General features: G+C 38.8%; 5 protein-coding genes and 1 long non-coding RNA gene across 7 annotated transcripts in view; 5 read left to right on the top strand and 1 right to left on the bottom strand.

Annotated features, from left to right (window-relative positions):
• LOC145488591 (uncharacterized) overlaps positions 1–1,384 on the bottom strand; it is a 9,742-nt gene extending 8,358 nt beyond the window's left edge. Inside the window, exon 1 of the long non-coding RNA XR_014049514.1 lies at positions 221–1,384. This is a non-coding gene — a long non-coding RNA (uncharacterized LOC145488591). The remainder of the gene's footprint in view (positions 1–220) is intronic.
• Positions 1,385–12,038: 10,654 nt separating this feature from the next.
• Positions 12,039–20,143, top strand: LOC145487204 (uncharacterized). Its single transcript, XM_081465930.1, has 3 exons — positions 12,039–13,623; positions 15,726–15,912; positions 16,435–20,143. The coding sequence occupies exons 1-3, from the start codon at positions 12,679–12,681 to the stop codon at positions 16,521–16,523; spliced, it is 1,221 nt and encodes a 406-aa protein (XP_081322056.1). The 5' UTR covers positions 12,039–12,678; the 3' UTR covers positions 16,524–20,143.
• A 1,686-nt stretch (positions 20,144–21,829) lies between these two features.
• LOC145486713 (uncharacterized) lies at positions 21,830–30,204 on the top strand. 2 transcript variants are annotated; one of them, XM_081465419.1, is made up of 3 exons: positions 21,830–21,931; positions 23,067–23,303; positions 23,672–30,204. In XM_081465419.1, the coding sequence occupies exons 2-3, from the start codon at positions 23,087–23,089 to the stop codon at positions 24,307–24,309; spliced, it is 855 nt and encodes a 284-aa protein (XP_081321545.1). In that variant the 5' UTR covers positions 21,830–21,931; positions 23,067–23,086; the 3' UTR covers positions 24,310–30,204. The 2 variants fall into 2 exon arrangements, with proteins under 2 accessions (XP_081321545.1, XP_081321546.1); XM_081465420.1 differs by having other exon boundaries at positions 21,840–21,935.
• An 8,979-nt stretch (positions 30,205–39,183) lies between these two features.
• On the top strand, positions 39,184–42,159 carry LOC145488584 (uncharacterized). The gene is made up of 3 exons (XM_081467475.1): positions 39,184–39,275; positions 40,403–40,639; positions 41,021–42,159. Exons 2-3 carry the CDS (start codon positions 40,423–40,425, stop codon positions 41,740–41,742), a joined length of 939 nt encoding a protein of 312 aa, XP_081323601.1. The 5' UTR covers positions 39,184–39,275; positions 40,403–40,422; the 3' UTR covers positions 41,743–42,159.
• A 7,719-nt stretch (positions 42,160–49,878) lies between these two features.
• On the top strand, positions 49,879–56,896 carry LOC145488581 (uncharacterized). Its single transcript, XM_081467472.1, has 3 exons — positions 49,879–50,285; positions 53,101–53,605; positions 53,728–56,896. Exons 1-2 carry the CDS (start codon positions 50,069–50,071, stop codon positions 53,568–53,570), a joined length of 687 nt encoding a protein of 228 aa, XP_081323598.1. The 5' UTR covers positions 49,879–50,068; the 3' UTR covers positions 53,571–53,605; positions 53,728–56,896.
• A 1,405-nt stretch (positions 56,897–58,301) lies between these two features.
• Positions 58,302–64,821, top strand: LOC145488583 (uncharacterized). The gene is made up of 7 exons (XM_081467474.1): positions 58,302–58,448; positions 61,445–61,503; positions 62,108–62,213; positions 62,859–62,967; positions 63,239–63,304; positions 63,550–63,596; positions 64,422–64,821. The coding sequence occupies exons 1-7, from the start codon at positions 58,364–58,366 to the stop codon at positions 64,436–64,438; spliced, it is 489 nt and encodes a 162-aa protein (XP_081323600.1). The 5' UTR covers positions 58,302–58,363; the 3' UTR covers positions 64,439–64,821.
• The last annotated feature ends 6,349 nt before the right edge of the window (positions 64,822–71,170 follow it).

Genomic DNA, 71,170 nt, shown 5'->3' with positions numbered 1-71,170 from the left:
ACAGAAAACTTAATTTGTTTACAACTTACAGCAACCTCCAAAGCGACCCACGTGTTATTGTTTAGAGACAAGCGAAATTAACACGATGCAATTTTTAAAATCTCTTACAGCATGGCTTCAAATAAGGAAGACTTTCAAAGGATTCCAATTGAAAATAAGCTTATATCGCCGAGGCAACTTGTTAATTTTCATACCAAACGCAACAACAAAAGTCACTTACCGCAAGTTGGCAATTCAGTTCGGCCAGTGTAAATCTTCCAGGCAGAAACTTGCAGCAAAAGTTGTGAAGACTGAACTGAAGTTATATATTCGATAGATCAACGAATCAACCTCTTCTTTCCGCTACGTTTACTGTTTTGTAATTTCTCTAAAACACTCGGGTACGTTTGATTCCTTTTGTTCATCACCTGACCAAATCAGGTGACTTTTGAATTTTCTTGCACGGCTGCACAGCATCACGTTCGCGCGAATTTTGAACTTGGCCATGGGGAGTTCGGCAGTCTTCTGAATCAATTTGTCGGGTACTTTCGCCTCCTTTCTATAGCCCTCGTTAGCTTTGGTTCACGGCATTGTTCGGTATTATTTCACCTCCTTTCTCTAGCCCTTGACTAGCTATAATTCACGGCATTGTTCAGTACTGTTTCGCCTCCTTCCCCAGCGCTGGCCCGCTCAGTCTTTTTCGCGATCTTCTTCGCTACTTCTTTGCCTGTTAATTCTTGCTTTCTGTTTTTTGCTTCAGTGCAACCCTGTCTTAAAAATATTACATCAACCTCCGCTATCGTTTTTCTTTAAAAATCCCGCCAAGAAAAATGGCATTCTCCCGCTACAAACTGAGGGTGCATATCTCTGTCAACCTATTAGCTGGAGTATAGCCGCCATCTTGTGCGACTCCGTCGTCGTCGTCGTCGTCGTCGTGCGTACGCGCCCACGAGCAATACCGCTAGCCATGATAACCATGAGAAAATCAATAGACCAGGAGGGAGAGGTCAACTTTGCTTCAGTGGCCATGCGATTGCGCGCCCGATGATCTTGGCCATTATGACGTCACTCGTGAGCCGGTCCGTGAAGTTTCAATGGCCGCTAAAAAATGATACCAGAAAAGTTTTTCATCTGATGATTGCTCAAAGAATTTGAAAGAAAGCGATCAACAGCCCACAGGAATAAGATAACCTGTTAGTATTATGTCCAAAAATACTTTGAATTTCAAAAATTAGTCGTGAGAAGGCACAAAAACACGCAACATTTCGAGATCGCTCAATTGAAAACGCGATTGAAAAATGAAGCTTTGCGCCTGTTTCTTGGGCGATATCTGGAGAACCCAACGATGAACAACACGAACACAAAAATATGATCTTGATATGGTTTAAAACGTTTGAATGGTGATGAAAACGAATCATTCAACTTATGCATAAAAATGATCAGTGGGTTTAAACCCATTATTTTGTAGACGATAGCATGGAGGACCTACTGATCAATACTGGAAACCCTCGAAATATGAGAAAGTATTAGATGGAAAATGTTCCCTTACAAAGACATTTGAACTATAAAGTCATATGCTGGGTTAGAAAGTAAATAATGCACCAAAGAATTATTTTTCCGCGCTAAATTATCCGCAAAACTGTCAACGATAACATTTTCTTCTGCGAGGCCAACCAACTGACGCTAGCCGAGCAGACGTGTGGATATTTTTATAGATGGTAAGATATAAAATCACTGTACGGGAGACCTAAATGAAACAGATGATATTCAGAACAACATGGACGAGACCTCTTAGCAGAAAGGTGCTTAATTTCGTGCAAAAATGTTCGTGAAATATGAGATCGGAGCAGGATCTGTTTCCTCGGGCGTCCGCATGCAGCGCAGAGATATTTCTTGTCTCGCACCTCTGACAAGAAAGGTATCCTAAACTGGTGCTTTGGGCTCTAATTTTTTATATATATATCTCAGTAAGTTCACTTAAACTTGTATAGACTGTAGAGGAAAACTGTGTAGGATGTCATATGGAAAGAACTAAAAAATACAGAATCTGGTTCCAAGCAGCAAGAGAATTAAACAGGAAAGAAAATATGAACAGGGACACTTCCTATGCTAAGCCATTGGCAGTAAGGGTTAACTTATCCAGGAGAAACTTGTTAAACCAAAATGACTTATTGCCAAAACAAAGAGTTCAGTAAGGAAGGTTATGACAAAGCTGGAAAGATCAATATCAGGTGATCTCTTATTATAACCAAACCCCTTGTTTTCGAACAGTATCTGTCTTGAGAAACTGTAATAACTTTACTACCACTAAGTTTGAAATGATAATCAGTTATTTTCTTTATACTTAATGCTTTTAAATTTTCATCATAAATCTTATGTAAATAAAGATAGCTCTAACAATTATTTTACAAAGAAATATTCTAGAGAAGAGTGTCAGAGCTTGTACTTGTAAACATGAACCCCAACCCTGATTTCTCCCCAGCTTCATCCATCCCAGGTTCCCTGTTGCTTTTTGCATTGATGAGTTTATTATTGGCTTCAAGAGAATGATAAGGATACATTTTCAGAAAAATAACAAAAAACACAAACAAGATTGGGTTTTACATGTAAATGTTTAATTGACAGCACAATGACAACACATAGATAGCTTTCCATGGTGGTTGAATGTATTTTCAGAAATGGGGCCTCAGTGCTTGAATGGTCTTGTAAAGGTAGTGGAGAATGGTAACCTAAGGTTTAAAAAGATCAAATAAGACTCCTCTTAATATTCACCAGTTGAAAACTGGAGTAAATGTTTATACGACCTCCCTTCCCTCTTTGGTTTTTACATCTCCCCCAACTCTTTTCAACAGCAACTGTAAACTATAAGATAAATTTCCTAATGAGATCTAGCACTAGGAACTCAATATGTATTTACGATTAAAAAAAGTAATTCTCACAATTAAACAATCCAACCCCATCCACCTTTTAAGTCCTGTCCAAGCAGACACAATGCGGTAATGTACAAGAGCTAATATTTTATCATAATTTATAAAACATAAAATAGCTCATTTGCAGTATCAATGTATTGAATTAAGGTTTTCAGATTTTCACATAGAGAAACTTTTTCAGCACCCTCACCTGCACAAAGAAAAAATAAAATTTCTGAAGTGTGTCATATAAACTACATCAAACACTCTCCATAACGCATTTTTGGATCCTTACTTAAAGAACAGCTACAATATTGTTTTGGAATTAAAATAAATCAAACTTCAAATTCCTAAGTTGTTGATCAACTGTGCCAATTTTGTACACATAACAAGATCCAGCAACAGGAACTCAAGGTGACCAGAGTTTGGAACTCAAGTTTTGTTATATAAGCATACATGATTCCAGCCAACTGTGAGGCCCCTTATTTGGTCTCAAGTAACCAAGAAAGCCATTACCCCATTGACCCTAGCCAAGTTAACTTTCACCATTTTGTTGAGAAAGTGAAACACAAGTCACCCTTAGCAACATAACCAGGGTAACCCTGGTAGGCCTGATAACCTTTTTTCGTCAAAATACTATGACTGGCCTACCTGGGGCAACTCATGGTATGAAGAAATCAAAATTAACTCACAAAACCCCACAGTGATCAAATGACTGAAAGGAAGCCAAAGGAAGAAGGATAACTGAGCACTGGAACATGAAAAAAGGCTTACATGTACTAAGTAATTGAGGAGGGACAACTTCGTTTCATATAAACACTTGATAAAGTTGCCTCAGAAGGGTCTGAAAGGGTTGTCTTCAGTACCCAAGACCATATAAATGGGATCTTGTACTCTCCTCCACAGAGGCTCCCTATGGGAAATTGAACATACTCCAAACTACCAGCCTACAGTCAAAGCAGCACAAAAGAGGTCTATGCTGAGGAGAGAGTACCTTGTATGTCAACATGTTTAAAGAAAAGTCTTACAAGACTAGACTGCAAACCATGGGTAAAATGTAGACTGCAGGCTTTTTAAGAACATCATATTCCCAGAAAGAGAGATTCAGCTAACCATACACCGGCTAACCTGAGCCGTATATTTCAGGCTAACAGCACTTAGATCTCTTTGAAATATAGATAGGACCCTGTGGGCACTCTGATTGGTCAAAAATCCATGTTTTATCTGAGTTTATTATACGGCTCTGTCTCACAAGGACTGGGAACTACTGAATTCACAAGTTTGATTGGCTGAAATCGATATTGAAAGCGTTCTAGATTTTCCCATCTAGACAGGTAATATTTTGCCGTAAGAAAGTTGCAACTAAAATACAAAGTCATTGACTGTTTTCATCTAACAATATATATTTATGGAAGTGCCATAAAGCCTGATGAGAAAAAAAAGTAAACAGGACAAGCAAACTTTAATTTAGCAGAATTAATTCAGCTCATCGCCGATTCGCAAGCAAAAAATGATAGTTAATACAAACCAGTTACATTAAACGAATTACATTATTCTTGTTTGTGCCACATAATGAACATCTTATTAACTGAGCTTAGTTGGTCTGTATGGGAGAATCTTGACCTCTCTTGTGTGTACAGACCTCACTGCGTTCGGTCTGTACTCACGACCTTGGTCAAGATTCTCCCATACAGACTTCCTGCTCGGTTAATAAGAGCTAAATATAACATAGAAAAGGCGTGTTTTATTGTTTTGGGTGTGTAAATCTATATCATAAAGCAAATAAAGAAGCCTAAGCCATGTATTACACTGTGATAAAACACTCCAGACATTTGAGAACACTCCAGAAATGTAGAAAACACTCGCCTGTTTTCTACATTTCTATCACAGTGTAATAAACGGCTTAGGCTTCTTAATTTGTTAAATAAAGGAAATGGGAATACAATATATTTCGATTCTTAAAAAGTCTGCAGTCTGCATTTTAACCACCGCTGTGCAGTAGGCAGGCTTTAAGTCTCATTTGAAAAATTGAGCTTATGTTCTTGTTTGTGAAAGTTCTCATTTCCATCATTGTGGATAGTATTTCTGTTTGTTGGGCCTGTTGCTGGATATGTGCCGAGTACGAGATCGCAGATATTTCTTACTCAAATGAACTGATCATTTTTACTGCCGATTCTTCAAAATCATCTTCAATTACAATGTTTCCTTCTACATGTAAGCTATTCTGTGACCAAGTTACACGTTTCTTTAAGCTACCGATCACGTAAAAAACGCAATTTTACAGAGCGAATTGTCAAAATTTTGCCCCACATATTTCCACCGGAGAGCGATGACAGTAACACTTGAAATACACTTTAAGCAAGATTTGTCAGTTATAATGAAAATCTGCTTACCTCTCAAGAAAGAAAAATGATAATGACTCCTTGAGATCCAAATACAATACCATTTGAAGCTGGAATGATTGGAGAAATCCGCCTCAAACAGTTGTATCAGCGAGAGGCGACGACGACATTTTCGAAAACTTTGTGCATTTGCGAGCCTCTTCGCCATGACGTCATAATGGCCATGATCATAGGGTCAGTCAAATCTGACGTGTTCACCTCTCCCTCCTGCAATAGACCAATTTCGATATATCAAAATTCAGCCTAACACAATAGACCTCAGCACGAGGCTCTGGGGAATAAACCCCACAAACTCTGTAGTTATTCCCCAGAGCCTCGTACTGGGGTCTATTGTTTTAGGCTGAATTTTAATATATCGAAATTGGTCTATTCGTGGGTTTCCTTTTCTTCCCTATATGGGTATGGGGCTCCGCTTGGCGGCCCTTCGGGCCGCCGGAGCTCCACTATAACCCTCGGATGTACCGGGGGGGGGGGGGGGGCTTGATTTTTCATTAATTTCCGGTATTTTGGAACTTGTTATGAAAATAGTGAGATCCAAAGTGACGGATTCAAGATGGCAGATCAAATGATGTCGTCTGACATCAAATGTCCAAAATTGGGGCATGCAAAAATATGGCTATCTCATAGAGCAAGCTCAGGGCTATCTCTACTCAATGTAAATTTATTCTACTATGCCTTAGCATAACAAAAACCTTGGGGAGAGGGTATGACTTTGCTTGTACTTTCGAAAGCAAGACAACGTCCGTCCAGAAGAGCTGAGGCGAGGAGGTATGAAAACTTCATTGCCATAGTTCACGTTCTCCGGCCAATTATCCGCGGAGAACTGTGGCAAAAGTGAACTGAAATAATTCACGTCCAAAATGTATTGTGCACGTTCAGGCTACTCTTCTGTATGTAATGTCTTTCCTATTATAATACTGAAAAGGTCAACTAAAAGAACCAGTGAGAGAAACACTTGACTAAATTTCCAGCTTTTTCGAAGGGATTCATCATAATTCAAAAAATGTTCCTACTTATTTTTTATCCTTACTTCAGTTCTTTAGCAATATTGAACCAAAAAATTCCATTTTATAGCCAGTACAAAAACAAAATATTGACAGTTGTCAGTTATAACCTGAAAAGGAGACCAATCAGAACCTAAAGTATTCTCTATTTTCCGTCCATACCACTCCTTTCCTCGCAGATTAATTTCTCTAGAAACTTTGATAACGTGGCGGTTCTGAATATGATTGAGTCTAGATTATCACACCTTGTATCAAACCAACCGTGGGAGCTGTCGTCCATATTAACACTTTTTGTGAAGTATTGTCCCTTGGTTTGATCTTGCTTTAGAGGGGAAAAGGAGAACATGTATATTCTCAAATGTGTACAGGAGTTACAGGGAAATGACCTAAGGTTCTTTCCGGCTGGTTGAAATAATATCAAAATGTCTATCGCATATGATTGACAAGGGAAAGAAACAACGTATCCCAATCGAATTACTACGCAAAGTAGTTTTCTTAGACGAAGTTCTCCTCGTCCACTGACCATCTGTTTCAGTTAAATAATCTTATGTTACTACCAGTCACGTTGTATTTAATCAACAAAGAAAACCTCGTGATCGCTTGGATCAATACAATGTCAATTTTTAAACAAACGTCATTCAAGCGCCCTACGTTTATAACGCACGAGTTGTTCTTTTTTAAGAATGGCGTTCTGCGATTGTTTAGTAATAAGAATACCTCGGCTTGCTTGAGTTGAGGGTACAGAGAGGGCAGGAAGAACCATTTTACATTAGTTACCTTAAGATATTGGTGCAAGGGCAGGCTCAAAAGAGTTTTTGAAACAAATGTAAGTTTTTTAGTGATTGTAATAATCAATGACTTCGGCTGTTTTAAATTTTAAACTTCTTCGGATTTAAAGCTGTAATTTTGTTGGAATTAGTTACTTTGGTAACTGTACACTACTTACAGTTAACCGTGTTTCCACGTTAAGGTGATTCCTCAGAAACAAAAGTTGCCGAACGATTTTATTTACTTTTTTTAACTTTTCCTGAATATTTCTTACCAGGCACTGTTTCGGAAAATAAAACAAAAAAAAGATAGGTCATCCTACTCGCAACAGAGGTATGATGAGCCGAACTCACCCCATTTATGCCAAATCGCGCGCGTTATTTCATCGGTTTTCGTTAGCTGGAAGCAAATGGAATTATTAAAGAAACACTTTAAAAAACTTGATAGGCAGAAAGTCTCGAGCATATGCAACAATGTAATTTATAGCGTGAATGGGAAAAAATACACAATCTTAAACTGCATGGACTCAAAACATTCCTGGAGTCGTTGTTTCGAGGGTCCGTAATTTTCATTCTTGAGTAACGGTTTTGTGCACACTTTTCGCTTTATCTTTTCTCCTTCCGAACAATTTTCCCGTCCTCGACGGGAGCTAGCCCGCCAGCAGGCTCACCTTTGAGTCACACGCGCGAGTGGCGAAGAGCAAAGCGATCCGGCGGGAAGGAGTCTGGTGAAGAGGCGCCAAGAAAGTGAACCTGCGCTGATCTCTGTAATTTTTTCATTTCTGCTTCGTCTGAGCGAAGTGAAATACCACTGGTCGAAAAGCGGGAAAGGCGAGAAAACTGTCAATCTACTATGTTTGATGACGAGCGATTAAATGCCCATGGAGTCGCTAATTTACCGCACAATAAAAAACAAGTCGTCTACATTTGGAGTCAGAGGAAGAGTCGAGTGCGCGTTTTACTGATGCTTTAACAAAGTTCCAGTCTATTTCTGGTTAAATTTCAATCTAAAGAGGGAGCAGGAAATAGCAGTTGAAAGTATGTTAATGAATCAAGACGTACTTGTCGTGTTGCCGACTGCATATGAGAAGAGTTAAATATTACAAACGTATGTGATTGCGAGCGGGCAACCGAAACAACACGAAGACGTTTGCCCGTTTATCAACATCGTCAAAGACCAGATTGCCAAAGCAAGATCACTTGGAATCAAGTGTGTGTCCTTAGTAGACATATTATAAAACTTTGACAGTTTTTCTTCGATCGGCAAAAATTTATCAACAACGGATATCGCGCCTCTATGGTCTACATGTTGTTATGAAAAAGATTTACAATTTTCCCGAGAAATCTGAGCTGCCAAAGTTCATAGTTCCGGTGAAAATTAATTGACTTATTCTTTTCTGCGGTTTCCGGGGTGGAAATAAGAAATTTGCAGAGATCAGTGCTCCAACGTGAGCCTGCTCGCAGACTAGACGGGAGCCAGTTGGCAGGCTATTTTTACACATGTTGTCGCATTGTTCTGTTTACTATAAGCTTATTAATTATACGCCGTCTTGTTGCTCTTGTCTATCTCGGGCTGTCTGTCTGCTTGCCTTTTTCGTTTTCCATGTTGATCATAACACAATATTAATGTGTACTGTATCACTTCTGTTCTAGAGTCGCAAATGACTTTTTTCTCTGAGAAGACTCGAAACATGTCATGTGACTTAATGAAGTTCCCGTAGAAGGACCTCCCATTGTAACTGCAGTTTCGTAGAATACAAAGTCACAAAAAAAATCTCTTCCTCTTGAAATCTTGAAAAAAACCTCTTCCTCAGCCTTTTTATTTGTTTGCTCATTCAAATTCATTATGAACTTTTGATGGGCAAGCAAAACGGGAGAGAAGATACTGGCTAGGGGCCGAATGGGTCTGTGATAAGTTGGCAAAGTGAGTGCACTTCTCATAGGATTAGAGGGACGAAATACGCAGAGCTTTCTCTCTTATGGTGCAACAATAATGAATTGGGTCAGAAATAAAGTTCATCTGAGAACAGCTTCTAAAGAATAAAAACCCATTGGTCAGTTCAATTTGTCTTTCCTCTGCTTACACGCAAACTTGCCCTTACTTTGCCAAGCCTGTAGATACTAGAAACGTACCTCCCATAAAAAAAGGACTCACGGATGGTTTATATAGCTCCCTCCACGATGTCTTGAACGTTAATTTAAATTGAGTCGTGATATTGAAGTGATGCTATATAGATATTGCAATACAATGCTATGTTATGCTTTAATATAATATGCTATGCTATGCTATGCTACGCTATGCCAGTTTATGCAGCAAAATTTGAATAGGTTTTTTCCCCTTCAGAGTCTGGTATTAGCAGTTTTAATGTCTATCTCTTTGTTCGCTGTCATATCTAAGTCTAGGCAACATCTATTTATATTTTTTTTGGCACACAGTTAGGCTATGGGCAGGCTGATGTAAAAATCGTACAGAGTAATGTCAGTAGTGCAGGGCTTGGCGAGAACTTACTGTAAGCCTAATTTCTAATCAGCATTATGCATCAGTCCTCCCGGGCAACCGCGGGGCATTTGCTCACGTTGTCAGTCCCGGGGGTGGGGCATCCGCAATTTTATCGCGGCCCGGGGGCTGGGCATTTGCGTACCCCGGGGCGACCCCCGGGCATTCGACACACGTGTTTTGGAAAGTGCCATGGATCAGTTCATCGGGAAAGACGAGGCGTTTGTCGAACCATGGCTTGTCCGTCAGGGATTAGAGAAACTTGCAGATGTTTTTAAAGGTATGTTTTCTCAATTTCAGATATTTCTTCATTACTTGTAAGCATATAAATGTAAGCGACAAGGTGAACTATATTTTGTTTATCACAAAACAATCACTGACGTGAACACGACTATTTCGCATTTCGTATTCAAAACTAGCCTAGCATGTTTTAAATTCATGAAAGTGGAGTTAAAATACTTAAGGTTGGCGAATTCAAATGATGCGATCTTCAAGACAGATCTTGCGAGCTTAAAATGCAATGCCTCATCATTTAAAATGTCTTAATTCTTCACAGAAAAAGTAGCCTGCGAATACAGGCGCCTATCATCGTTCGCGGCTGGGGGCACGTCCGCCGCAATCCCAGCTATCCTCTAGCAAACTGTTAAAAACAAATATAAAGAAACAAATATAATCAGAATCAACTAACACGTACTGCTGTCCTTGAAGTCTTACCGTTGCGTTAAAATACTGAACAGTTGAACGTTTTATTCACTGATTAATTAAAAAACTACGGAGTTGTTGGAAGGCGACGATCCCGGGGGCGGGGCATTTGCCCTCTTTCTTCGTCCCCAGTTAGACAGCTTATGTGTCCCCACCCCGGGGAATTTGCCCATTTTTTAAAAAAAAAAATGCTAATGCCCGGGAGTTAGCCGGGGGGGGGGGGGGGGATGGGCACTGCTGGAATTGACTGATGCATTACCAGCCACCAAAAACTCTCTTTCCCGTTATTTGTCATATTATTTCCCCAAAGTATCTAACCTTGTCATTTGGAATTAGAAATGCGAAAAGGCTGAATTAAGAATTGCTAAATCCCAAAAACATTTTATCTCGGATTAACGTTAATCGGCCTTTGCTCAAGCCACCCAAACTCAGGGCGGGAGGTATGAAAACAAGATCATCTGGCGGCCATTAGCTTACTGTTAACAGTTTGGCTCAGAGTTCAGTAGTTCGTTGACACGCTGTTTCCGGCGCAATGGTTTGGACCAGCTGTCTTAGGGCAGTAACAGCTGACTTACATATCGTTTGGTCAAGTTGTCACTTTACCCCCGTAGCAACACTACAACCACGCGTAGTTCCAGCTCAGTTAGTTTGGCAGTAGGTCGTAGAAATACAAGTGGAATCAAATAATGGTTGCTCTGCCAAACACTTGCATAAGACTATTCAATGTGTTGCCATAAGAGGAACAACATCATTGTGGACATCTCAGCCGTTCTATATTAGCCGTATATAGGGTGGTAAAAAAAATTTTAAGAGATCATCGGTCTGATAGCAGATCGAAGGAGTTAGTTACAAAACCTGCCGCTCGCTTCCAACTGGAGCTTGCCTATGTGCTTTGGCATCCTAGTTGAAAATTAAGATGACTGAAGAACAATGCATAGTTAGCGACGACGGTTGTTATATTAAATTCAGTCCGTTCGATTGCGATTTTGAAAAACTGTTCATCGTTGGCTATAGCAGCCAAAACGGAAGTTTTAGCTTGTGAAAAGTCGGATCAATAAGGATAAGTAAACATCCAAAGATTTCTTTTTCTGCTATGCGTGCTCCAGGTCGCGTTCTGCGTCACCCGATATTTCAGACTAATCTGGCTAAAAACAGCTTATTTTGGCGATTTTTCAACCCGTTTATCAATAAATATAGCCATTATCTTTGATGAAAGGGAAATATTTTTCATGGGAAATCGGGTCGACGTTCACGCAAAAAATAACAACTTCAACTCATAACCTGGAGACTGCTTATTTTCAAAGCGTCTCTAGTAAATTCAATGCATGCTGCTGAAAAGAAAGCGAAGATTGTTTTGTAAAAATGTAAGACATGCTAGCAGAAATAAATGTAACTCACTCAGTCGACTGGATTTGAGAGGCTGTTACAGTAAAAAAAAAAAAAAAAAAAAAAAGAGAGAGAGAAAATAAATAAAATAAATCCCTGAAACCGACGAAACCTGCTGTCTTTTCTGTCCTTACGGATGGAGTTATCCCTTTGCTGGGGACACGTTACTTTATCGATGAAAGAAAAAAAAAAAAACAGTCACTTCAAGGGTCCGAAACATGTTTTCTTTATTGCTATGTATAGCAGTTTAAAAAATTCCTAAAGAGATGTCTAGACAAACTTGAAAAAGAAATTACTTTAATTTCATTTTTATTTAGATCAGATCATTTTATAAATGGGTGTCAGGGTTTTGAGTACCCTCAGGGCTCGGCCGGGGGGGGGGCATACTACCATATATGGGCTATATAGGTATGTGCCGCTGTGAAGAGTATGGTTTTCAAGCAGTTTACGCTAGGATATAGGGTATATAAATCAGAGCGTTTGGGTCTAGAATAGGGTATCATTTTTCCCAAAACTGACTAGTTGGTTGAAGATTTTATCTAGACTAAAGAAATTAGGAATTGCCACTCAAAAATATAAAAAAACAAATCGGCAAGTTTAAATTTACGCAAATCAGCTTCAATAGTGTCGATAGATAGGGGGGATTTGGAGAGTTTACTCTATTATAGGGTAGCAAAATTCAGTTGAACTAGCTTTGGTATAGGCTAAGGGTTTCAGGTTCCCAGCGGCACATCCCCACACAGAAATTTCCAAAGTACCCCCCGGGCCTCAGGGGCAGTGTGGTCCATAGACAGCTCGAGTCACGGTTGTTTACACACCAAACAAATCATGACAATGGACCAAGCGGATGTGGTGTGAGTGTCCTGCGGTTTTGAACAGGTTCGATGATTCTTTATTTTCTTAATAAATGACATTCATTTGGTCTGGCATCAGGAACGCGCTGTTTGATGTTCCGATGAAAAGTTGGCGACGATTTGATCGGCGACAGTGGCCGTGGTCAACACTCACTATTGTTGCTTATACGTGATCAAAATGGTGGGCGAATCAAGTCAACCAAATAACTCTGCCGCTGTCGAGTTGAACTGCTCCTTTCTGAGTTCGATAAATTTATATTTGCTCGTGGCCGGAATAATCGGCTTATTGTTCAACATTTTTCCATGGATGGTGTGCTACGCCAAACTTCGTACAATGTGTGGTCGAAGCAGTAGGGATGTGCTGTTAATGTCGCTGGTTTTGGTGGACTTTTTAACCGTTTGCATACCGCTTCCTATATACCTCTCGATGAACAACAACTGCTCTAGGACTCAGCGAAATAGCCGCATCGAAAGACCGTCGATTTGCGAGATTTTCTATTTGATGTTTGTCTGGTTGAAACTGGCCGCGATGTTTATCATTACGACGGTAAACTATACCTCCTACTTGGCTGTCACCGCGCGAGGAGTCTATCGAAGTATTGGAGATAGAATCTCGTCTTCTTTAGCGTGCTCTAGATACGAGCAAAAACATCGAGAAAAGCGAAATTCGTCCATTGTGATCGTGAATTTGGTGATTGGAATAGCCATAGTGGCCTTTTTAATAGCTTCGTTGCCCTACATTGGTCTTGGTCCAGAAGGAATAACACCATGGAAAGCGACACAGCCGTCTGGGGACACAGTGTCATCTGAAACGAACTTCACAGCGACGTTGTTTTGTTCCCTGGAGCAAATAAGTTACCCAAGGCAGAACAAAGAATATACGTTTCTATTTGCGGTGTTAATGAGCAGCAGCGCCTGCTTTTTGCTACAGATTGTTCACAATATTCTAAGCTGTTTTAACTGTGCAAGTTATTCCGTTGGCGATGCATCTTCGTTCACTACTGCCGTGCGAGGCTCGAGATCTTTCGCCTTCTACAACCGAAGGCTTGGAGCGGAGAGAGACTTTGCCAAGATGGTATGTGTGCTGGGGTTGACTTTTCATTTGACCTGGATTCCTGTCATGGTAAGTTTAAATCTAAGTTTACCATTCAGCGAGAAAGAGAAACCAATTTAGGTAATCCACTTTCGATCGATGCGTTTTTGGTTTTTAATTTGTACGTACACAAATCGCGTGACCTTTCCTTAGCACTCTTTCGGTTTGGTTCGTTGAGTTTAATTCAGGCTTGTGTACGAAAACATCAGAAAGAATGACGCTTCAAAGATGAGCACATTCCTTCCTCCCATGCGATTTACCAATTTAAGAACCTAAATCTGCAAGAGCGTGCAATACGGAGTGGTCTTTTAAAATCTCGATTTACACACTTAGAAATTCATTAGCGCGTATTTAATTCCATGGTGAGATAATAACAGCTCACGAATTAGCAAGTCAAACTTCAGTTTTGGCGGTGAAGTACCACACTATCGTTCAATTGAGCATTAAAAGGCTATTTGTGTCAGACACGCGAAGTTGAATGCTTCTGTTAATTATCTCATCGCTGAGGTGAAAAAGGTTAATGCCCGCACATTTTGATCAGCTTTTCCAAGGCGAACGCGCTGTTGAGCAAATACGGCAAACGTATAGTAAGGTAATGGAAATGTATGCACATCTTAAACAGAACAATATTGCACCATCATCTTGCTATCTGCTTAACTCTAAGTGTCTCTAAACTATGGTCCTCTACTGTTATTATCTTTGAAATAATTCCTTGAGGGCATCGATGGAGATCACTGATTATTAGATTTGGGTTTAATTCTGGAAAAGTTTTTATAAAACCGCAATAAAGACTTTCATCTACATCGATAACAAAGAATGGAGGCCTTCGAAGCAACATGATGTAATTTTGCAAAATTGGTGGCCTTCAAAGAGAGAATTATCCTGACATATTTTTACTTGCGAAATACAAGTAGTATTTTCAGTCCTTTATTTAAAATAACCATGGGGGTTACTTCGAAACAACACATGTATTTTATCATGTTTAATGCCTCATCGATAATGTACATATCACTCTAATATCCGTTGGAGGGATTTTATCCGTCTAATTACCTGATTAATTCATCCCTAAATTCTCCCAACTGTATATGACAAATTCAAGTAAACATTTAATGAGAATTGGCAAGTTTATTATTTAGTAGCTATAGAAGAAAGTGTTGGAATATCATAAACTTTAGAGAGGTTAGCAAGGAAAGGCAGTGTTAACAGTGTTTGTTATATACAAATACTGACTTACACATACGTATCCTTCGTAGACTGTTGGCAGTCTGTTTTCCTCTCAAAATTCAGTAGGGGTTATGAGGCGAGACGTTTTGGCTAAAGGGGAATGGGACAAGATGACTAAACACTCGTCCTAGTGACCCTTAGAGAAAAAACCGTCTGCCAGCAGACTATATCCTTTATGACTTGCATTAACATTCGCTAATATCCGGAGACTGGACGGCTTGCTTTCGTGTACAAATTAATTTTGTAAAACTTGACATAATGATAGATGAGACAAACCTGGCGTGAGTTAATTTCACGATCTGCCCCCCCCCCCCCCCCCAAAAAAAATACTGAACAGCATTTAGCGGGTAGTCTCAACAAAATCAGCAATACATATTTTGTCAAAACTGTACAATGCGCATTGGACCAGACGCGTAAGCTTTGTTAAAGTTATTTCGCTTGTAGCACCTGTTATTGTTTTGAGGCTAGTGGTATTGTTTCTGTTGTTTGTTCTATTGTCCTCTGAAAGGGTATCAAGCCATTCATGTCAGACCTTACCAGAGCTTTCACCCGACCCCATGCATTGGGCACATCCACAATAAGACTGCTTTAAAAATGTTTTACGATATGTCTCCTTTCCGTTGCATGATTCGAGGAAAAAGAGCGTGAACTCGAGTAATCTAGTAAGATGGCGTTTCGCTTTATGAAAAGTGTTCTACAGCAGATAGCAATAACTGTTTTTTTTTCCGGGGTATTTATCATATTTCGTCTCGCGACGAAGTCCCGAAAATGTATTGGGCAACTTAATCAATTAACTGACGAAAATGAAGTTAAGGAATAATCATATCAGGCGAGTTTTGTGATTCTGTCTCCCTTTTCCTGTTATTTTCTATATATTTCTGCTGATTGCTTTTCATTTCTTTGTTCAGGTTGCTGTTGGTTGCATAATGTCTGGTTACCAGATCAGCACTGAATTCTCCCAATACGTCATAGCTGCATCGTTCTTACAACCCAGTCTCAATCCGGTTTTCTTCGCAGTGTTTCTACTGGAGTTTAGAGAGGGTTACATGGCAGTGTTGCATTTTGTCCCAGAGAAGATCGTCCGACTTTGCAAAGGTTTGTTGTGTGTAGCGACTGGTAGGCAGCTACGCTTTGCTTGACTGGCAATCCATCATTAGCCTCCAGTTTCAAATTGGCCTCCATTACAAGGCTTAGGTCCAGTTCAGACGTCATGCTTCTGCCATGCCAAACTAAATTCAGGAATTAAGTTCAACAAAAGAAAGGCAGAAGTACGGCGTCTGAATCAAACTTCTGAATTTAGTTCGGCAAGCAACAGAGTTCGGTAAGCTCTGCCGTGCTACACGACTATGGCACGGCAGTAGTTCAAACGCCGTGCTTTTACCGCGCCAAGCAAGATTGATAAAATTATATTAATATATTTTGGCGGGATTGCGTTACCGCGGGTAGATGCGAGGAGAATGGCTACGTGGCTTCAGTAAATCTGGCACAACGCCTGACTCGGTCAGAGTTGTGTTTCTGCCATGCTACAGTCTAACCTTATTGCAATTTAGTTCCGCAGGGCAGAAGCATTACCTCTGAACTCGGCCTTACTTCGCGTATGAATTTTCTTTCTTCTAGAATGTGTGACACTACCTAATAAACCAAACGAAGTTATCACGAACTCTGCCGCCACAGCCCTGCCAATGGAGAATGGAGATCAAGTCTAAAACGATAATCTTGAATTTTAGCAAACGACGAAACGTCTAATGGCCTCTTTGATGTCATCAGCCATCCCTCGCTTTGAAGGATTATTGTTTACATGGTGAAAGCTTAAGTGACCCCTCAGTGCAGCGTTTACCAGTTGTGCAACAAAGTTTTATCATTAGACGTTCAAAAGCAAGCCCTTAGGTGTAGCTGCTTCAAAGTGCATGAGAAGGAGGTGGAGCAGACTCTCTCAAGGTGTCAAGCACAAGATGAATTAATGCTTGAAAATGACAGTGCTGGTCATATTAACATCGTCGAGAAATGTACCGTGAAATGTCCCTAGCAACAATCTCAAGCGCTTAATCAAGTAAGCCCTTATTAGGGTGAAATTTGAATATATCTTCTTTTAGCAGTTTCTTTCTTTGAAGACTAACGTAAAGCACTGAGAAAAAGAAGAGAAAAAAAGTTTATAGTATTTGTGAATTAATATAAATGACAAGAAAGCCTAAGACAAGTGAATGTGTATATACGACAAGCGACAAGGCGAAGGAAGAAAAATACGGGGGCTCCCTATTTTTTTCTATCGTACCTTCCCCCACCCCCCCTTTTTTTTCCTCGGGGCTGCTTCCCAACTAATCGAACGCGGCTAGGTGACGGGTCTCCAAAGCGTCGTCCTGGTTTCAACCAAAGTGGAGGACAATGAAATTCAATTTTAATGAAGTGGTATTTGGTAATAATTTGCATATGTAAAGTGAACAATTTTTTATTCGCTAGCTGCTGTTTGTCTCGTAGAAACGGAATATACGTTGCTTACATGACCAACTATTAAACTGAAGAAAATAACTTGCACTCACTGTTTCAAATGTTTTCTAGTCGTCCTTCATATAAGTCGTCTCTTTCTACGTGCAGTAACTCGGGGTTTGAATTGGGCCATGGTCTTAGTTTAGTTTTTTTTTTTAAATAAATCTCAGGTTATGCTGCCGAGTGCCGACTGGTATTGACTTATCAATTCTAGTGGGAATGGTTCGGGACTGCATTATATAAGCACCTCGTTGAGCTGAAATAAGTGAAGAAAAGGAAGCTTGTCAGCTGGATGAAAAAGAAACATGGGCTGATGAATTACAACTTATTAACCGAAAGAGAGGTCGTTACGGGAAAATCTCAAACCGAGACCTTGCTGTATTGACCAAGCTATAACGAGGTCATTATGGCAAGGCTGAGGTTTGAGATTTTGCCCATAAAGACCTAACGTTCGAGTTAAATAACTTGTTTATTATATACCCTTTTGCAGGCCCTAGAATTAGAAAGTATCACAGGGCGCGTTATATTGGCTACTAACACGACCCATACAATAAATGAGCTTACTGACTGAGTGGGAGGGTTGGAGGACATTGTGTACGGGCCAAATGTAGCGAGTTTCTGTCCGAAATGAACAATTAGTTTGTAAAGAAACAGTTGCACTGGGTCTGCAGCTAGATAAAACATTTAGAAAGGGGGGCGGTGGTACTCCTTCATGTGGACTATGTAGGTATGTGCGGCCCCAAAGGGTATGGTTTTTCAGCCGTTTTGGTCATAAATAGGGTATCGATTTGGCCATTTTGGTCTTATATAGGGTATGGTTTTTGCACTCTAGTCTTGAGTTGGTATGTTGTTTAGAAGAAGCCACTTTTTCATCATTTCAATTACCTCACTTGAAGCGCGGCACAGATAAATATAACATCATTGTTTGTTTTATTGCTGTACATACAAAGCTTAATTTGTATGTCGTTAACAACCAGATCCAAGTAATTTTGTCTTGTGGCGCAAAAGCCCTGTCGAGTTACATGTTTTTAAACCAAACCTGGTTTGCCTGTTCTTTTCCGGCTATTTTTTTCGTCCATCTCCTTGTATTCCCTCCCTCATCCTAACATGTGCCCGCCCTCTTCGGTCCTGACTATGACGCATTCAAGTCGTCCTGGGATGACAAAGCCGCCATCTTGAAGTCTTCTCAGGGTGACAAAGCCCCTATCTTGAATTCTTCTCAGGGTGGCAAAGCCGCCATCTTAAATTCGTCTTGGGGTGACAAAGCTACCATCTTGAATATTCAATTCGTCTCAAGGTGAAAAAGCCGCCATCTTGAATATTACACGCACCCTAGAGTAACGATTCTCTTCTCCTCCAATCCGTTAATATAAACGGCATCAAAAGCAATATATATTTATTCTATGGTTCAATATTTGAAAGTTCTCCATACTCTATCCTGTTATCAGCACAGGCATTCGAGCTTGCTTAGAAAAAGATTTCATGTCCGAGTTTTGCCTTTGTTTCATACCGAGTTGCGAGCAAAGCCATAAATATGGAAATGTGATCTGCCTGCTCTTACACCTTAATGGATGGAAGTGAATAGTTTTCTTAAGGATCTGTTGCAGAATGGCGATCGGGAAATGGCCAATTGGTCTGATAGGCGCACATGTGTCCTGCAGATAAATAAAGTACATAATCAACCACTTCCGTTGTTTTTAAATGAAGATGATTTGGTCAGTGGGCCTAGTTCCTCCTCATTCTCCTCCTCCCTTCCACCATGCCAATTGAACAGGTCAGTCTGTAATATTTTCGTCTTCGAAAATAGCTCTAGTCCTACAAATTTCATCATAATCGTTACTTACGAATGAATTAGTGAGGTTCTGCAAACCAAAACAGCACAGTATCGAGAACCTCGGCTAACAAAAAGTTTTGATGTCTGTTATACCTCTTGGTACATCTTTTAGATATGCTCTGCAAAACAACGGGTTGCAATGACAAATTCGATCCTGCGTACTTATGAGTCTTTGCAGAATTTTGTCGTATTTCGATTTGGAAATGGTCAAACGCTGTCATTAAATATCATTATCCGATGGTGTTTTCAAAATGAATTTTAAAATAATAGCTTTTGACATTTTTTGTGGAGGGCGGCAGGGAACAGTGTTATAAAGTGTGAAAACATTAATACCACGTTTGTAGACATCAAAAGGAAAGGATGCACGAATCTCAGTAACCTTTTAAAACCCAATGGCTATATGATAGTATAATATCTCAACGCTGTATATCTTTAGTTAATTGGCTTTTTAGAGAAATGTCAAATGCTGTGAAAAAGCATTGACAATGTTAGCTGCCATTGCTGTAGTATTCGTTCCTCCTCACGCAGTGCAAACCCTACATTGTATCACGTGACATTACAATAAATGAATTCTATCCAACATGGCGTCTGGTCATTGACGATCTTACAATTGCAACTGGTGAAAAAGGTTTCTATTGTATTCGATACAACTTCCAGGGTTTTCCGAGACAAATTTAGCACCGTTCTAACTCATAACATAACTGTGAGGATGGTTAGATCTGTAGATTTTTATGATAATTGTTTTTTTTCTCGATATTCTCCGAGGTTTTTGGTTTTAGTATCCGTCTTACGTGCGCTGTTTTCACAAAATAAGACAAAGAAATGTCTGTTGGGCGCTAAGTGGGGTTTAAAACAAATGTTTACTTGTACTAATGGATCATGCGTGCCAAAAAAAAAACAATCATGACAGCGTGGGAGCTTAGCACGAGAGTGATGTAGAACAGTTGCTCAAGAAACCGTAGTATCTTCATGATTATTTTGATAATAATAATTTTTCTCGACTGTAGCTAAGATTCTCTGAAAAAAAAAACAAAACAAAACAAAACAAGTCTTAGAAGAAGAGAATTTTAAGATTTGATTTGTTGGATAAGTAACCAGTGAGACCAATTCCTATTCAGATTAGATCTGTTAATACAAATATGCATTGACTAATTATTATCATTTTGAAAGTGTTTTAAAATTAGTGTTTGCATTATATTTCAAACCGTTATCCAGAGATAGATTGATCAAAAGCACACTGAGTAAATAAATCTAGCAATTTCGAAATTTAAGGACGATGCCACGGGTTATTACTATCCACTGGATTTTACAAAGGGAATTGAAAATAATAATGCCCGTCTGCAGTCACTGGATTGAGAAATCTCAGTAGCTTTATAAAGTTCCAAGTGTCTTGATATTATGATATCTCACTGCTGTTGTCTTCGGATAATTGGCTTTTAGAGGAAATGTCAATTTCCAAGTATTGATATTGACAAGAACAGTTGCTGGTGAAAAGGGTTTCCATTGCAAATGTCTTCAACTTCAACGTTTTTAAACTCTCCCTAAACTTATATCATAACCGTGACCGTGGTTGGATATCTGATCTTAATTCTATAATTTTTTGCGATATTATAGTTTTCGTTTTTCCTTAAGTTTAGAAAATATACCAATAAGCGACAGATTTATCCAAATGAGCGTATTTCTACAGCTTTCAGGTGTGGCTGACTTGATTGACAATCCTATAATTGGCAAAGTTAATAATTTTTGATAAATGCAACATTTGCCTGTGTACACAAAAAGCTCTTAACCTATGAAAAAACTACGTTGAGTTACTGAGACACCGAAACCAAAAAACGTTTTCCACGAAACATTTTTACCAAACTTAATGATGGACGAATTAAAAACCAGACCAATTAGGAAATGTCAAAATGTGCAAGGCAATATCGAGGCCGTTAAGATCTTCAGTTTGACGTTTTTGTTGAATATATTTTGAAAATAAACGTTAGGAGCATCCGGAATTAAGAGCAATTGCAATTGTTTGTTAAGTGATCATGCTTGCAAGAAAAGTGATGACAGCGTAGGAGCTTGGTAACCAACATGACAAGTGCTAACAGAAACTTAGTGTCTTCATCATATGGCAATTTTGGAAACGACAATTTTGAGATTTTGTTTGTTTCTGCATTAATTTCATATTCCTTGTTTTGATTCTATCTGTCTGTAGAAATCTAAATTGACTAATCATTTTAAAAGTGCTTTTTGAAAGTAGTATTTACTTTCTATTTTTGCCTTGGGGGCTTTTAATAAAGGTAAACATGCGTAGATAAGGTCACTTTTAGCACAGTATACACCCTATGCACAAGTTCGTTTAACTTCAATTTTCTCAATTTGTTTAATTGTAGCTTCTTACGCTAATTTCTTACGGAACAAGTAGAGTTTCTGAAGTTAATGACCGTGAATAACTGTCTTTGATAGACCCTTCGTTTGGTACTAAGGTGGTAGATATTAATTAACAAAATCAAATATTTTATTTACATCTTGAGGATATTGACAACTAAACATTAATTTTCATTGAACCCAAACCGGTCAGTAACAAATTAACCACAGTAGAAGCTTTCAGTAAACAACTCAGAATCTTCTCAAGGCTTTGTAAACATGTTTCAGCTGCTTTAAGCTGCCAAACGGAAAGATTCACACGTTACGAAGGGGATTTATATATATAGAGAGAAAGCAGAGTGGTTCAACGTTGCTTCTGCCGTCGATTGAAGACTCTAAAGAAGGCTTCCCAGGATTGTTGCAGTTTGAGCATCATTATCTCAGGCAAGTGGGTTAATAAGTTTGTTTTTTCTCTCTCTCTCTCTCTTTTTTTTTCAGCTGCGATGTTTCATGTGAACCTAAAATCTTAACAACACAACAGTTAAACCACTAAAAGTTACTAACATTTTTGCCCGTTTTTTTGTTTCTTCTTATATTGCAGAAATTAATAAAACATTTGTCTTAGAAGTTAGATTCAAATTGCAAAAAATGATAAGTAGTAAACAATTTTGTTATTTTGAAAAAGAAGAACGAAAATTTCCAACTTTCATTTGTTGAGAGCAAAAATAAAATAATCGATTCACATGTAGAAAGTAAAAATAAAATGTTCAAGTTTGTTATTTTATTAAATGAGCTTAAGTAATAAAATGTTTTACAAACGGTATGGTATTTTAAAAGGTATCATATGAATATAGGACGTAATTTTGGCGCCAAGAATCAGTTTTCACAAGAGAACCAGAATTGCCAGAAACACTCACTGTTTAACAACCGATTGGATAATGCGTCAGTGCTTGCCAAATAGTGAAAACATTTTACCGAACCTCACAGAGTTTCGCTATTCGGCGATACACGATTCAGAAAAAGGAAATAAAAGTTAAATAGAAGCATTTTCTGGCGAGTTCATTTGTATCGGCCTTTTTGTTTTTGAAGTGTTGGCAATCCGATCTTTCAAGCAGATTAGGGATTTCTCGGCATTTTTAGGCAAGTATACTGAAAACGTTCTAAAGTCAGTGGTAATGATATTGGCTATCGAAGTGCAGTTATGAATAGAGATAGTCTGCCGAGTGGTTTAGGGCGATGGTTTTTGATACTCTCCACCCTGCTACTAAATTGATTTTTTCTCTGTGGGCACGAGTTAATACTTGAATTGATAAAGCACATATAAATTTTTTTTTTTCACTCCATTCTACCTTATGAATACGTTAGCGTTTTATTTGACTCGTTACCAGAATACGTAGCTGTTCTCGTGGTCATTGCTGAAGTAATTGCCTGTCAGGAACATCGATCTGGCCGAAATGGTATAACGGCTGATATGACACGTTTCACGAGTAGAGTCTCGATCTGAAACACTTTAAAAGTAGGAAGCATTTTTTTGATCAATTATTTCTTTGTTTTGTATTTTTTCTTTTGTATTATACAGGACTGAGCTTTCCGTGCAGCATGTCGCCTGCTACTTCAATTGTTCGCTGTGCAGTTCTGTTCTTCGCTGTGTGTCTCTGTGATTCCTTCAGCAAAGCAGACGCATCAGAGCTGAAAAGAGACCCGGAAATCGCTGGAATCGAAGATACGGGAGTTGAGTGGGGTGAAAAGGAAAACTTTGAAGACGTTAACGAGCTCGATGAGGTGAAAACGAACCAATACGAAATGGAACGAGACGGTACGTAGGCCCATGATAATAAACGTGTTCTGTCCCGAAAGCAGAGATAACGTTTAACGGTTGTCAGCAAATCCCAAAAGTAGAAACCCTCCAAAAATAACGCGACCCTACGAAAATAGGGTTAAAAATTATTTAACGTTTTTTTAGCTCTCAACAGAGACAAAAATTGTACCAAAGTGATCTCGTGTTTTTTAAAAACCAAATAGGCAATAGTTTACTTTGTTTGAATGTGTTCTATTTTCAATACTATTAATTCTCGTAAGTTTTCTGCATATACAAATTTTTGCAAAATCTATTAGCTACAGGGTGTCCACACCCGCAGTTAAAAACCCCCTGAATTTTCTTTTTTTTTTCGTAATTGGCAACAGGGACAACGGGAATGGAGGCCGGAGAGCGCCGTTGGTACAAGCCCAAATGCGGAGGAAATTCATACAACCCCACTTTCTACTTGTGCTGCAGTGGTTATCTAGCACGAAAAACAGGATTGAGGCCTGCATGCTGTGGAAGGTACGCCTACGATGCCACTTTCTACTTGTGCTGCAGTGGTAACCGAGTACGCAGGACAGGATTGAGGCCAGCCTGTTGTGGATGGTACGCCTACGATGCCACTTTCTACTTGTGCTGCAGTGGTAACCGAGTACGCAGGACAGGATTAAGGCCAGCCTGTTGTGGAAGGTACGCCTACGATACCACTTTCTACTTGTGCTGCAGCGGTAACCGAGTACGCAAGACAGGATTGAGGCCAGCCTGTTGTGGTAGGTACTCCTACGATACCACTTTCTACCTGTGCTGCAGTGGCAACCGAGTACGCAGAACAGGATTGAGGCCAGCCTGTTGTGGAAGGTACTCCTACGATACCACTTTCTACCTGTGCTGCAGTGGTAACCGAGTACGCAAGACAGGATTGAGGCCAGCCTGTTGTGGAAGGTACTCGTACGATACCACTTTCTACTTGTGCTGCAATGGCAAACTGAAGCGTAAGAGCGGTTTCAAACCTCACTGTTGAGGTACCTGTGGTGCTAAGATATTTTTCTGTGTATGTGTTGTTAGATTTGGGAAAGGAAAAGGAAACTGGCTCAGTAATATAGAGTAATTAGATAAGAAACGGAACAGTGATATATAGAATATCATAGATCAACGTCAGGATAGCTGTCATTATCAAACGTAATGTCCCTGTTAGATCTATAGCGGATTGGGGAAATAACTATTCTCGTATGCGACACTCATTGTTAAGTTAGTATTAAAATTCATGATATAAACCATTTGTTTTGGTCCGTACATGGTTGTCTCTCATTTTCACCCAGTCATTGATAACCCAGATCGGAGTTAATGTATGACCAGTTCTCAGATATTTTTCATCTGAAATCAATTATGGTTAACAGATTTTACACTAACAACAATGATAGCAAAAATAATAAGCCATTCAACAAGAGTTCCTGGATCCAAAGTCACGACTATCCTTAGATTTCCAACCTGACTTTGACTTAGTGCCAATTGCTATGGGGTAGATCTTTTGTTGCGAGGAAAAAAAAAAAACTTTCACACCGAATGCAAATATGGCGGAGCACTCGGTCGGCGACCGGGACTAGCCGCATGAAGGCGAGGCTAGTCAGGCTTTGATGTTTTGTTTTGTCAATGCTTCCCCAGAAAGGTTTTGCTTCGTCGTCTATCTGGTCTGTTTTATTTCGCTGTGCCTACGAGTTGCTGTGTTTCTGAATGCCACGAGAAGGGTTGGAAATCTTCCACCGTTCGCCTCTTAAGATTAGGGAAAATAATGGAGACGAAAGAAAGGAGTCTACGTTCGCCGCGGAACTAAAGTTTGTTCGCTACATTTCAGGTTAGAAGATCTTAGAGAAAATCGCTTAAATGACGGGCTTATGTGGTATCTGGTGGTGTTCCAACACGATCTAAATGGCCAGTATCTTCCCCAAGGTAAAGAAAAGCTCCTCTTGAAAGACCCTCCGTCTCAAACGAGGAAGTTGTTTACATCCGCGTCCACTCGCACGGAATCGCACGAAACAAATACTACGGTGTAATAACTAAGCGAATGAATTTCAACTACCCCCGTCGTTGTAACCACTGACAGCATTGAACCAAATGACAAAGACTTGGAGCTAAATGCGATCGCTTACGCGTTTTCTAAGATCTTTCAGACTGAAATGTAACGAACAAACTTTAATAGTTCCTTCGGCGATCATGAACTCCTTTCCTTCGTCTGTTTTTCCCTTAGAGGCGAACTAGGAAACGAAAACAAACCACTTTCTCTGCTGTGGAAGATTTCACTCCCTTCTGGTGGCATTCAGGAACACAAAAACTTATAGGGAGGGTGAAGCAAAATGGACCAGATCGACGACGAAGCAAGACCTTTCTGGGGAAATATTGTCAAAACAAAACATCAAAGTCTGACTAGCCTCGCTTTCATGAGACTCTTCCCGGGCGCCGACCGAGCGGTCCGCCATATTTGCATTCGGTGTATAAGGAGCTCAAAGCAGCGACCGAAGGCTCCAGGATCTAATATCATGCATGGTCTCTTGACCACGTCATTTACAGTAACTCTTCTATCGTTGGCAAAGGGAATTATCGTATTTCTAAGGTTTAATCTGGAATGTTAGTACACTAAGACGACCTCTAATGCGAAAAATAACTCGTATCCACTCCTCTGATAATACAGCATTATTCTGGCAAAAAAAAGCTTTTTGAAAACTTAAGGTGAGAAGAACGGGCAGTTAAGGACGTTCGCTCTAATTGCTGCTGCGCATCCTCACTGCGATGGCAAATTCACACGCCACGTCATGCGTGAGGGCGCGAGCTAAGTAATAAAATGAAAAATGATAGGGCAAATGGCCACTGCTATGGCTTTTCCTGGATTTAACGACCTTGGACGTTCGGTGACCCCTTTTTTTTTCTTTTGGTGGATCATTTTCTCTACCGAGTTTCTACGTTTAACAAAAAAATGAATAAAATCTATCAACTACAAGTTTGAATTTTTTGCAAAATGCACCATCGAATTCCGTTCTTTTTGGCTCTTTGATAATCTATGCGACGGTTTCAAATGCCTCTAGAAGGGTTAAGTTTTGCGAAAACGTTACGCAACAGACCCACTCCTACAAATTACGACTAAGATCGTTTGCCTCGGTTGACTCACCTTGGATATTTTTAACCTTAAACTGCTGCAGACCATGCTGAACTACGTGCGACAATTTTTTAAAACCAAGGTAGTTTTCCACACGCTTTATCTCTGAAACGAAGTAGGTGACCCCCATTTTTTTTTTTAACTCATCATCTGACTGCAGTACAAATTTGAAAAATCTATCTACTGGAAAATTTTCGCTCGAACGTCCTTAAGACAGATTCCGCTCAAAGTGCAAAAATTATTTATTAAAAATCTACTCACAACTTTTAATAAAACATCTCACTTTAATTAATTTCTCTAAGTGACCCCGCGACTAAATTCTCAAGTAATCTCGAAAAAGTTGTTGTCAAACCTCGTAAGAATGCTAAATACATGTGTTATTGTGTTTTCATGATCAACTAACGCGAAACGTATGTTTTAATTGAAATATGGATAACTTCGAGTGCAATTTTCTCTCGCGGGTTTAGCTTGAAAGCTTAAGAGCAGCTTCGCCTAAATATCAACTAGACTTGGAAATAGCGAAAAAATCGAATTTCTTCAAACTCGCCCAGAATGAAGCCCTACGGGCACTAGTTACAAAAATATCGTTTTAAGTTCGATAAATCAAAAAAATTTTTTTTCCGCAATTTTTTCGTTTCGATGCCCCAAATCGGCCAAAATCCATCGAAAATGAGCGGCATATTCAGAGGCTCGTAAACTCAAAAGTAAAAATCTTCATTACAAACTGATTGCACGTCGTATTTGTACTTCCTTTTTTGTCTATTTAGAGCTAAATAGATCGTGATTTGATTAGAACTTAAATATTTGACGAATTTTCTAAATTAACGACCCAAGACAGCTTTACAAGAGGTCTACATTTAGCCTATTTTCAAATGCTAAAAAGGCGTTCTGGTACACGGCTTTCCCCAAAACGACTAGTTTGGTGTGAAAGAGCATTCTTTCTTCTTCAAATTAGTGAAATAAAATTTTTGGGTAAATAAAATCGCGAGCGCTGAGATAGCGAACTAAATGCAGCACTTCTTCCTGAAAACGTGACCTTTGACCCGAGCGTAACGAAACCGATTACTGCAAGAAAACCCGGAAGAAAAGCAAACGCTTCGTTATTTTGAAACAATTTCTCGTGATATCTCTCCGAAACCATGATTGCAAGAAACTATTTCCAGATATGAAATCTTACAGGGTCAAAAAAGGAGCTAAAGGGCGCATCTTGACACAATAACTTTGTTTGCTGGGAATTGAAGTCAATGACCGTTAACGAATTCCAGTGAAATTTGCAAACTTGAAGTATGTTAGCCGATACTTACCTGAATATTTATATTAATAGAAGAGTCGTCTTCTTGGATTAACCTTCAAAAGAAGCAGGATCCAGATTTGAAAACCTCTAAAAGAAGAAATGTTTAATGTTCCGTGACCTGCCCGCTGCTATAAATTAGCTTAAATTCCATGCACATGCCGACCGCATGTTTGTCGTAAAACCAACTGAACTCCACTGACAGTTTCCATGGGCAACCCCAAAATAAACAATCCCCAAAAATGTAAAGTGAAATTGGCTGTCTTCATGAATAGTTAGAAGCTCGGGTCAAGTTCCATTACCTTTTAAAAGTGCTTGATTCTACTTTGTTCACTCAGTAGTTACTGTCACGTTCGAATACTGCGTAGTATCGGTCACGCCAAAACACTGCAGACCGTGCAGACTGAGTAAGTTTCTCATACAAAGTCTTGTACGCGTTTGTCTATTGAATCAAAAGTCAATTCTGCGCTTGTGCAGCCTGTGGATAAATGACAGACTTTCAGATATATTCAACACTATTTTGTAACTAGACCCAAAAAGGGAGTCACAATGAAAAGCCCAAACAAGTGTCTGCAGTAACACAGCGGTCAAACGTCTGCGCATGTGCGAGCAATGGAGCAACCAAAAGGTGGCCAAAATATTTTCATGACACTGTTCTTTTCATGGGTCATCGGTATCCTATAAATGACATTTTCCTCGTTATTTATATATTTGTTTATGTTTTAGCCGGTACAACGAGAAATGACTGAGCTAACAGAATGAGCTAACAGAATGACTTGAGAGTTAAAAATTGTTCTACCTTCTGCTTGTTGCAGGTCTTTCTTTTCCGTGGTATGAATTTTCCGTGCTCCTTGAATTTTTTGTCCGCCTCGACTTTGCATTTAGTGCACCAGTTTTTTCCAGGTTTGTAGTTTAGAAAAGCTTTTCCCACCTGGTCAAAGACCAGGTACAGTCGGTTTGGGATCGGTATTTTGGCCAGCTATGCCCCCATGACGATGGACATGAACATCGTTTGCCGTTTGGATTCATCTCGTTCCTGTGCTTCAGACAAATCAAGGATCCGGATGGAATCCCTCAGTCCTTGCCAAAATTTTTCCAGCTCGTCTGAGCGAAGCCGAGTCACTGCAATTGTCTTTTTCTTCTCCCATTTTTCCTTCTTTTACACATCGTTTGTCGTCCGTTTCCGGCGTCACGCATCGTGTGATTAATAAAAACAAATAAAAATATACTACGCCGTCGGCTCGTAGCATGACACGGGTTTTAAGACTTATAAACTTTTTTGGTAAAGCTCAAAACAAAATGGTAAATCAACAGAATACCGGTAACTTAATAAACTTTGTGTCTGAAAAGTCTTAAGTTTTCCTTTTACCTGCTTTCTTTTCCTTTTACAGATTTCTATGAACTTTTCAATTTTTTTTCGTAAATTTTGCGTGACACCGGTTGTTTCCCATGTTTTCCTTTAAATTTTTGCGCGGGAAATTGGCGCGCGGCTGCCAAAAAATGTACCAATTTGCGCATGCCCGACGTTTGAACGCGGTGTTGTCTGCAGTCTGCACGGTCTGCACTGTTTTGGCGTGACCGATTCGCGGCATTCGAACGTGAGAGTAGTGGACAAAGTCGACGCAAACAAATAAATTCAAGCACTTTTTAAAGGTAACGGAACTTGACCCGAGCTTCTAACTGTTCATGAAGACAGCCAATTTCACTTTACATTTTTGGGGATTGTTTATTTTGGGGTTGCCCATGGAAACTGTCAGTGGAGTTCAGTTGGTTTTACGACAAACATGCGGTCGGCATGTGCATGGAATTTAAGCTAATTTATAGCAGCGGGCAGGTCACGGAACATTAAACATTTCTTCTTTTAGAGGTTTTCAAATCTGGATCCTGCTTCTTTTGAAGGTTAATCCAAGAAGACGACTCTTCTATTAATATAAATATTCAGGTAAGTATCGGCTAACATACTTCAAGTTTGCAAATTTCACTGGAATTCGTTAACGGTCATTGACTTCAATTCCCAGCAAACAAAGTTATTGTGTCAAGATGCGCCCTTTAGCTCCTTTTTTGACCCTGTAAGATTTCATATCTGGAAATAGTTTCTTGCAATCATGGTTTCGGAGAGATATCACGAGAAATTGTTTCAAAATAACGAAGCGTTTGCTTTTCTTCCGGGTTTTCTTGCAGTAATCGGTTTCGTTACGCTCGGGTCAAAGGTCACGTTTTCAGGAAGAAGTGCTGCATTTAGTTCGCTATCTCAGCGCTCGCGATTTTATTTACCCAAAAATTTTATTTCACTAATTTGAAGAAGAAAGAATGCTCTTTCACACCAAACTAGTCGTTTTGGGGAAAGCCGTGTACCAGAACGCCTTTTTAGCATTTGAAAATAGGCTAAATGTAGACCTCTTGTAAAGCTGTCTTGGGTCGTTAATTTAGAAAATTCGTCAAATATTTAAGTTCTAATCAAATCACGATCTATTTAGCTCTAAATAGACAAAAAAGGAAGTACAAATACGACGTGCAATCAGTTTGTAATGAAGATTTTTACTTTTGAGTTTACGAGCCTCTGAATATGCCGCTCATTTTCGATGGATTTTGGCCGATTTGGGGCATCGAAACGAAAAAATTGCGGAAAAAAAATTTTTTTGATTTATCGAACTTAAAACGATATTTTTGTAACTAGTGCCCGTAGGGCTTCATTCTGGGCGAGTTTGAAGAAATTCGATTTTTTCGCTATTTCCAAGTCTAGTTGATATTTAGGCGAAGCTGCTCTTAAATCTCGATAAGTTCTTTTTAACTTTATTCAAAACATTACCATGCTATGAGGTTTTTTTTGGTAACTTTATTTTTGGCACTATTGCTTGAATGTTCTGCGGAAATCATCTTAATATCTTAATGACTATTTCATCTCCATCCTTCTTGATTTTTCCATTTTGTTCCTGATTAGTGCTTTAACAGCTTTATATTACTTCATCATACACTGCCGTCTAAATTCCTTTCAGTGTTGTCACTTTATTAGGAACTTTGAACTCTTTGAAGAACTCTGCAGAACACCAGTTTTAACATATAGTACCAGCTTTCCTATGAATGATATACGACAACCTTGGTCACAAGGGTTAAAAATAATCATTCTATTCGTATTTTGCTCCTCTCACCCCTGTGCAATGTTGGCGAAATACTTTCGTCTAACAAAATAGTGCGGATTGAATTGTTTTTTGAAACTTGGATTTGTGTACACGCGCTCATTGGTTCATTGAAACATTTTGAGGTTTTAAAGTCTCATAGCGGTCAGTTGCCTCTCTTTTCAATTCTTGAGAATTTATTTATTCAGTAATATTTCTAACCCTTCATCGAAACATTACAGAAACAAAAAGTGTTGCTATTGAACGGAAGACCTCTGGCCACTGGCTAATAGTATACAAATGGCTAATAGCATACGAGTATAGCTCAGTCCATCAGACTGCAGCGTTTGTATTAGGATAATAGTAGAATTCTACTAACTGTTGTTATGACATGCATGGGTGAGATACAAGTGCCTGATGGGCAGCATGGCTTCAGTTGTACAAGTTCAGTCTGTTTTTCTAGTCCATAAACGGGAGAAGTGTAACACGAGAGACCCGTTTTACCACATATGCAAACTCCGAGAAGTTAGTTAAAATTACGACGCCGAACAGAGTATTTGTTACAATTCTGGAGGTGGTCGAAAATGTGTTAATGGGGCTATAAGAAAGATTAGAGTTTTCGACTGTAATTAAAACCCAGTATGAGCTGTTTTATATTTACATAACTCAAGAGCTATGACTGAACATAGTCTATTAATGTAATCTTTCTGTTTTTAAATCATAATGAGATTTTTCTGCGCACGAAAAACTTCACCAATCCTCCGTAGGAAAAAAGATGGCGACTTGCACACTTACCCATAGTTCTTAGCGCACGAAAACCGTAACAACGTTCATAAAAACGTACAAAAACGTTATAAAATCTTCAAACCTAGGCTACTTAATGAACTTAGTACAGGGAACAAATATTGTAAAAATTTGGCTTTCTTTGTGCCTTGAAGGCTCTGTTATGTTCGCAAGGCATTGTGGTAACATGTACAGCGGCCATCTTTTTTCCTACGGTGGATTCCTGCTCCTTTCGAAAAATTCGAAACCTATTTATTCTACTGAACATTACAATAGTGATAACGACCATCTACTTGTTACCCAGCAAGCAGTGGGTTTCTACAACGCAGAACGAGAGAGAAACCACTGCGAGCAACCGTTCGTTCCTATGAGTTAATCACCGTCCAGCGTCATGGACGAACAAATTAACTTTGAACTGGTAAAACTAGTGTAAAAGCTGGCTTAGGCTCGCACACATGCGCTCACCAACATAACTGCTGCGTTTAAGCGAGCCCACCGTGTAGCAATCAAAGTCCATCTTCACTGCGAACGGTTACGGTCTGGGTTACGATGTTGAAAGAAGTTTCATAATTCCTCGAGATTGCTGTACGTCGCTGCAGGAAGTTCGATCTTCCTCAAATGCTTTGAGTACGCTTCTGTTTTTACTACTTTTGATGACGTCCAGTCGCTTGAAACAGCTTTAATTTTACAAACCCGCCTTCGATCGCATTATCGTATTATTGTTTGGAATAGTATTGAGTTCAACGAGCTCAGTAATACTTCCGCGAAGGTCTGGAGCGTTCTTTTGTCTTCGGTTTTGGCGAAAAATTTGCATTCTTTTGACTAGCGTAGTACAAACACCCGCTGGCGAACAGATCGAACTGACTTCGCATGCATCACGTGGGGCATGACGAACTCGCGCATGCTCGATGGAAAAGCAGACGGTCGCTTGCAGTCAATCAATCAATCAATCAATCAATCAATTTATCAAAGTCATTGCGTGGGATTGAGGTTGCCCTCAGTATCCGAACCAGAGGCTCATGCATAAAACGCATGACTAAAATAAAAGAGATCAAATTTACTAAGTAATAACAAAGTAAGCAGTAGTTTCTCTCTTATTCGGCGTGGGAGAAACCAACTGCTCGTAGGGTATCTTTTTCTTTTTCTTTTTTACTTTGCTCGATATACAGGCGGTCATCCATTTAATCCAGTCATGAAATGTAGAAACCTTACCAAGCCACAAATGCATAAACTTGTTAGCCTGCCTTACAATTAGTTCATCACCGAGATTTTGGACGAGTGGGTTCTATACTAGGAATTGAGACTCGAAGTGACTCTGTAAGGCATTGGTTTAGTTACTGTATGATTGGTCTACGACAGTGATAAAGTTTTTGCAAGAAAATAACTAGCCTGGGAAGGGGTGGGGAGGTTTAGTGCCTGGTCTAGGACAGGGTTGCAAAATTAAGCTGATCACGGTCTAGTATAGGGTAAGGGTTTCAGTCTCTCAGCGGACAACCCCTAACCAGAGACTTACGTGATTAATGACTAACTTTAGAACGAGCGTTTATTTCATATTTTGCGTTCGCCGTTTTTAAAAATTATCTTACGTTCCACGTAGAAATGTTAGATTTTTTTTTTTTAACGAGGATACACAGAGTGACACTAGAAATATATATTTTTTTTACATTAAAAGCGTTCCATGGAAAGAATCGACTTGAATTTGCATACGGTTACAAACAGTGTACATGTTTTCACTGCCTTACAAACATTACGATTAAACATTTTATTGCTAAAAAATGAGTGCTTTTGATGTGTATATAATTTCCGTTGCTTTCTTTGCGAGAAAGAAATGTCCCTTGTAAAAGTGAACCACGGAATTGTAAGTTAAATTACTCCTTTGTTAGAGGAAAAGAATATAACTAATTTAAGGTGGCTCCCTATAATTTTACGATCGCGCTCGCTGAGCACGAAAGTTCAAGTAATCTGCGCGCGCTCGAAGGAAAACGTCAATGTTTTTCGATATTTTATGACTTCAACACGAGAACAAAAAGCAAAACTGACAGTGAATTTGCTCGCGTTTCCTTCGCTGAATTTCCGTAAAATTTGGCTTACCGGTAGTAAATAATCTTCTTTAGTCGGAGTTCGTTTTTCAGGGAAATCTATACGCGCAGTTTATTCGCAGCGTTAAAAGTCGTAAATTTGCAAAAATCGAAAAAAAAAATGTCCTTTACAAACCCTACTTTTCTCGTATCTAAAATTCGTATCCCGGAGGATGCGATGGGCTTTAAAAATTTTTGAAGTTTTCACCAAAGGAATTCAAGATAATCACAGATAAAACCATAAAAAAAAAACAGATTTGTTTGGCCATTTATAATTCAAGACTAAATCCTAAAATTTTAACAGAGACGATAGTAAAACACTATTTAATCATTGCTTATTACATGTAATAGGTTTGAGAGGACTGGGCGTAAAAACTAACGCAAAAACAGCATTCAAAACATAACAGGTGCGCGCGCAACGTCATAAATGATTACCCTGTGGAGCCACTTTAAAGCTTGAAGGCCATAAAATGAATATTCAATTCGTCTCAAGGTGAAAAAGCCGCCATCTTGAATATTACGCGCACCCTAGAGTAACGATTCTCTTCTCCTCCAATCCGTTAATACAAACGGCATCAAAAGCAATATATATTTATTCTATGGTTCAATATTTGAAAGTTCTCCATACTCTATCCTGTTATCAGCACAGGCATTCGAGCTTGCTTAGAAAAAGATTTCATGTCCGAGTTTTGCCTTTGTTTCATACCGAGTTGCGAGCAAAGCCATAAATATGAAAATGTGATCTGCCTGCTCTTACACCTTCATGGATGGAAATGAATAGTTTTCTTAAGGATCTGTTGCAGAATGGCGATCGGGAAATGGCCAATTGGTCTGATAGGCGCACATGTGTCCTGCAGATAAATAAAGTACATAATCAACCACTTCCATTGTTTTTAAATGAAGATGATTTGGTCAGTGGGCCTAGTTCCTCCTCATTCTCCCGCCCCCGCCCCCTTCCACCATGCCAATTGAACAGGTCAGTCTGTAACATTTTCGTCTTCGAAAATAGCTCTAGTCCTACAAAATTTCATCATAATCGTTACTTACGAATGAATTAGTGAGGTTCTGCAAACCAAAACAGCACAGTATCGAGAACCTCGGCTAACAAAAAGTTTTGACGTCTGTTATACCTCTTGGTACATCTTTTAGATATACTCTGCAAAACAACGGCCTGCAATGACAAATTCGATCCTGCGTACTTATGAGTCTTTGCAGAATTTTGTCGTATTTCGATTTGGAAATGGTCAAACGCTGTCATTAAATATCATTATCCGATGGTGTTTTCAAAATGAATTTTAAAATAATAGCTTTTGACATTTTTTGTGGAGGGCGGCAGGGAACAGTGTTATAAAGTGTGAAAACATTAATACCACGTTTGTAGACATCAAAAGGAAAGGATGCACGAATCTCAGTAACCTTTTAAAACCCAATGGCTATATGATAGTATAATATCTCAACGCTGTATATGTTTAATTAATTGGGTTTTCAGAGATATGTCAAATGCTGTGAAAAAGTATTGACAATGTTAGCTGCCATTGCTGTAGTATTCGTTCCTCCTCAGTGCGAACCCTTCATTGTATCACGTGACATTACAATAAATGAGTTCTATCCAACATGGCGTCTGGTCATTGACGATCTTACAATTGCAACTGGTAAAAAAGGTTTCTATTGTATTCGATACAACTTCCAGGGTTTTCCGAGACAAATTTAGCACCGTTCTAACTCATAACATAACTGTGAGGATGGTTAGATCTGTAGATTTCTATGATAATTGTTTTTTTCTCCATATTCTCCGAGGTTTTTGGTTTTAATATCTGTCTTACGTGCGCTGTTTTCACAAAATAAGGCAAAGAAATGTCTGTTGGGCGCTAAGTGGGGTTTAAAACAAATGTTTACTAATGGATCATGCGTGCATAAAAAAACAATCATGACAGCGTGGGAGCTTAGCACGAGAGTGATGTAGAACAGTTGCTCAAGAAACCGTAGTATCTTCATGATTATTTTGATAATAATGATTTTTCTCGACTGTCGCTAAGATTCTCTGAAAAAAAAAAAGTCTTAGAAGAAGATAATTTTAAGATTTGATTTGTTGGATAAGTAACCAGTGAGACCAATTCCTATTCAGATTAGATCTGTTAATACAAATATGTATTGACTAATTATTATCATTTTGAAAGTGTTTTAAAATTAGTGTTTGCATTATATTTCAAACAGTTATCCAGAGATAGATTGATCAAAAGCACACTGAGTAAATAAATCTAGCAATTTCGAAATTTAAGGACGACGCCATGGATTATTACTATCCACTGGATTTTACAAAGGGAATTGAAAATAATAATGCCCGTTTGCAGTCACTGGATTGAGAAATCTCAGTAGCTTTATAAAGTTCCAAGTGTCTTGATATTATGATATCTCACTGCTGTTGTCTTCGGATAATTGGCTTTTAGAGGAAATGTCAATTTCCAAGTATTGATATTGACAAGAACAGTTGCTGGTGAAAAGGGTTTCCATTGCAAATGTCTTCAACTTCAACGTTTTTAAACTCTCCCTAAACTTATATCATAACCGTGACCGTGGTTGGATATCTGATCTTAATTCTGTAATTTTTTTGCGATATTATAGTTTTCGTTTTTCCTTAAGTTTTAGAAAATATACCAATAAGCGACAGATTTATCCAAATGAGCGTATTTCTACAGCTTTCAGGTGTGGCTGACTTGATTGACAATCCTATAATTGGCAAAGTTAATAATTTTTGATAGATGCAACATTTGCCTGTGTACACAAAAAGCTCTTAACCTATGAAAATACTACGTTGAGTTACTGAGACACCCAAACTTTGATGTCTGTTATACCTCTTGGTACATCTTTTAGATATGCTCTGCAAAACAACGGCCTGCAATGACAAATTCGATCCTGCGTACTTATGAGTCTTTGCAGAATTTTGTCGTATTTCGATTTGGAAATGGTCAAACGCTGTCATTAAATATCATTATCCGATGGTGTTTTCAAAATGAATTTTAAAATAATAGCTTTTGACATTTTTTGTGGAGGGCGGCAGGGAACAGTGTTATAAAGTGTGAAAACATTAATACCACGTTTGTAGACATCAAAAGGAAAGGATGCACGAATCTCAGTAACCTTTTAAAACCCAATGGTTATATGATAGTATAATATCTCAACGCTGTATACCTTTAGTTAATTGGCTTTTTAGAGATATGTCAAATGCTGTGAAAAAGCATTGACAATGTTAGCTGCCATTGCTTTAGTATTCGTTCCTCCTCACGCAGTGCAAACCCTACATTGTATCACGTGACATTACAATAAATGAGTTCTATCCAACATGGCGTCTGGTCATTGACGATCTTACAATTGCAACTGGTGAAAAAGGTTTCTATTGTATTCGATACAACTTCCAGGGTTTTCCGAGACAAATTTAGCACCGTTCTAACTCATAACATAACTGTGAGGATGGTTAGATCTGTAGATTTTTTTATGATAATTGTTTTTTTCTCCATATTCTCCGAGGTTTTTGGTTTTAGTATCCGTCTTACGTGCGCTGTTTTCACAAAATAAGGCAAAGAAATGTCTGTTGGGCGCTAAGTGGGGTTTAAAACAAATGTTTACTAATGGATCATGCGTGCCAAAAAAAACAATCATGACAGCGTGGGAGCTTAGCACGAGAGTGATGTAGAACAGTTGCTCAAGAAACCGTAGTATCTTCATGATTATTTTGATAATAATGATTTTTCTCGACTGTAGCTAAGATTCTCTGAAAAAAAAAAACAAACAAAAAAAAAAAAAACAAGTCTTAGAAGAAGAGAATTTTAAGATTTGATTTGTTGGATAAGTAACCAGTGAGACCAATTCCTATTCAGATTAGATCTGTTAATACAAATATGCATTGACTAATTATCATCATTTTTAAAGTGTTTTAAAATTAGTGTCTGCATTATATTTCAAACAGTTATCCAGAGATAGATTGATCAAAAGCACACTGAGTAAATAAATCTAGCAATTTCGAAATTTAAGGACGATGCCATAGGTTATTACTATCCACTGGATTTTACAAAGGGAATTGAAAATAATAATGCCCGTCTGCAGTCACTGGATTGAGAAATCTCAGTAGCTTTATAAAGTTCCAAGTGTCTTGATATTATGATATCTCACTGCTGTTGTCTTCGGATAATTGGCTTTTAGAGGAAATGTCAATTTCCAAGTATTGATATTGACAAGAACAGTTGCTGGTGAAAAGGGTTTCCATTGCAAATGTCTTCAACTTCAACGTTTTTAAACTCTCCCTAAACTTATATCATAACCGTGACCGTGGTTGGATATCTGATCTTAATTCTGTAATTTTTTTGCGATATTATAGTTTTCGTTTTTCCTTAAGTTTTAGAAAATATACCAATAAGCGACAGATTTATCCAAATGAGCGTATTTCTACAGCTTTCAGGTGTGGCTGACTTGATTGACAATCCTATAATTGGCAAAGTTAATAATTTTTGATAGATGCAACATTTGCCTGTGTACACAAAAAGCTCTTAACCTATGAAAATACTACGTTGAGTTACTGAGACACCCAAACTTTTCAAAGCGCTTTCCACGAAACATTTTTACCAAACTTAATGATGGACGAATTAAAAACCAGACCAATTAGGAAATGTCAAAATGTGCAAGGCAATATCGAGGCCGTTAAGATCTTCAGTTTGACGTTTTCGTTGAATATATTTTGAAAATAAACGTTAGGAGCATCCGGAATTAAGAGCAATTGCAATTGTTTGTTAAGTGATCATGCTTGCAAGAAAAGTGATGACAGCGTAGGAGCTTGCTAACCAACATGACAAGTGCTAACAGAAACTTAGTGTCTTCATCATATGGCAATTTTGGAAACGACAATTTTGAGATTTTGTTTGTTTCTGCATTAATTCCATAACCACTTAGACTTATTCCTTGTTTTGATTCTATCTGTCTGTAGAAATCTAAATTGACTAATCATTTAAAAAGTGCTTTTTGAAAGTAGTATTTACTTTCTATTTTTGCCTTGGGGGCTTTTAATAAAGGTAAACATGCGTAGATAAGGTCACTTTTAGCACAGCATACACCCTATGCACAAGTTCGTTTAACTTCAATTTTCTCAATTTGTTTAATTGTAGCTTCTTATGCTAATTTCTTACGGAACAAGTAGAGTTTCTGAAGTTAATGACCGTGAATAACTGTCTTTGATAGACCCTTCGTTTGGTACTAAGGTGGTAGATATTAATTAACAAAATCAAATATTTTATTTACATCTTGAGGATATTGACAACTAAACATTAATTTTCATTGAACCCAAACCGGTCAGTAATAAATTAACCACAGTAGAAGCTTTCAGTAAACAACTCAGAATCTTCTCAAGGCTTTGTAAACATGTTTCAGCTGCTTTAAGCTGCCAAACGGAAAGATTCACACGTTATGAAGGGGATTTATATATATAGAGAGAAAGCAGAGTGGTTCAACGTTGCTTCTGCCGTCGATTGAAGACTCTAAAGAAGGCTTCCCAGGATTGTTGCAGTTTGAGCATCATTATCTCAGGCAAGTGGGTTAATAAGTTTGTTTTTTCTCTTTTGTTTTTGTTAGCTGCGATGTTTCATGTGAACCTAAAATCTTAACAACACAACAGTTAAACCACTAAAAGTTACTAACATTTTCGCCCGTTTTTTGTTTCTTCTTATATTGCAGAAATTAATAAAACATTTGTCATAAAATTTAGATTCAAATTGCAAAAAATGATAAGTACTGAACAATTTTGTTATTTTGAAAAAGAAGAACGAAAATTTCCAACTTTCATTTGTTGAGAGCAAAAATAAAATAATCGATTCACATGTAGAAAGTAAAAATAAAAATGTTCAAGTTTGTTATTTTATTAGAAAAGCTTAAGTTATAAAATGTTTTAAAAACGGTATGGTTTTTTAAAAAGGTATCAAATGAATATAGGGCGTAATTTTGGCGCCAAGAATCAGTTTTCACAAGAGAACCAGAATTGCCAGAAACACTCACTGTTTAACAACCGATTGGATAATGCGTCAGTGTTTGCCAAATAGTGAAAACATTTTACCGAACGTCACAGAGTTTCGCTATCCGGCGATACACGATTCAGAAAAAGGAAATAAAAGTTAAATAGAAGCATTTTCTGACGAGTTCGTTTGTATCGGCCTTTTTGTTTTTGAAGTGTTGGCAATCCGATCTTTCAAGCAGATTAGGGATTTCTCGGCATTTTTAGGCAAGTATACTGAAAACGTGCTAAAGTCAGTGGTAATGATATTGGCTATCGATGTGCAGTTATGAATAGAGATAGTCTGCCGAGTGGTTTAGGGCGATGGTTTTGATACTCTCCACCCTGCTACTAAATTGATTTTTTCTCTGTGGGCACGAGTTAATACTTGAATTAATAAAGTTCAGATAAAATAATTTTTTTTCACTCCATTCTACCTTATGAATACGTTAGCGTTTTATTTGACTCGTTACCAGAATACGTAGCTGTTCTCGTGATCATTGCTGAAGTAATTGCCTGTCAGGAGCATCGTTCTGGTCGAAATGGTATAACGGCTGATATGACACGTTTCAGGAGTAGAGTCTCGATCTGAAACACTATAAAAGCAGGAAGCATTTTTTTAATCAATCATCTCTTTATTTTGTATTTTTTCTTTTGCATTTTACAGGACTGAGCTTTCCATGCAGCATGTCGCCTGCTACTTCAATTGTTCGCTGTGCAGTTCTGTTCTTCGCTGTGTGTCTCTGTGATTCCTTCAGCAAAGCAGACGCATCAGAGTTGAAAAGAGACCCGAAAATTGCTGGAATCGAAGATACGGGAGTTGAGAGGGGTGAAAAGGAAAACTTTGAAGACGTTAACGAGCTCGATGAGGTGAAAACGAACCAATACGAAATGGAACGAGACGGTACGCAGGCCCATGATAATAAACGTGTTCTGTCCCGAAAGCAGAGATAACGTTTAACGGTTGTCAGCAAATCCCAAAAGTAGAAAACCTCCAAAAATAACCCGACCCTACTAAAATAGGGTTAAAAATTATTTAACTTTTTTTTTAGCTCTCAACAGGGACAAAAACTGTACCAAAGTGATCTCGTGTTTTTTAAAAACCAAATAGGCAATAGTTTACTTTGTTTGAATGTGTTCTATTTTCAATACTATTAATTCTCGTAAGTTTTCTTCATATACAAATTTTTGCAAAATCTATTAGCTACAGGAAAGCAAGGTGTCCACACCCGAAGTTAAACCCCCCCTGAAATTTTCTTTTTTTTTTTTTCGTAATTGGCAACAGGGACAACGGGAATGGAGGCCGGAGAGCGCCGCTGGTACAAGCCCAAATGCGGAGGAAAGCCATACAACCCCACTTTCTACTTGTGCTGCAGTGGTTATCTAGCACGAAAAACAGGATTGAGGCCAGCATGCTGTGGAAGGTACGCCTACGATGCCACTTTTTACATGTGCTGCAGTGGTAACCGAGTACGCAAGACAGGTTTAAGGCCAGCATGCTGTGGAAGGTACGCCTACGATGCCACTTTCTACTTGTGCTGCAGTGGTAATCGAGTACGCAAAACAGGATTAAGGCCAGCCTGTTGTGGAAGGTACGCCTACGATGCCACTTTCTACTTGTGCTGCAGTGGTAACCGAGTACGCAGGACAGGATTAAGGCCAGCCTGTTGTGGAAGGTACGCCTACGATGCCACTTTCTACTTGTGCTGCAGTGGTCATCGAGTACGCAGGACAGGATTAAGGCCAGCCTGTTGTGGAAGGTACTCCTACGATGCCACTTTCTACTTGTGCTGCAGTGGTAGCCTAGTACGCAAGACAGGATTGAGGCCAGCCTGCTGTGGAAGGTACTCCTACGATACCACTTTCTACTTGTGCTGCAGTGGTAACCGAGTACGCAAGACAGGATTGAGGCCAGCCTGTTGTGGAAGGTACTCCTACGATACCACTTTCTACTTGTGCTGCAATGGCAAACTGAAGCGTAAGAGCGGTTTCAGACCTCACTGTTGAGGTACCTGTGGTGCCAAGATATTTTTCTGTGAATGTGTTGTTAGATTTGGGAAAGGAAAAGGAAACTGGCCCAGTAATATAGAGTAATTAGATAAGAAACGGAACAGTGATATATAGAATATCATAGATCAACGTCAGGATAGCTGTCATTATCAAACGTAATGTCCCTGTTAGATCTATAGCGGATTGGGGAAATAACTATTATCATATGCGACACTCACTGTTACGTTAGCATTAAAATTCATGATATAAACCATTCGTTTTGGTCCATACATGGTTGTCTCTCATTTTCACCCAGTCATTGATAACCCAGATCGGAGTTAATGTATGACCAGTTTTCAGATATTTCTCATCTGAAATCAATTATGGTTAACAGATTTTACAGTAACAACAATAATAGCAAAAACAATAAGCCATTCAACAAGAGTTCCTGGATCCAAAGTCACGACTATCCTTAGATTTCCAACCTGACTTTGACTTTGTACCGATTGCTATGGGGTAGATCTTTTGTCGCGAAGAAAAAAAAAAACTTTTACACCGAATGCAAATATGGCGGACCACATCGCGCAGAATTCTATTGTCTTTCGCGACATATACTTGCAGTGCTCAGTTTTTCAATGCGTGGAATAATAATTACAAATATTAGCTGTCGGAATTCCGACTGCTCTTGTCAATGAATCGGCGGCTGTCAATCAAACGGTCTGATGTGTGAAGTAAATTCCAAGGTGTAATAAGTTAACAAAAGCGCTCTAATTTAAAGGCGGCCTGCGCTAATCACAAAGACTTTTCTCAACAAAGTCGTGTGCAGCGACATTCTCACTTTTTTTTGTTGACATGTCACATTCGAAATGGTTTGAGAGCGGGAGCCAAAAGTTCTCCCACAAAAAATTCTTCTTCCAAAGCGTTGCCAAATGGAAAGAACGGTGCGCAAAAAACTTTCTTTTACTTTATCGTTGTCCTCTTTTACTCGACCGGTCAAAGCAGTTCATCAGACGTAGTCTTTTACTCGATCGGTTCACGTAGTCTGTCGTTGATCGAGGACTTAAAAGACAACACAGGTTTTTATCTATTCGAAAGATGAAGGGGAAAATAAATGACATCTCTGTTCGAAATCCAGAGCCGAACGAAAAAGCAAAGGCACGCAGCGCGTCTTACGCCTGAGTGAGCATTGTTGTCCATTGCATGTGTGAGATAATTATTCAAAATTGGAACCGTTTTAATTGATGAAAACATTCAAAAGGCCCAGGTTCGAGTATTCAGTTGTTAGAATCCTCTTTGGAGTAACATGTCAAAGCGAAAAGAGCTCCCGATCAACGAGCTGCATTTCTTGCACAGATGACATGCTGAAAATTCGTTTATTGCAACTCGCGCAAAGCGTTACTTTAAATACGATGGTTGAGTGATACATTTTATCACCTCTCAATTTCAATGCCTTATAGCGTCGGCGTGTGTCCTATTGTTTGTGGAGGCGGAGCTTGGCATATATTAATATTCTACCGGGAAATTCAAAAGAGTTTCACTCTATTGTTCTTCTAGTCTCCGAGGCGAACGAAGGCTGAAAGATCGTTACGAGTGTTCGAAAGTTGGCAGAACGACCACTTCGAAACATTATTTTCCGTTAAAACTTGGCATAAAGCTTCCTTTAACAACATACATTCAAAGCCGTATGACAACCGTTACGAAGGACACTTTGAAGGAGTAAAATTCTTCCTCCAAATATTTCCTCATATAATATTTTCCCTCAAATGGACCAAATTCAGGAAAAGAAAACGATTCAATCCATTCTTCGTAACATTTCAAAAAATGTCTCCTTTATTCCATCAATGTCTCATCTACAAAAGCCCTATGATAACCACTACGAAACACAAGTATGAAGCACGTAAACTCTAAACAAGTATGCGTGGTCGGCCATTTTCTGGTCATTTTCTTTATTGTTTAACCATCGGCAGCCTAATTAATAATTAAATTTCGCGCGTACTTTATATTTAAGTCCCGGATGTGTCGCGGCATTTTGCGCGATGACTCGGTCGGCGACCGGGACTAGCCGCATGAAGGCGAGGCTAGTCAGGCTTTGATGTTTTGTTTTGTCAATGCTTCCCCAGAAAAGTTTTGCTTCGTCGTCTATCTGGTCTGTTTTATTGCGCTGTGCCTACGAGTTGCTGTGTTTCTGAATGCCACGAGAAGGGATGGAAATCTTCCACCGTTCGCCTCTTAAGATTAGCGAAAATAGTGGAGACGAGGAAAGGAGTTTACGTTCGCCGCGGAACTAAAGTTTGTTCGCTACATTTCAGGTTAGAAGATCTTAGAGAAAATCGCTTAAATGACGGGCTTATGTGGTATCTGGTGGTGTTCCAACACGATCTAAATGGCCATTACCTTCCCCAAGGTAAAGAAAAGCTCCTCCTGAAAGACCCTCTGTCTCAAAAGAGGAAGTTGTTTACATCCGCGTCCACTCACACGGAATCGCACGAAACAAATACTATGGTGTAATAACTAAGCGAATGAACTTCAACTACCCCCGTCGTTGTAACCACTGACAGCATTGAACCAAATGACAAAGACTTGGAGCTAAATGCGGTCGCTTACGCGTTTTCTAAGATCTTTCAGCCTGAAATGTAACGAACAAACTTTAATAGTTCCTACGGCGATCATGAACTCCTTTCCTTCGTCTGTTTTTCCCTTAGAGGCGAACTAGGAAACGAAAAAAAACCACTTTCTCTGCTGTGGAAGATTTCACTCCCTTCTAGTGGCATTCAGGAACACAAAAACTTATAGGGAGGATGAAGCAAAATGGACCAGATCGACGACGAAGCAAGACTTTTCTGGGGAAATATTGTCAAAACAAAACATCAAAGCCTGACTAGCCTCGCTTTCATGAGACTCTTCCCGGGCATTCGGTGTATAAGGAGCTCAAAGCAGCGACCGAAGGCTCCAGGATTTAAAATCATGCATGGTCTCTTGACCACGTCTTTTACAGTAACTCTTCTATCGTTGGCAAAGGCAATTATCGTATTTTAAAAGTTTAATTTGGAATGGTAGTACACTAAGACGACCTCTAATGCGAAAAATAACTCGTATCCACTCCCCCGATAATACAGCATTATTTTGGCAAAAAAAGCTTTTTGAAAACTTGAAACGTGTGTTTTAATTGAAATATGGATAACTTCAAGTGCAATTTTCTCTCGCGGGTTTAGCGTGAGAGCTTAAATCTCAATAAGTTCTTTTTACCTTTATTGAAAACATTACCATGCTATGACGTTTTTTTTTGGTAATTTTATTTTTGCCACTATTGCTTGAATGTTCTGCGGAAATCATCTTAATAATTGTCTTAATGACTATTTCATCTCCATCCTTCTTGATTTTTCCATTTTGTTCCTGATTAGTGCTTTAACAGCTTTATATTACTTCATCATACACTGCCGTCTAAATTCCTTTCGGTGCTGTCACTTTATTAGGAACTTTGAACTCTTTGAAGAACTATGCAGAACACCAGTTTTAACATATAGTACCAGCTTTCCTATGAATGATATACGACAACCTTGGTCACAAGGGTTGAAAATAATCATTCTACTCGCATTTTGCTCCTCTCACCCCTGTGCAATGTTGGCGAAATACTTTCGTCTAACACAAGCTTGCATTTTACCATTTTTCAACATTGAAAGAGGGAATAGGGATACTGACACTTATTCTGCAGGTATTACAGTTTTGGCATTTTCCAACGCAATTTGTCTATGGTTGTGGCTTAACAATATAAGATCATGTGGTTTCCAACGTAGCAGGTACTTCTCCTCATCTCAGTGGTTTTAGCTGGGGCAAAGTATTGATCACAATAGAAAAACAATTCTCAAGGAACAACATGACCTGAGGGATGTCAAAGTGACAGGAAAACAATTTCTCTATTGGAACTGAGGAAATATAGATTACTTCATCGTTGGTTCGCTTGTACGATTTTTATTCACGAGTTGTGAAGAATCGCAAACGAACGAGCGAGCCTTCGAGCGAGTGAGTCTTAATTTTTTTTTTATAAGTACTCAGATTTCTTTCAAACATTAATAATGACAATTAACAGCGATAAGACAATGAAATGAGTTTTATTTACTCATACGCTCTTTAAAAATTCAACATCTTTTCAAAATTTCTAGACAATGAAATGAGTTTTATTCACTCGAAAAAGTAAAAACTTCAACATTTTCTTTTCAAAATTTCAGCAAAGGGAAAAGAGGAAATTTTAAAGCTAGTGATATATAACAACATATTCATATCATAGCAATGTTTTTACTCATCGTCACTGTCCTCCAAAGGCCTCAGTCTCTTCCATCGTGGCAACGCTGCTGGTGGGCTAGATTCCTGTAGTGTGAGCTTCGGTGACTGATTAACTGTGTTTATGTTGATTGAAAAATTGCCCCCTTGAATGGCAGCCTTGCTCAACAAAGCCATAGATTGCTGTGATTCAGAGGGAGATGGAGAAATTGCTGGATTGGCTTTTTCGTACGAGGACGTCTTGGTTGCAGTACCAGCTATAACAGTTCTAAGAACTTGAGACATTTTCATCTGCTGTTTTGTCGAGATCTTGCTGTAGTTTTCGATACTTTTTAGATTTTATGTCCTGACAACTAAGCGATAGGAGTCGGTGGAATATCATTTTCGCTGAGTGTTTGTATCATAGTTTTTCTACCACTGTGATTTCGGAGACGTTCGTTGTTTGTTCCTGCTTTTTGAGCCATAGTTTTCATGAGACCGTTAAGTTTGTTTATGCCAACAGGACCAACCTTGAACCACTCTTTCCTCTGAAGCGACTCTGCCTTTAAGTTGTTGTTGACAGCTAAATAAAAGGGAGAATCGTCTTCATTCATTTTTTCAGGTCTCTTCTGGGCGTAGAGCTTGTAGACCACTATAGGATCTTTTTTTGATCCATCAGTGGCAAACATTTTAGGTGGCATTGCCCTGATATCGCGGCAGTCTGAACCGGTTCTTGTTTTGGTTTGTCTTTCATTAAATTCCAAATATTCCTTGCCGTCAGCTGTTTCTGTTGTGGCTGCACGAAAACATAAAGAAATCAAAGATGGACGCCACGTTTTTATTACGCCCCCCAAGGCATGCTGGGACCAACTATAACAATGCATTATGTAACAAGCTATGACAATGCATGATGTAACATTTCCTTCAACTTTACATCGTCCCAGCACATGTCTCTATGTTCTTTGCAGCCTCTGAGCCTAAAATGCATAGTGCTGTTTAACCAGAGTGTGTTTAACAACGCTTCAGGATTTCGTGTACCGAGGAGGCCTTTTTCGTAGAGCGTATTCAATTCATCACTGGTTAAAGCTATCGAAGCGTTTGGCCTGTTTCCTTTTCCTTTTTTCTTTAACTCTTTCCGTTTGGACAGGAGGACTTTTCTTGTTTTCTCAATACGGGGTCATTCATGATACTGGCAGAGTAGCTGTTCTTTTGATAAACTCGCAGATGTATTCGTTTAACTCCAATGCTGGAATTTCTTCAACTTTTCTAAGTTCAATCCTGGTTCCTTAAAAGGTTTGCAAAAGTTACATCTTGTTGTGTTTTTTGTAATGTGGCTTTGTTTTCTTGTTCTGCAATAAAATTGTTAACTGAACCGACGTCCACAAACCTTTTCGACATCTTGAAAATAAACAGGCCGCTTGCCAGTTTTCACGCCAAGGATGACGTGGCTTGCCGTACGATCTCTTTTCACTAGTGAAAAACATCGTTCGTCCAAGCAGACGCGCGAACGATGATTTTTCACTGGTGAAACTTCATCGTTCGCGTCGCTGATTGGCTGCGACTAAAAACTGAACGATTTTTTCATCACTGTCATCTCCGTGGATAAATCTCAGTACTTATAAAATAAAATCTGAAACCATTTAAGAGGCTGTCTCTGTAAAAACGGACCACTGATCTCACTTCGAAAATTCGATTTTTCTCATAAGCTGGGATTTCAAAGCCCTTACCTAGTCAGGCGCTAAAATGAGTTTTATTTGATTAAAAATTCTAATTGAATTTTCTAGGATTGGTTGAAGTTCGGTCCGCTCGACACAAGTTTTTAGAAACTGCATTAACTCCATAACCACTTAGACTCATTCCTTGTTTTGATGTTATCTGTTTGTACAAATCTAAATTGACTAATCATTTTAAAAGTGCTTTTTTGAGAGTATTATTTATTTTATATTTTTGCCTTGAGGGTTTTAATAAAGGTAAACATGCGTATATTAGCACAGCATACACTCTATGCACAACTTCGTTTAACTTCAATTTTCTCAATTATTTTGTTTAATTGTAGCTTCTTACGCTAATTTCTTATCGAAAAAAGTAGAGTTTCTGAAGTTAGTGACCGTGAATAACTGTCTTTGTTATACCCTTTGTGTGGAACTAAGGTTGTAGATATTAATTAAGAAAATTAAATCAAATATTTTATTTAGATCTTGAGGATACTGACAACTAAACATTAATTTTCATTGAATCCAAACCAATCAGTAATAAATCAGCCACAAAGGAAGCTTTCAGTAAACAACTCAAAATCTTCTCGAGGCTTTGTAAACATGTTTTCAGCTGCTTTAAGCTGCCAAACGGAAAGATTCACACGTTATAAAGGGGGTTTATATAGAGAGCAAGCAGAGTGGTTGCTGTCGATTGAAGACTTCAGAGAAGGCTTCCGACGATTGTTGGAGTTTGAGCATCATTATCTCAGGCAAGTGGGTTAATAAGTTTGTCTTTTCTTCTTCTTTTTTGTCTTGTTTTTGTTTTTGTTTTTCTTTCTGTTTTTTGTTGTTGTTGTTTTTGTTAGCTGCGATGGTTCATGTAAACCTAAAATGCTTGGGAACTAGCGACCAACACTGATCACGAATATTTTTCTAGTATTGACACAATAGTTAAACCACTGAAATTTTACTAACATCTTCGCCCGTATTTTTTGTTTCTTCTTATATCGCAGAAATTAAGAAATATCTGTAAACAAAATTTAGATTCAAATTGCAAAAAATGATAAGTACTAAACAATTTTATTATTTCGAAAAAGAAGAACCAAAATCTTCAACTTTCATTTGTTGAGAGCAAAAACAAAATAATCGATTCACATGTACTTGTGATAATACATTGCTCGTGGCTAGTCTTACGCAGCTCGTTTCTTCCCGGCCAAGGGACTCATCAGAGACCTTTCTGCTTTGAAACCTTGTTAAGCATTGTGCCCAAAGTCCCGTTCGCCGACAACATGATAACAGCATTTTAGAAAGTAAAAACAAAAAGGTTATTTTATTCAAAGAGCTTAAATTATAAAATGTTTTAAAAAGGCGTGATTATTCAAGAGGTATCATTTGAATATAGGCCTGCGTAATTTTGGGGCCAAGAATGAGTTTTCACAAGAAATCCAGAATTGCCAGAAACCCTCACTGTTGAACAACCGATTGGATAAGGCATGTTTGCCAAAAAGTGAAAACATTCAACTGAACTTCACAGGGTCTCGCAATTAGGCGTACACGATTCGGGAAAAGGAAACATGTAAAAGTTAAAAAGAACAATTTTCTGGCGAGTTCGTTTGTATTGTCCTCTTCGTTTTTGAAGTGTTGGCAATCCAGTCTTTCAAGCCGATTAGGAATGTCTCGGCATCCTTGGGCAAGTATACTGAAAAAGATTTAAAGTGACTGGTAATGATATTGGCTACTGATATATAGCTATGAATAGAGACAGTCTGCCGTGTTGTTTAGGGCGCTGGTTTGGTTCTCCACCCTGTTACTGAACTGATGTGTTTTCGGTGGTAACAAGTTCAATGCATTGGGTACACCTCGTAAATAGCCAACTGGTGGTCTACTTCTTGCCAGTAGGAAGATTCAAATATGTGATATTTGTCTGCAATATTTGTGTTCCGCTGTTTAAGTGACATGCTTAAAATTAGCCATCTCAAAAGGAGACGCACGACCAGTATGCGCATATAGATATTTCAGTATTTTAACTGCGTAAGCAAATCGTGGGAGACGCGCTAAGTTTGGAATCAAAATGCTTTCCCCACCACCTTTGAAATGGAAATGATCATTAATAAAGTTTACATTAGAGCAAGTCTTTTACTCCATCCTACTGTAAAACTATGATTTTATACATCAGATGCAGCGTCATATTGGTCTCGTGACCAGAAATTTTCTGTTCTCGTGGCGAGTGCGGAAGTTCACGTAAGAGCATGTCACCAGAATAATATAACGGCTGATATAACACGTTTCACGTATATTGTCCTTATCTGTAACACTATATAAATGTAGGAAATAGATTTTTTAAGTAACTCTGTGATACTTTGTATTGTACAGGACTGACCTTCGCGTGCAGCATGTCGCCTGCAACCTCATTTGTTATGTGTGCAGTTTTTTTCCTCGCTGTCTGTCGTTGCGATTCCTTCAGCAAAGCAGACGAATCAGAGCTGAAAAGAGACCCCAAAGTTGTTGGAATCGAGGACACGGGAGCTGAGTGGGATGTGAAAGGAAACCTTCAAGACATTAACGAGCTTCATGAGGCGGAAACAAACGAACACGGACAGGAGCAAGACAGTATGTAGCCCCATGATTATCAACGTGTTATATCCCGAAAGTAGATATATCGCTCGTCTGCAATTGCCAAAAGTAACAACCCTTAAAAGCTAACGCTACCCTACAAAAGTAGCTCTGTCAAACTTAATATTACTTTGATCCTTTTTCCAAATATGCAATATATTACCCTGTTTAGGTGTGCTTTATTTTCTACACTATTCATTCTTTTTGTTTTTCTGCATATACAAAGTTACAAAATGTTTTAGCCATCCGAAAGCAAAGTATCTACTCCCAGCAGTTGCCACACTCTGAGGGTTTGGTCAATCATCTTTTAACTTTTCGTACGTATGCCACGCAACCGTTATGTAGATGCCGTGAACGAGACTAGGAAAGGCGCACAAAAATGTTGTCAGCATTGCCACACAGTGTTGGTGAACAGTTTTTAAATAATCTTTCTGCTCTGGGCTTGAGGTCCAGCAAAAATAACTTTGCGAACAATCACTATAATTCTTCCTCCATAAACACTTTAACGGTAATTCCATCTTACGTCAAGGTCAGCTAACATCAATCATCATTCACAACAAAAGCTGTATAATACCAGAAAAGGTATTTTTCCTTGTGCCCAAGCAAATGACGCTTATGTAACCCGGCACGCCCAATCGATGAAATTCGATAATCGATAGAATCGATTGTAATCGATTTTTATCGATAGTAATTAATCGATTGATATCGGAAATCGATAAAAATCGAAGATCCAAAGAGTTGTGAGTTTTGATTTTCATTGATTTTAATCAATTTTCATCGATTATATCGATTGTCAATAGCAATCGTTTAATAATGACTTCAGAAACGTTTGAACTATGCATTAGTCATTGAAAGTCTTACCTATTATAATTTATTCTCTTCCTAAAAAGAGATTTGTCGTTCAATTGCTGCTTTTCCTCTAAATGTGTCGAAAATATAAAAGACGTGATTGAAAGTGTATTGAAAACTCTCTTTGAAAAGTCTGATCAGTTGAAACCCCTGATACGTGGGCGACCCTCTAAATAGCCCTCTACAATCTACGTGAGCAGACGCGGATTCGTTGAACAACGTTTCTTGAAAGTACCGATTCCTACAAATAGCAAGAGATCCAGCCAATTTCCTCGTTTTTCCGCGTACAGACTAAACTATAACACAGTAAACTTCACCTGTGTAAGTTTCAATGCAAACTTGTGGTAGCCCTTCATTACAGTCTCTGTCAATAAACGTTCATTTCGCCCGTCATTTGAACCTCGTAAAACTTCGGCAAGACTGACTTGTGTCCACCCGAACGGATGCGTAACGTATCCGCTAACGGCTAAGAATTATAAATCGTTCATTTATTAAAGCCGATAAAAATCGATACAATTAAGAGGAATTGCATTGTGAGCATCGATTTTAATCGATTGGTGAAACCAATCGATATTAATCGACTAATTTTTATCCATTATATTGATTATATTGATTGGTTTTCGATGATCGATTTTCATCGATTGGGCACGCCGGGTTATATATTGTTTGACATGTCCAGAATATCGTGTTACGTAGTTGTGGATGTTGTGCCAAAAATGGCGCTGTTAGGTCAAGAATCTCAAATTAAATGCTTTTAGAACTTCTTGTGAATTTGTTGATCAGGGGAAATGTAAATGTCAGCTTTTTTTTGATTGTGTGTTAAAATGTCCGGTTCGTTTGTTGATCGGAGAAGTGCTTATCTCAATTGTTAGGCCGTACGTCACGCAACGGTGACGTTGATGCTGAGAAGGACACTGGGAAAGGGTCACGAAAAGGTTGACCGTCAATATCTGTCAATATTGTCTTACAGCGTTGGTCAAAAGTTTTTAAAGAGCCTTACTGCTGTGGGTATGAAGTTACGAGAGGAGAACCTTGAAAGCTTACCATCAGTATCATTATTTTCAGTTAAAGAAGCTCTGGTTATTGCTTTTTGGAACTTCTCCTCGTTAAAATATTCATGTTTTTTATGTACTGAAAAGAGTAATTTCATATTAAGTAAAGGCTAGAACATGTCAATCATCATGCACGGGGAAATTCACGGGTTTACTGATAGAGCACTTTGATTTCCATTGAAAGTTGATATAAACCTCTCTGCTCGATTGAATATTATCACAGCGAATTCACTAAATATGCAAAGTTTAAAAGCAAAACAAAACAAGACAAAAAAAAAAAACCGTTGTCAGCCCATAAAAATATGGGACGCCTTAAATTGGCAAATCTTGGGCCTAATACTTTCTTGAGTTTGCAAAAGTTTTATTTATTCATTTATTAATTGAAATTATCATAGTTTTATTTTCACATATTTACTAAATTTCGCATGTTATACTAATCTATGGAGTTGGGTTTTGCTTATCTGAAAATACAAAAAAAAAAAAAAAAGAAAAAAAACTGTTTATATTGCGTGACATCGTCAAAATGCCCAGTTCTGGTGATTTGATGCTCTATGCTTACCGTATGATGAGATAACATCAGATTAGTACAGAGAGCTTTTATTCATACACGAAAGAAATTATAGCTAAATTGTGGGTCGAAAATCAAAGACAGAAAATAGTTTTGAGCACACGTGAAGACTGTTTAACATTTATTGAAGAGCACATATATCTATTTTGTGTGTGTAGATGACCAATTAAAAGAAAGTTGTAGAGTGCTTTATATCATGTGGTGCTTAATTTTTTGTTGTGTAGGGTGGCTCTAGGATTTGGTTTACGAATAATAACAGTGTTATAACGGTATTCTATGAATCAGATCAAAGATCTTCATCAGCACCTGAGATTTTTTGTTCTGTTTTGTTTATCAACATCAGTGTCAAACATACTAGGGGCCAAAGAGCGTCGCTTGTTCAGGCCCAAATGCAGAGGAAGACCATACAACCCCAGTTTCTACATGTGCTGCAATGGTTATCTAGTGCGCAGGACAGGACTGAGGCCAGCCTGTTGTGGAAGGTATCCCTACGATGCCACTTTCTACCAGTGCTGCGGTGGCAACCGAGTACGCAAGACAGGATTGAGGCCAGCGTGCTGTGGAAGGTACTCCTACGATGCCACTTTCTACCTGTGCTGCAGTGGCAACCGAGTACGCAAGACAGGATTGAGGCCAGCATGCTGTGGAAGGTACTCCTACGATGCCACTTTCTACCAGTGCTGCGGTGGTAACCGAGTGCGCAAGACAGGATTGAGGCCAGCATGCTGTCGAAGGTACTCCTACGATGCCACTTTCTACCTCTGCTGCAATGGCAGACTGAAGCGTAAGAGCGGTTTCAGGCCTTCCTGTTGAGGTACTGAGGTGCCAGGATATCTTTTTGCCCATGTGTTGCCAGATTTGGGAAAGAAAAAGGAAACTGGCCCTGTAATATAGAGTAACTAGCTAAGGAAGTGAACAGTGATATATAATAATGATAATAATAATAATAATAATAATAATAATAATAAAGTTTTTTGGGCGCATTTAAAAAACTCAATGCGCTTATATTACTATAAAAAATAAATTAGTTAAATCCTATAAAATATTTCTAATAACAGTAATAAATAAAATAAATGAAATAATTAATTAAAATACAGTTCCTCATAAAATAAAATAAATCAAAAGTAAGATTTCCGAAACAAGAATGTTTTGAGTGCAGATTTAAAAGACGAAAGAGATGTTGTATTTTTAACAGAATCCGGTAGACTGTTCCATAATATAGGTGAGGAGAAAGAAAAGGCACGTTCACCGTATGTCACAGAGTTCACAGTAGGGACAGTGAAAAGATCAATGTCAAGATAGCTGTCATTATCAAACTTAATGCTTTTGTTAGCTATAGACCTATGGCGGATCGATTGAGGAAAGAACTATTCCTGTATGCGACACTCACTTTCACGAAACGTTAATATTAAAACTCATGATATAAACCATTCTTTTTGGTTCATACATGGTTGTCTCTCATTTTCACCCTGTCATTGATAAACCAGATGGGAGTTAGTATATAACCGATTTCCAGATATCACTATACGGACATTTCTCATCTGAAATCAATTATAATTAACAGATTTTATACTAACAACAATAACAGCAAAAACAACAAGCCATTCAAAATGCTTCAATAAGAGTTCCTGGATTCAAAGTCACGACTATCCTTAGATTTACAACCTGACTTTGACTTTGTGCCAATTGCTATGTGTAGATCAGTTGTTACGAGGAAAAAAACTTACAAGGAGTTCAAAACAGCGACCAAAGGCCCCAGGATTTAAAATCATGCATGGTCTCTTGACCACGTCATTTACAGTAACTCTTCTATCGTTGGCAAAGGTAATTATCGTATTTCAGAAGTTTATTCTGGAATCTTGGTACACCAAGGCGACTCCTAATGCGGAAAATGACTCGTATCCACTCCAAGGAAAATTTTTTTTTTTCAAAACTTGAGGTGAGAAAAACTGGCAATTAATATTTTATCTCATTTTTTTGTTTTTTGTTTTTTTGACTATTTCATCTCCATTCTTGTTGATTTTTTCATTTTATCCGTTTTTTTTTCCTGATTAGTGCAATTTAACAGTATTATATTACTTAATCATACACTATGGTCTAAATTCCTTTCAGTGTTGTCACTTTATTAGGAACTTTGAACTCTTTGAAGAACTACAGAACACCAGTTTTAACATATCGTACCAGCTTTCCTATGAATGATATGCTAATCATTCTATAAGCATTTTGCCCCTCTCACCCCTGTGCAATGTTGGCAAAATCCTTAAACACAAGTTTGCATTTCACCATTTTTTAACATTGAAAGGGGGAATGGGGGTGCTGACACTTATTCTGTAGGGATTATGTTAAGGTTTCATGTTTTTGGCTTTTTCTAACACAATTTGTCCATGGTTGTAGCTTTGGGACCTAACGATTTGAGATCATTAGGTTTCCAATGTAACAGGCACTTCCCCTTATCTCAGATCAGCGGTTTTTGGCTGGGACAACGAATTTATCACAATGGAAAATTATTCTCAAGCAAAATCATGACCTTGAGGATGTCAAAGTGACACAAAAACAATTTCTCTGTGGCAACTGAGGAAAATCTAGAATCATTTAAGATCGAAGGAGAGTTTCACCTCGGTAGACATCTCAACGCCTTTTTACTGGCTGCATTTTGCGACTATTTCCTCTTGATATTTAGTATCCATTAAACTCAAAATTTGTGTCTTGCAATATAAAGGTATTAGTGAGCAAATCTGAGAGATGCAAAACTAGTGTACATGTTAATTAATCTCGGAATGCATAGAAAATGAGATTCATTTTTACATGCTTCGTTGCTAACTAACGTAGCCAAGCTTTAGTCAGTTAAACTATTGAGTACTAGTACCTTAAGCCGGTTTGCCTATATCACAATTTTTTGCTTGTGGTTGAACCAGAAATGTCTATTGGTTGATGATAAGCGTGAAGCGTGGAATTGTGCTTCAATAGGTCAACTAGTGAGTATCAACTGGTAAACGATGTCCATGAAGATCTCAAAACAAAACAAAAAATTAAATTAGTTGTTATTACACTGTCAGTCAGTTAAGTTTATATAGAACTGTTTTCCTACTTCCTTCCTACAAATTATTCCTATGCTATCTGCAGGAGAGTTAGTTTTGCTGGAAACCACGAAGTTTTAAATTACACAGTGCTAGAGTTTCCGCAAAGTTCCCACACGACAACGTTTGAGTGGCAGCCAAATTGCTGCAAAGCTAAGATCACAACCCGGCGCCATTATCGATGAAATTGCAAACCCAAGATCCGTAGCAAAATATTTCTTTGATTAAGTTGTCCCAAAGCATCGAGTCGGAATGCACTACTCATGCAGAGGACAGAAAAATCCCTCGTTTTAGGGATTTATTCATATAAAATCCATGTTTCAGGGGTTTAAACGGATGAAACACTCGTTTCGGGAACTTATGCCGATAAATCACTCGTTCCAGGGACTGATACAGATCAAAATATTGTCTCAAGAATTTCAACTGAAAAAACCCTCGTTTCAGGGTTTTTAACAGATAAAACCCTCTTTTCAGGGTTTTTAACAGATACAACCCTCGTTTCAGGATTTTTAACAGATAAACCCTCGTTTCAATTTAAAGAGATAAATCTCTGTTTCGAAGAACTATACAGATGGACAGATAAAACCCTCGTTTCCGGCAGTTTTTGCTGTCAAAAATTTAATTATCCGGCCCTTCTTCCCCCGCCCCCCTCCCCTTCCCCCCAAATAAGTGAGACAAATAACTTCAACGCCGGCATCAATGCATACACATTCAGTTACACATCTGTAGAGCAGTTTTCAATTGAGTGTCGAAAGGAATCAGGTAATTCCTTTGGTTTTGGTTTTACTACGGTTTGAGATTGGCTCAGTAGTCTAATTGATAAGTAACTGGTTTGGCTTTGGTCTTATGACACTCGAATGAAAACCGCTCTATCGCTTTATTAATACAAAACGCTAAAGCGATAACTTGCGTGTGCTAATTCCATAACTTGATGAAAAACGTATTACATAATACAATAAAATAGAAAATTCAACTGGGATTAAAGTTGAAGAGCAAACAGTGAAAACAATAAAATATCCCACCTGAGAAAGATGTATAAAACGAAAAACGTCACGAGTAAATACAATAGCAAGCCTAAAAGATTGCCTTCAATAAACACTTATAAAATGAAGGTAATTTATCTCCATTTAAAATGTCTGTTTGCATTTTGTTCCATGGTTTCGGCACAACGGCGCAGAAAGACCCACCTCTTGAGGTCTTCTTGAGCGTATCGCTAGGAGCACCACTGAAGACGTATTACTGGATCGAAGACTGCAAGAGTCCGAGAAGACATTCTGAGATCTAGCACTGTCAGATAAATTATCGCCCGACAAGCACCGATCTTGTCGCAGACTTGTCTGAATTCACCGCACACTAGCCGACAAGTGAAGATTTTTTGCGTGCGGTGCCCTTTCAGAGACGCGCGCTCATGTATCTCGTAAAGAGAAATTTGGTGGGAAGCCAGAGTCAAGAGCATAATACCGGTTTACCATGACCACAGGGTAGAACATGAACTAATTTAATAAGTCCGGCAAGCGTTCAAGTTCACAGAACATAAACGTCGGCTCACACAAGGGGAGATATCGTGAGGCGGGGATAAGCTCCTCCGTGTGTACATCGACAAAATCTTTTCGAACCGATCAGACTCTATCCGTAAGGCCAGGGAAGCTTTTTTAATTCAAAAAGGCAGAACAATTGATCCTGATGGTCTGAACATCCGTGAAGAAACATTAATTGTTTCCATTTGTTTTCTTTTATTATCTTCTCTTATTATGTTATTTTATTTTACCGTATGCTTATCTTTAATTTACACTGTCAATTACTTTTGCGTATTTTCGGTATTACGAAAATATCGGCTACATAAAAACACGTCCCAATGTAAAATTCTCATTGTACCTGAAGAAGGCTGGTTTGGCCAGCCGAAATATAGTACACCTTCAAAAAATCATCCTACGTTGTGTCGGTTTCTGCTTTTGTATTCTTCATTTTATATGTAAAGCCGATTAGATCACTATTGATCCAACGTATACCAGCAGGATCAGCGTTCCGGTTGCTTGCTTAAACATTTTGTACACAAAGGACGCATATGCTTGAGCACATGAAGCTGATACTGGTTCATTCTTTTTCGTAGTGGGGACAGATTGAGAGAGCAGCACGCACGATGCGACACTGAGAATTGAGGTCATTTTGTCCCATCTTAATGATGCATGATGTAGAAATTCCAACCACAACAACATAATTTGTACTCTTCATTCAGCTAGGAATGAAATAAACAAATATAAGTCTAAAATATAAAGACCTGAATTCCTTGCAATATGTTGTCGCACAAACAAAACTATCGCTGCAACATGCCCCCGCTTCGTTATGTCCTCCAGTGTGTACCAACCTTGAGGTCATCAAATATATAATCTCGGTTGCTCTTTCCTTTTCGGACATCACGATGACCTCATTTCCTTCCCAGAAATCTATATGCACCGCGTGGCGGAAACGTAGCTGTATTCGTTGTTGACGGTAGCTTATATCGACTTGTACGCCCCGAAGCGGTTATCGATGTTTCGTTCAGACAATTTCTTGACTTCTGCCTTGCTGTTAATTCTCTTTTACATACAGTCGTGGTCTCACGCGGCCAAAGCTGGTGAGTCATTGCATTTGAGTAAACAAATTTTAATTTGTTTGTAGTTTAAAAATATCAAGCAAATGGCAGGCATCGGCACTGAATACTTGACCGAATGTGAAAGAATTGATAAACCGCCATAGTATAATCGAAAAAGCTGTGGTTATATGTAGTTAAAACGCAGAGCATTAGGATATACTTCCCCTACAGACTGAGAGCAGAGTCAAGCCCGCTCTGCGGCTTAGAATGAAGAGACCAAATTGTTGTGACGGCGTTAAACAAGACCAGACAACGCTTCTAAGGGAACGTTGTGTGACGGTCAAATCACTGCAGGGAGGCAGACTAGAGAAAACCTTGTGTGTCTGATTAATACCTTCAATCATTGTTTAATGAAAGCCACGTATTTGGTAATGCTTGTATGTCACGTTTTTGTTATGTTGTATGAAATGATTCCAATCACTCCTTTCGTTCTGTGGCTGAAACCTTTAATGTGTGACCATTCAAATTGAAGGAGTAAAGCTTTCGTCTGGTGGTCTGAATTTTGCTTTATCGCGCTAGACGGTTTTAAAATTATAACTGGCCATGCCCAAGTGTTAGCTTCGTTTTTTTTTTTTTCCGTGGGATGCCTGTGGCAGGCCACGGTAAGGTTTGCCCGGGGTTCCTTTTTCATCGTCGACGCAAATCGACAAATTTGATTGACAATGAAATGCACGCCACAGCTGGAAGGTTAAACTTGGAAGCACATGCAAGATGACATGACTTTCACAGGAGTAAAAGTACTGTAATTTCGAAAGATTCTGCGATTCTGGCAAGGAGTAGCTTGTGTAGACAATGTAGTGCTCGTAGCAACGTGTACGTGTTCAGGAAATAGACAGAAGGTAAGACATTTAATTTTAGAAGGTGTTTCGACTTTGTGTATTGAATTGAACTGTGAAAATTGCATAGAGTTCGCGGATCATCCGTTCCGTATTACGCATCTAACCAACGAGTTCACTATTCACTCGGCCTGCCAAACGAACCAACGAGTTCAGCAACCGAACCTGCTTGTTCATCGGGCCTACGTGCCTAACGCGCGCTTAGTCTAAACAAGACGTTTGAAGCAACTTTGACACACGATATTCATTGAATCAGTGTATTCCAAAATCAAGGAGTCCATCACGGAAAACATCGAGACCAACCATTTCAAAACTTGGCTCAAATTAATGAAATCGAATATTTGTTAGTTTGCACTGGAAGATATTTAACCCTCGAGAGTTGTACTCTATCGAAACTTTCACAGTTCAATCCATGAGTCGACAATCGTGCTACGTGTATGTTTAAGGTTTTGTGTATTCTTGCTGACATTGAGCTACCTATTTACCAGAGCTAGACACACATGTAAAAAGTGTTTGCGAGAAGGTTTAATCCAATCGATGTTTATTTTACTTTCAGTGTTCCACTGTTAACAGTTGTAAATACAAAGGGAAATATTTGTTAAGATGCATGGTTTAATCCTTTCGTTATCTCGAATAAACAAGCACACATTATTGATGGCAATATACCAGTTGCGTTACGTTGCGTTACGTATCTCTCTCACTCAAGTGAGCCTCTAAGGACAATCAATACTTTTGTTAATGTTTTCATAAATACCCTACTTCAGTCCTTCTCTCACACAAAAGAGCGTCTAATTATATAACAGACAATCATTACTTTAGCCTGTTAATGTTTTAGTAGATTTGTCACTTTCATTGACAGCAAACAGCTCTTCACAATATTTTAGTCTTCAAATTTGAAGACTAAAATATTGTGATTGGATTAACGCAACGTTTTAAAAAACTTTGCGTTACCATTAATGTCTCAAATTTTCTGGCAGTTCTCAACGTAAGTAATATGGCCGAATTAGGAAAAAAACAAATCCCATTTTCCACGTTGCAATATATTACTTCAGCCAGTTTTGATGCCACTTCTAAACACCATGCACACTCTCGTCCCATCTTGTAGATCACCCAGAAAGAGGAAGGAGCAGGGGAAGGAGACTGTGCTCGCACAGTAATTTTCCGCCTACCTTATTTTCCACTACAAACACAGTGATGGTTTCTGCAACACTTTCTACAGTGATTTCTATGGCTGATCTAAATAACTAATCGTCGCACTTAACTGTAACTTCACAATTCATTCCAATGCTACGCTTACTAACCAAAGCATCCCACGGAATCGCCTTTAGGTGTCTTGTTACTCTAAGATTCGGAACTTTTGCACACAACAGCCGAAGGTAAAGGAATTGATGGAAAACCTTGTCGTTTGAAGAATTCACGCTCGGTCGACCACTAAAAAGCTTCCGCTTGGGACTTACTGAAAACGGAACTTTTTAAATGAAGACTACTTCTAGGCACTGAATTTGACTACCTTTACATTAGAAGATATTGTTCCGGATGCATAAATGTCTTTCGATTAATCGTAATTACGGTATTCCGATTGCAAACCGATCAACACACTGTGACAATCCGGAGATGTATGGGAGAATATCTTTACGAAGCAACAGACTGAAAAATGTGCCGCTTCATTTCCAGAATTTATTCCCCACAGTGATATAACAATTACACGGATGTAACGATATTCGAATTCGAAGTATTCAGTTTCACATTTTAGATTCTAAACACCCAGGGAGGCAACCAGACAGGACCGGGTTTATTTATTTTGGCAGCGTTATAAATGCAAATATACTTCTCGCGACATCTGTTGACAGCTATCAAAAAGATATAATAAATGGAAAGAGGCGCTTTTCGTTTGTAACTTTGCATGGTATCAAGCTTTTGCCGTAGAACTTTTTTTTAATGAAAGATCTAAATAAGATCTATCTGAAATAACATCTATCTCAGAAAAAGCCAAAAACACTTTTAAAAAATGGTCAATTTTGGGGTATACAGATACCTTATTAAGGGCGAAATGTCAAAACATCCCGAAATGGTCACACACCCGGAAATATAACTTCTAGTGCAAAAGTAGTCCGGTCTTATTTCTCTTTTCGTTTACCCTAGATGTTAACTGTAATATACACAGCGGCAAGTCGTGTAAAGATTGCGTCGAAGTGTCGGGGGTAAGTTCACGTTATTACGAAGTTAGCACCACGGTCTACGAAATATAGCTAGATTGGATCAATAGCTTGACGTGGAGGCATTACATTGTATTGTTGCCATCGAGGTTTCCCGAAAACGGTAATGAAGCTGGAAGAATAATTGTTTTTGTCTAATTCTTGGTGTTTGTTCCTTTTAACAGCATTTCAGCAACTTTGTTATGGGTTGCCAAACCTTGCTCCACCCTCCCACCCCCTACCTCTATCCTCCGCTGTTTTACTCTTAGGCTTCAGATTTGGATTCCACAATTGAGACCCTCGGCTTCGTACAACAGGAAGGGTGGGTGAAGAATACCATATACTATTGCCTTCCCCCCTCGGTGGTCGTTGTTGGTTTATGGTACTCTTTCATTTTATGAATAAGCTCTCTGCCCGGAACGCGCTATTCGTTCCATGCATAGAGAGAAAAGAGTAAAAATATTAGGATCGACTCATATTTCTCAAGACAAAATGACAACAATCCTTTGGAATATTTGCAGAATGTCACGTATTCTACAATGTGTGTACATGAATGCAAACCAACACAAGTTAAACTAATCGTATAATTTTTTTTCTTAACCCTCTTTAGTGTTCTTACTGTGAGCCAACAAAAGTATGCGAGTCAGGCAGCGTGGTAAAGAAAACCCTTCACAAATCATGCGAGGATCAGGAATGGATGACTGGACAGTGTCTGGGTAAGTGATTCACACGTCGTTCAAAGAAAATCTGGCGTGGCCGGAATGGTTAGCGTAGCCTTTTATTTGAACTTTTAAGTGGCTTCCTCGGAATGTTTTGGTCCAGTCCAGTAACTACTATAGCGTTATGTTAAAAAGTAGTCTTGCAAGGTTGTAGCTTTAATCTGCTAGTTACGCCGGATAAAGCGTTTCACACAGAAAACCAGGAAATTTTGTCCTGACATGGAAGTTCGAGTTGGATTTTCGGGCAAGACACAGCGTTTCTCGTCGTCATGTAATATAAAACATATACGTTGATTAAGCAGTGGTTTCGTTGTCCTTTGCCCGTGAAAAAGAACAACTCCTTCCCCCCCCCCCCCCTTCCCCCCATGGTATACTGTGATTGTCTGGACGACATTTATTCTGGAAAGCCGACCTTTGTTAGTGACTGACGTTTCGACAACGTCAAGAGACAACGTCAGAGTCAGCCACCAGCAACACTCCTTTCAGAACAAAATCACGAACTACTGATAGTGCTGAGTTCTGACTATTTACAGCTAATCAAGACTGTTGGCACTTTTAATGGGAGTTTTCTAAGGGGTGGATTTCCGTGTGGAGTTCATGTAAGTTATCTTTTAAGATAAAATGCTGTAATTTAATTTGCAGTTTCCGGAAGAGTCCTGATCATTGCCCTGTCTGTGACCGGTTTTGTGGTGCTTGTAGGCCTAACATGTTGCATCTACTGCTGCTGTTGTCGAAGACGAAAACAAAGGGGGTATGTAACTCTTCTTACTGGGATATCTACTCATATTATTAAGTTGGTATGCATGTTCATTTAGTTATTTGACTGTTGCGATCGAAGGGTGTTTAGCGGGCCAACCTCGACCCGGAGATATGATTGTCAAGTTCTCAAACAGCTGGCCCTGACTGCGTAACATATCAGGACAGCGCCACCTTAACTAGCGTGAACTGTCACAATCGTAATTACTTTAGCGGCGAACACAAATTTGTTTTTGAAACATTGCAATTCATTGCTGCTATTTCAGACCCGACAAGGAAGAGACCAAGAACCGTAAAAAGCGACAGGAAATAACTGCCAAACACAAGGATAGGTATGTAAAAATAAACATCTGGTCAAATATAAACCTCATTTCCAAGGTTGGATATAATATAGTCCCTAATTATTTCACTCTTGCCCCTGATCACTCTTGTCCCCGTCTCGATTAGTTCTGGAAACTAATCCAGGGGCAAGCAATTCTTGTAACTGTATTTAAAAAAAGAAGATAAAATTACTGTTTAAGTTAAATCACTTTTCTAATCATTGATTTTTGTTTATTTCTCACTTTTTTCTCCGCAGGGAGGCAGAGAGACGAGAGAAGCGCGATGAAATCAGAAAGAAATATGGTTAGTATAAATCAAATGAGATTAAGTTGATCTTATTGATGGTTTTTATAACCTCAAGAAAAGTAATTTGCGATATTCGGAAACAAGCCAAATATTTTATTTTTGGTATTACCGAAGTAAACACGTTGCATAAAGGTTGGCTAGCCTGAAAAGCCCCAATGGGGAGTGGCCAATTAGGTATATTTATTATTTATTTATTTATTATTTACACAACATGCTTTCCAGCTGTAGGGATTGAGGTCTAATAGTTTAATTTTTTAGTTTTGAAGTCGGTATATATTGTAGTATCGTTTATTTTACTTTAAATGTTAGATAAAGGTTTCCAATAATTACAAATAATAAATCGAGGGAGGGGGCTGTTCTAATTAACGTTTCCTTCTCTCCAATATTAATTTAAATTATATTTAACATGCGGCCAACGACAACTTATATCTGCATGACAGTGACCAACTTGAAAGCTCATTGGCTACTTTGGTCACTGTACACAACTAAATATTGTTTCTTTTTGTTAATTTCTACTTGTATTTTTTTTCTGTATCATTGTAAACCATCTTATGTTTAGTTGTTTTCTGTAAACAGTGTGCAATGATAAAACTGAACTGAACTGGTCCACTGCTAGAAGGGGGTTTATTAGATGGCCGCTGTGAGGGGTGAGATAAAGGGACGCCAGACTCGCCCTTCCACCCATGCTGTCAACCCTTTTACTTCAAGAGGGAGGGAAATATTACAAGAATTGAAATGGAACTGAAATATTTTTACTGTATAGTTCGTTAGTTCAAATTTGAAAGTAAATTAATTAAATGGTAATATTTATTTGTCCTCTAGGTCTACAAAATGTCTAAATGTGGAATACATCAATCAAGAGTATTGCTGATAAAAGCGTTGCTACATGTGTGGGAACTGAAGCAATTATATGATAGCAATATATAATATCTCTGAGTGACGGAAATAGATCATGCAATGTTCAAGGCAGATGAATTTTCATTGTAGAAATCAAACTTAAGCCATCATCTTTTTCCTTGTCTCACTTTTGATCCACTTGCATGTAGGTTGGATGTAGTATTTTAAGGCGAAAGGAAAATTTCCCTTTAAAATTAAATTTTTAGGATTTTTCAGCTTTTTATCCTAGGTTGTAAGGCAATCAAACTGTAACGAGAAAAACGCTGGTAATGCCTGAACGTTTTGTGACTTATAGTTGTAAGTTTTTATAAATATAAAATATATAAAAGTTATATTGGTGTTTTGTACTGGTGTAATGGTTTTTGGTGGGGGGGGGGGGGGGGGGGGCAAGTCAAACAAGTGGGATTGGCCATGATTTTCACATGACACCTCCCTGGTTTTGCTGAGTACTTTTTGCACCCCAACATGGCAGCCAAAATAAACTCTCCGTTGAAAGCTCTTTAAGAGAGGCTTACTCTGTATAGAAGTGTAATAACATATTGTGTTTTGCATCATTTGGAAGAACATTCTCTGCAGAGAACCTGCCATCTCCAGTAGACATGAAAATTTGCATGAAAAATAACCCAACATTTCCGATGTTGATATCAAATAAAGTGTCAAAACGGAACGCAGGATGAAATTGCTTTCCTTTTAATTACCAGAGAAAGCACGGTGCCAATCGCTATATCACAAATCGTCGAACCTTGACTGGACATAATGAACCATTACCCTTCTCCTACAAAATTCAATTAAATAAACAAAACGTAACGATGCCTGTAACAAAATTAGCACGGTTAATATTCAACAACAACAACAAATTACAACAACAAACAGCTTAGTGTTGATCATATGAACCAGTCTCAAAATGTTCAAAAGTCTCTCTAAATGAAAAAAAGAAAAAGAAAAAAAAAAAAATGCAAGCATCTGGATAAAAGCGATCAACACTTAAGAGTCGGTGTTAGGTCTTGATTAAGTCCTGGTATAGCGAGGGAGGTCTGCAGCAGGTGTCTTCTCTTATGAACAGGTGACACTCTGAGGCTTGATAGCGGATTGCTGTACGGCAGGTGATCTAGCATTTGCAGCTCCAAATGAGGCTTGCGTAACTTCTTCAAGAGAATCCGAGAGTGATATTGGGTGCAAACATCGCAGACAGCTAGGCGGTGTAAAACTTCGTCGGTTCCTACGTACCGTTTCTTTCGACGTCTTCCCGGGTAAGAACGGTTAGAGGGCTTAGGCACGCACTTTGTGCTCTTCCGTGGCTTGCTCTGCTCCACAGGGGCAGTCCTTACTTCCTGTACAACTTCTATTTCTGGCAGTATTTTAAGTGTGCGATCACGATCGCACTTCTGTTTGATTTGCTCATCAACTCCATTTACAACCTTCGGATGGAGAAGGCTGGTCGCGGCTGGAAACAATGTTCGTGTTCTACGGCAGCAGGACTGGCTTTCATACCTTCCGTGGAGGTGTTTTGATAATCGAGCAGAGCTAACTAGGGATCTCTACACCCTAGAGGCGTCTTATCATGCTTATCAAAAGTTGATGATTTAAAAAATTCCACGGTGCCGTTGTTGAATTATAAACCCCTAAAGCTGTAATTAAGGGTGTTTTTAGGAGGTCATACTGTTGCTATGGTAACCTATTGCATCGCGAAAATGATAACAACGTGTTCACCTATGATTGGGCAGTTTTTTGATACCATGATTGTAGCATCAACTGATAAAGAGTGGTTACAATGACCCATAAAAATCTAAGTGCTGGAAACTGTTTTGAGACACCTTAAGAGTGAATGCCTATAAAAATGGACCTAAATCGCCTATCAATGGCACAAGTCGAAATATTGATTTCGCTTGTATTTTGTCCATAGATTGGTCCTAGTAAGAATAGAAACGGACCATAGTTAGTTTCTGCTAACACAGCTTTCTTTGGTAGAAATATGCCAAAAACGATTTCGCCCCGATTGGGCTCAAAATCTACTTCCGGTTTTGCTGAATTTTCCGAATATTTGATTGCTTCGCTCTCCGCAGAACAGCTACTTGAGAATCTTTCAATGGATTTTATATTTAGTTCAGGTCTTCGTGGTATGACTGAGCGAAAAATAAAATAAATCAAAGTTAGTTTTGAGCTCGAAAAGAGATCAAAATGTCACGCAAAATTTTACAATGTGTCGCAAGAGAATTATTGCATAAAAACATCGCCATATTTTTCTATGGGCTATAACTTTAAATACCATAAAAACACTTTCTACGGGTTAAATATACACCCACCTGTTAGGATATCAAAAAATATCTCTGGGCAAATGGTTTCAAGTCGCCCGCCTTGGCCTGTGTTTCTCATAGATTTTGCACAAAATCCGCCTTTGGAATGTAAATAATTGCGTGACGCGGAGAGCCACTCTCAAGTAAATATTCGTTTCCAACAATCCGCTGAAAGCAATTTTTGAAACGTTGTGTGGATAAAATAATCGAAAATGTTTTTTTTTTTGTTTAAGTTAGTATAAATATATATATATTTTTTCATTTGCATTGCAACACCCACGACATCCCCAATAAAGAACGTGACTACAGTACTCCGGGAAATGATTTTCACACTTGGTTATTTTATTAATTTCAGGGATAACTTACAATACAGTGGCAGTTTTAGAGATACACTTAACCAACCCTCTATGGTTTATGGCAATTGAATCATTGACTGACAAATAAAGTCAAGTGGAAATACCATAAATTCTATAAACTACTAACTGCGTGACGGCATCTCAGCTCTTCTAGCTGTGTAGAAAATTTGTACCTACACAATATGCTCAAACTCAGCTAAAAAAACCGGAATTTCTTGCATTGAATTAGCCGAGGAAGAAATTGCGTTTAAGTTTCAATCATACTGGGAAAAAAAAATCCATCTTTTCTACTTTGGTTGCTAGATCAATTAACTGAAATTTGTAGATCATAACACTGGTAGACAAATAAACATTACAGTGGTCGATCTAGGACTAGGTTTACACTAAAGGAGTTTTTTCGGATTCGTAAACTTTCCCGGATTCATCAATTTTAGAGTATTCAGATTAGTAGGGGTTTACAGTGAAAGGATATTCGGATTCTTAACCGTTTACACACGACGATAACTCCGCGAACATTCATGATGGAATGGTTAACAAGCAGTTTGTTGCCTCGACAACGAGAAACAAAATGCCTCCGAAAATAAGGCTAGGGGTAGGTTGAGACAGTCTGAAGTTTTCTTTCAACTCGCTGACCACGGTACTGTTGTCCATCATGTCAGGTCCCTCCAGGCATTTATTCTGGTCTTTACTTAATATCTAGAACCGTCGAGGTTTTCGATCGTGCCATCGTCGTCATCTGCGCAGTAAAGTATGGAGGGCGTCAATATTGTTTGCGTCGATAAATTGGGTTTCTGAGGAATGTGGCATTACCCATTATAAAGTGTCGTGATTACCTACACCTGAAACAGCACGAGGTAATCACCCAGCGACCGCCATCAAATGGCCATCAATGTGCCTACGACTCGACTACGGCTGCATCATGTAATCCGCCATTTTCGTTCTACCGCAAACTCAAAAGATCACAGGCGGAAAAATATCCGGATTCGAGAGAAAATCGTTTACACGACAAAACTCTCCGGATTTAAAAGTTTTCGGATTCAAAGTTCCTACTTTAAATTCCGGATTCAAAATCTCCGGAGACACGACCAAATCGGAGAGTTTTTATTTCGGATTCGTCCACTTTTGTGTAAACGGCAAAATCAATCCGGCACCAAAACGATTCATCACGAATCCGGAACAATTTCCTCTAGAGTAAACCTACAATCCTGGCCGTAAGTTGTTGGGACACCTCCCCTTTTTGCGCGCTAAAACCCACGATTTCAACTACGTCCTCAACCTTTTAGAACAAAAGATGAATAGAAGCAAGTACAATTGACCCCCCCTCCCCCCTAGCAACGTTGCAAGAAAATGAAGCTATTCTGAAGACTCGATCGGATGTGGGAAAAAAGGAAAAAGGGACAATAGAAACTGGTTAGACAGTTGTGTTGGAACCGAACGCGATTGCTGAAAAATCGTTATTATTGGAATAAGATGTGAATATCTATCTTATCGTCTCTTTAGTTCGAGAATACTGTTCTAGGAGGCGAACAATTCTTGAAACGTGGCTATTCTGAAGCTATTGTCAAGGATTTTTTTTGTTCAAGATTTTTATCAACATTGACAGGGGGGAGGGGGGTAGACGGGCTTGCGCGGTTTTGGTCTTAAGAGAGGCTGCCTGTGAAGTCATCTGCCGTAAACTGTCCCAACACTTTTGACCAGGATTGTAGTCTTAAATGAACAGCGAACATCCATCTTGTTTTGTTCGCGGAAGTCAGTCACGGAGGAGCGAATTTCAATGAAATATATATATAATTTGATTAAGCAATTAGCCAAAAATAGGTTGGCTGCCAAAACAGTTTAGGGTTTAGGCTAACTCTAACCTTAAGTTTTAAGACTGAAGAAAAAAAAATTTCTGTCAAGATAACATTATTGAGCATTTCAGTTGTTTGAAACAGAAACATTCGCGCACAATGAACTATATGTACAGTACGTGCGTAACCTGGAAAGCAATCCATCCAGCACAGTAATTGTTCAAATTAACAGCTTACCGAGCCACTGGCACTGTTGATGCCTCCTACTTATGATTTAAACTTTTAGGATTTGTTTACTTCACTTTTTCCGACTTTTTAGCAGGAGAAAAGGCACTAAATGTACTGGTACAAATAAAAAAGTTTAACCGAAAATCGATCCGTGGAAATCAACAAATACAAATTTAATCACTGTAGCGTTCCTTCAGATCACGTAAGGCTACAAACCAACAAAATCAACTTGTCATCATGCTTAACAAATGAACTTAGAACGATTTTCTCTGTAGAACTCGTTCTTTGTAATTAAAATGATCAAAGAAAGAACGACAGCTTAAAACGACATAGCAGTAACACTCGAACTCCAAGTAAATTGCTTTTATTTGGCGTTTTTAATTAACGAAATTTTCAAAGCGATGACTTTCATAATATTGAAGTTAAAAGTGGTCCATTATGTTTTTCTTTTTTCACCCAAATGTTCTAAGATAGCCATCTGCGGTTTGTTGGAAACGAATTATGTATTCAGGGTGACCGCCCGCGTCACGCAATTGTTTACATTCTCACGACGGTTCAGGGGAAAATTTACGAGAAGCACAGGCCAAGGCGGGCGACTTAAAACTATTTGCCCAGAGCTGTTTTTTGATTTTCAGACAGGTGGTTGTACAGTTAACCCGTAGAAAGTGTTTTTATGGCGTTTAAAGTTATAGCCCATAGAAAAATAAGGCGATATTTTAGTGCTATAATTCGTTTGCAACACATCGTAATATTTTGCGTTTCTGTTCGATCTCGTTTCGGGCTCAAACGAAACCTAGATTTATTTTATTTTTCGCTCATTCATACCATGAAAATCCTGAGCTGAATGTTAAGACCATTGAAAGATTCTCAAGTAGTTGCTGTGCGTCGCGCAAAGCGATGAAATTGTCAGAAAATTTAGCATAACAGAAAGTAGATTTTGAGCTCAATCGGGGCGATATCGTTTTTCGCAAATTTCTCCCCAAAAAAGCTGCATTAGCAGAAACTAACTATGGTCCGTTTGTTTACTAGCTAGGGCCAATCTATGGGCAAAAAATGAGCAAAATAGAATTTTCGACTTGTGCCGTTGTTTGGTCCATAGTTATGGGCACTGGCTCTTAAAATGACAGCACTCTTAACTGATATGATCACTTCGTGTGTGATGTCGGCGAATGCGGACTCGCGTTGGGGGACGTGACCAGCTAGAGGAGTTGTGCTTCTTTGGCTGAGAGTTCAGGTAATGGTTGAGTTACCTCTGTAAGCCGAGGCAGAAATTTCAGCAGACATTTAAAGGAAGCCCAGAGGGGTCACCAGTTCTTCCTTTCAGGCACGACCAGACATTTCCTCCACAGCTTTCACGTTTTCTGGATTCGGTTTTAAACCTTGGTTGGTGAATGGCACGCCCCACGAATTTTACTTCTGGCTGTCTGAGCTTAAGTTTGAACTTGTTCAGCTTCAGGTTTGTTTCTGTTGCTCTTTGGGAAGCCTGGTCAGGCCGCTGTCATGGTCTTATCATCTCTCCTTGTCACACGACTAATACATCATCTCGCAAAACGACTTCTCCTGGAGGTTCATCTAACGTCTCATGGAGCTTGCATTCAATTCGTCTGGCGCCAGGCCTGCTCCAAATGACATTCTCAAGTACCAGGGGTCCAGAAGATGGTTTCCATGCTACTTTCCTCGTTAAGACCGATCTGATTAACGCCTTTTGAATCCAGCGTGGAAAATACCTCTGCCTTTGCTAGTCAGGGAAGCTTGTCTTCCAATCTGGGCATTTGGTACATTTGTCGCTTTAAGACTTTGTTTAAGTCTCTGATGAGCTGACAAGAGGGGCTTGTTCATGCGTTCTACTAATTAAAACTACCATTGTGTATCGCTATTAGACACGCCTCTTCTGTCCTGTGGGTCTCTTGATTGTGCCATCGTGCATTTTGAGCTTGACTGAACTCTGAGCTCTGTCCTAATTTAGGCATTCCGTTCTGTAAATGAATTGAGAGGTCTAGTTAATT

The sequence above is a fragment of the Orbicella franksi genome, chromosome 5 (genome assembly GCF_964199315.1).
Source record: "Orbicella franksi chromosome 5, jaOrbFran1.1, whole genome shotgun sequence".
NCBI classification, from domain to species: Eukaryota; Metazoa; Cnidaria; class Anthozoa; order Scleractinia; family Merulinidae; genus Orbicella; species Orbicella franksi.
The sequence above is the reverse complement of the archived record's forward strand: the minus strand, read 5'-3'. Positions and strand labels throughout refer to the sequence as shown.

Excerpts from the sequence above, each read along its gene's own strand:
- LOC145487204 (XM_081465930.1), top strand. The coding sequence starts at position 12,679 with ATGGTGGGCGAATCAAGTCAACCAAATAACTCTGCCGCTGTCGAGTTG. Across the intron at positions 13,624-15,725 it reads TGACCTGGATTCCTGTCATG|GTTGCTGTTGGTTGCATAAT; the intron begins GTAAGTTTAAAT and ends TTCTTTGTTCAG. Across the intron at positions 15,913-16,434 it reads GATCGTCCGACTTTGCAAAG|AATGTGTGACACTACCTAAT; the intron begins GTTTGTTGTGTG and ends TCTTTCTTCTAG.
- LOC145486713 (XM_081465419.1), top strand. The coding sequence starts at position 23,087 with ATGTCGCCTGCTACTTCAATTGTTCGCTGTGCAGTTCTGTTCTTCGCT. Across the intron at positions 23,304-23,671 it reads ATACGAAATGGAACGAGACG|GGACAACGGGAATGGAGGCC; the intron begins GTACGTAGGCCC and ends AATTGGCAACAG.
- LOC145488584 (XM_081467475.1), top strand. The coding sequence starts at position 40,423 with ATGTCGCCTGCTACTTCAATTGTTCGCTGTGCAGTTCTGTTCTTCGCT. Across the intron at positions 40,640-41,020 it reads ATACGAAATGGAACGAGACG|GGACAACGGGAATGGAGGCC; the intron begins GTACGCAGGCCC and ends AATTGGCAACAG.
- LOC145488581 (XM_081467472.1), top strand. The coding sequence starts at position 50,069 with ATGTCGCCTGCAACCTCATTTGTTATGTGTGCAGTTTTTTTCCTCGCT. Across the intron at positions 50,286-53,100 it reads ACACGGACAGGAGCAAGACA|TGTCAAACATACTAGGGGCC; the intron begins GTATGTAGCCCC and ends TATCAACATCAG.
- LOC145488583 (XM_081467474.1), top strand. The coding sequence starts at position 58,364 with ATGTTTCGTTCAGACAATTTCTTGACTTCTGCCTTGCTGTTAATTCTC. Across the intron at positions 62,968-63,238 it reads CGAAGACGAAAACAAAGGGG|ACCCGACAAGGAAGAGACCA; the intron begins GTATGTAACTCT and ends CTGCTATTTCAG. Across the intron at positions 63,305-63,549 it reads ACTGCCAAACACAAGGATAG|GGAGGCAGAGAGACGAGAGA; the intron begins GTATGTAAAAAT and ends TTTTCTCCGCAG.